The following is a 72,089-nucleotide window of genomic DNA, read 5'->3' as shown; positions in this document are numbered from 1 at the left end:
AATGATGCAGTACTCACAAGTTTGATTTGGTATGATGAACTCCATATAGCACTTCTATATGCTAAACAAGCATTATATTGTTAGGGATTTACTCATGCATCCCATACACTAAAACATTAGTTCTGATTTCATTATGTCGTGACGTGACTACCATTAATGCGATGGCGGCTATTCATCGAAAAATTACATGCCACATTCAATTATTATGCAATTAAATTAATCATATAACTAATTAAGTAGTAATCTGGGGCACCACGGGAAAAGTTTATTTAACGCGTTACCGTTTCCCGATTTAACTCAAGAATATCAGAATATCTCGATATACTATCCATCATCCATCGATCATTTGCTCCTATTTCAGTCTCATTCTGAACGTCATAATATCCTATAAATCTGCACAAACCCTAGTCTCCGTGATGAATCAGCTTACACAAATTTGCTTAATTATTTATTTACTATCTAATGATATAAGCATACAGAAATACATAAACACACACACGGGATAGATTATACGTTGATTACTAACAATGCAATGAAAAGTCCCTAGTGGACTAACCAGATATGATGGCTTGGTACACAATGAAAAGGGGTGGGGAAAGAAAGAGCGGGAGAAGGAGAGACAGGAATTCAACTATCATACATACAGTTGAATAATACGCTCATTGTAAATGTGGATATTTAGCACCCTAACAACCGCTCATTTGGATTTAGAAATGTGAAGTACATATTTACGCTTGTATGTCTTTGTTGTCTCACTCTGTTGAAATCGTCCGATCAGTCTGTGACGAATAGTTCTACAGAAAGTCTCTGGTTATGTAAGTCTCTGGTTGTCCACCAGAGGTCACCATGTCCTTTGTAGTCATAGCTGTCCTTCACTCTGTTTGTTTAGAATAGATACCCTAGAGATACCTATAGTGGTGAGAGGAAATTATTCTTTGTCTCTCTCGTCTTCGGTCAAGTTTCCTAGGCTTCCTAGTTTCCTAGTGCATAAACAGCTGCAGACAACCATTTTCTGGTATTGTAGTCTTTAAACCATTTTACATGCCAGTAGCAAACCGGCCATTGTCTGGTCTAAATGATTGATTATTCAGGGTACAGATAAGACCACTGTCCACACCAGCAGCAACCCGGCATGTTTTGGTCTGTAGAGACTCCAACCATTTCAACGTGTGGATGATCCTCACGTTCTATGGTCTAATGTACATTTCGTTATATAAACAAAAAGGGCGTCCCCTCCTTATGTCAAAATGTCCGTGCTCACGTGGGCGTGGTTACTGACTGGGTAAAACTTTACCTGAAAGACAATTCTCATTTAGAAGGCTAAAATCACATTTCATCTTCTCACAAATGGTTTCAAATGTAATCACAATTTCCACAATATTTAGATGTAAATGGAACATATACATTTCTATAGTTACGGTTATTTGGTTATACCGTCTTTAATGATATCACAAAACAATAACTTATTTGACATGATTATTGTTTAGAGCCCCACCAACTATTTCCTCCATTATTTACATTAGAAATATTGTTTCAATGTCCAACCTTTTGATGTTACCGTTTTGGCCAAGTGTCTCTCTGTTGTAACACTCAGGCATTCCATTTTAAATACTGCAGAGCCCAAAGGCAGAGGTATATACAATCCGGTTGTTAAGTCATTAAACCTTGCCAACTTCATCACTGTACTGTAGAGTTGACCCACTGCAACCTGATCCTTCGAATCTTCACAGGAGAGTCACGACAATTATCTGATTTGGGTCTGATTACCCGCCAGACCCTACCAGTTAGCCTAGTCATTATTCTAGGTGAGGAATGCTCCACTACGACTGATGCATACAGTTGTTCCTGATTTCCAGCTCTCTCCCTCTCTCTTATTATAACTTTCATTCTCTCTCACACTCTCTCTTTCTCTCTTTCTGATAATCTATTGACAGGCTTCGAATCTGAGTAAATAGAACAAAAACGAAGTTGAAGGTTAATCTAATACTGATTGAAATCAAGTGCCACAGATGACTTAATTTCTTTCCTCTCACACCTTGCTTCACAGCATGCCACACAATCTATTTTGTTTTTTGATACAGATTTAGGATGCAAAACTGCCGTGTTATTTCATTCATATTAGTTAACAAAGTAGTAGACAGGAGGGCAGCAAGCAATTCTTCAAAGTTCCTCAAGCTCTTTTGCATTTAACGTTCTCCTCCACTGTCCCTGCTTTTGGCAGAACTTATAAATGATATCTTACTTTGTCCCCGCTCCCAACTAATGTTGAAAATACTACAGTAATGTCTGAAAAAAAACTACAGTTTTTTAAAGGTAGACTCAGCAAAATTATGTTTCCACGAGCAGCACCACAGATATTGAGGTGAGCTATATGAAAGACTCACACAGACACACACAGTATCTGCTCATGGGCACAGGTTGTCTACATGCTGTTACAGATGTAGGATCTTGACTTGATGATTATTTTGTTGCAGCAAATCTTTCCTGATGCGTCAATTTCCCAAAGACTCCAACCGCCTTAGTCATAGACTGTTCTCTTTGCAACCACAAGCCAAGCGGTACCAGAGCACCAAGTCTAGGTCCAAAAGGCTTCTTAACAACTTATATCCCCAAGCCATAAGACTACTGAACAGCTAATCAAATGGCTACCCAGACTATTTGCATTGACCCCCCCCCCCACTCCCTTCTACCCCTATGTAATATTACCTCAGTTACCTCGACTAAGATGGCGCTGTAAGATGGCTGACAGAGATGGTAGCCTTGCATGAAGTCCTTAGGAAACTATGCAGTATTTCGTTTTTTTTATGTATTACTACTTACATTGTTATCCCAGAAAATATTAAGTGTTATTACATACAGCCGGGAAGAACTATTGGACATAAGAGCGACGTCAACTTACCAACATTATGACCAGGAATACGACTTTCCCAAAGCGGATCCTTTGTTCAGACCACCGCCCAGGACAGTGGATGCAAGCCCAGAAGCCAACAGAAAACAACGTCGCCGCAGAAGAGGCAGACGGAGCGGCCTCCTGGTCAGGCTCCATAGGTGTGCACACCGCCCACTGTTTCAGAGTATACTGATCGCCAATGTCCAGTCTCTTGACAACAAGGTAGACAAAATTAGAGCAAGGGTTGCCTTCCAGAGAGACATCAGAGATTGTAACATTCTCTGTTTCACAGAAACATGTCTCTCGGGATACATTGTCGGGGTTGATTCAGCCAACCGGCTTCTTCATGCGTCGCGCCGAAAGAGATAAACACCTGTCGGGGAAGAAGAAGGGCGGAGTGCATACCTCAGGATTAAAACCTGTTAAGGAGGCTGCGAATTTTTCGCAGCTTTTTGTTCAAAATCGCGCAACATTTCAGCGTCCTGCTACTCATGCCAGGAATATAGTATATGCATATGATAAGTGGGTGTGTATAGAAAACACTCTGAAGTCTCTAAAACTGGTTAAATCGTGTCTGTGGCTATAACATAACGTGTTTAGGAGTAAAAATCCTTCGAAAAACTGTTCACCAAAAACACAAAAATAATATTAATCCGCCAGTCAATGTATTGTCTTAAGGCGAAAGAAAATACATGAGGATCCCCTGTAAACGCCTACAGCTTCCACACGATGTCGCCTGTACTGGCATTTTGTGTCTGCTTTATCCTTGGTTAGATGACGTATAGCCCCTTCCTGTTTTGGGGCTCACCACAGGATGTTGTGAAATTGAAAACATGGAAGATGATTTCAAGACTTGCTGCTATCGAATACAGATCGCCCCGTGATCAATTTGATAGATTATTAACGTTTATTAATACCTAAAGTTGGTTTAGAAAAGTAGTTTGAAGTGATTTGTAAAGGTTTATAGGCAACTTTTGTCATTTTAAAAAGTGATGTTGCGTCTTGTAAAGGGGCATTTTTCTGGATCAGACCGGTCTTCAGCAAATCACATTTTGGGTATACAATGACGGATTTAATCGGGAAAAAGACCCAATTGTGATGTTTATGTGACATATAGGAGTGCCAAGAAAGAAGCTTGTCAAAGGTAATGAATCTTTTATATTTTATTTCTGCGTTTTGGGTAGCGCCGGCTACCGCAAAATCTGTTGTTTTGTTGACGGTCTGGTATTCTGGGGGGTGCATGCTATCAGATAATAGCTTCTCATGCTTTCGCCGAAAAGCATTTTACAAATCTGACTTGGTGGCTAGATTCACAACGAGTGTAGCTTTAATTCAGTACCTTGCATGTGTGTTTTAATGAAAGTTTGAGTTTATCGAAAACTATAGGTCAGATGCGCTCTAAAATTTCCGCTGAATTGATCCCGCTACAGGGACCAAGTCCCTAACAAGTTTTAACGACTCATGGTGTAATCATAACAACATACAGGAACTCAAGTCCTTCTGCTCACCCAACATAGAATTCCTTAAAATGAAATATCGGCCATATTATCTCCAAAGAGAATTCTCGTCAGTTATCATCACAGCTGTGTATATACGCCCTCAAGCAGACACCGTGACGGCCCTCAAGGAAGTTCACTGGACTCTATGTAAACTGGAAACCATATATCCTTAGGCTGCCTTTATTACAGATGAAGATTTTTTAAATCAAATTTGAGAACAAGGCTACATAAATTCTATCAGCATATTGATTGCAGCACTCGAGCGGGCAATACACTCGATTACTGCTACTCTAACTTCCACGATGCATACAATGCCCTCCCTCGCCCTCCCTTCGGCAAATCCGAACACTACTCCATCTCACTCCTACCGTCTTATAGGCAGAAACTCAAACAGGATGTACCTGTAACTAGAACCATTCAACGCTGGTCTGACCAATCGGAATCCACGCTTAAAGAATGTTTTGATCACGCGGCCTGGGAAATGTTCCGGGCAGCCTCAGAGATAACATAAATCTATACGCTGACTCGGTGAGTGAGTTTATAAGGAAGTGCATTGGAGATATTGTACCCACTGTGCTTATTAAAACCTACCTTAACCATAAACTGTGGATGGATAGCGGCATCCGCGCAAAATCAAGGTACGCTTTTGGATTTATAAATTTATTCTCACCAGGACCTGCCGCTGTAACTGCTAAACTGCTTATGCAGCTAGCTAGTTTAGCCTACTCAAACACCCGGCTCAAACAGAGAGGGATGCTATGTTAACTAGCTGGCTATGGCTATCCAACACTGGACTTCTTCCAAGTCAAGGTAAGATTTTGGTTTTATGAATTTATTGCCACCGGGGCCCGCTGGTGTGAATGCTTTCTAACTGTACACTGTATTGCATGATTGTAGTGGGTTTACTAACGCGTTAGTTCTAGTAGTTCCAGTTGACTATGACGTGACAACAATGTAGGCTGTGTGTAGCGGTTAGCGGTCATTATATGAAGGTTTGGCTTGGAAAGGTTTTTCGCCTGGTCACAGACAGCTGATGTGTTGTGCACAGAAGTCCACAAACTAAAGGAAAAGGTTAGAGGAGGAGAGCGCATAGATATTTGCAAGAAGGAATTATATATACAATCATCAAAGTGATCTGTTTTTATGTGGCTGCTATAAAAATTATTGTATGTGATCAGGGGTATATTCATTCCGCCGATTCTGTTGAAACCGTTTCTTAAACGGAAGCAAACGGAACGAAACGGGGATAAACATACCTGAATTTGTCCAATAGAAACTCTCATTTGCACCTGTTGGACTAAGGATTACACCTTAGACCAGCTTGATGCAGGCAAGAGTGTGCAAGACAGTATTGAATGTGTCACTGTCTGTCACCTTGTCACCTACTCAAAATGTTCTTGACCTGTTCACCTACGTTGTAAACTTTCCTCCATAGGCTACATTTGAGGAACATTTGAGTATCATGTAGTAGCCTAAACCTACCGATGTTACATTGAGCTGGGTGAATGGAATATGAATGACAGTCATCCAATATGCTGTAATAGGAATAAGGCCAAGCTAATAAAAATAATAATAATCCCCACTCATCTTAAACGGCACCGACCGCCACTGCTATACACTTCTGGAATTGAGGGTGTTCGTCTGTCTAGAGAATGAGATCTAGTCTACCTCATATGGACCTAGAACATAGACAGGTGTTAAGTTAGAAAGCACTTCTATATGTTAATGGTTGACAGCATGATGCTGCTAGCTGTTCCTCTTACAGCTGCTCTGTAAGCGTTGTCAGTATGTTTGGCATGCAGAACATGCATCATCATGTTAGCATTCATATGCTAATCCACAGCAAGCCGTCATGGATTCAATGAAATAGTAAAAAAATCAAATCAAATCAAATTGTATTTGTCACATACACATGGTTAGCAGATGTTAATGCGAGCGTAGCGAAATGCTTGTGCTTCTAGTTCCGACAATGCAGTAATAAAAAGCAAGTAATCTAACTAACAATTCCAAAAAAAAACTACTGTCTTATACACAGTGTAAGGGGATAAAGAATATGTACATAAGGATATATGAATGAGTGATGGTACAGAGCAGCATAGGCAAGATACAGTAGATGATATCGAGTACAGTATATACATATGAGATAAGTATGTAAACCAAGTGGCATAGTTAAAGTGGCTAGTGATACATGTATTACATAAGGATGCAGTCGATGATATAGAGTACAGTATCAACGTATGCATATGAGATGAACAATGTAGGGTAAGTAACATTATATAAGGTAGCATTGTTTAAAGTGGCTAGTGATATATTTACATCATTTCCCATCAATTCCCATGATTAAAGTGGCTGGAGTAGAGTCAGTGTCATTGACAGTGTGTTGGCAGTAGCCACTCAATGTTAGTGGTGGCTGTTTAACAGTCTGATGGCCTTGAGATAGAAGCTGTTTTTCAGTCTCTCGGTCCCAGCTTTGATGCACCTGTACTGACCTCGCCTTCTGGATGACAGCGGGGTGAACAGGCAGTGGCTCGGGTGGTTGATGTCCTTGATGATCTTTATGGCCTTCCTGTAGCATCGGGTGGTGTAGGTGTCCTGGAGGGCAGGTAGTTTGCCCCCGGTGATGCGTTGTGCAGACCTCACTACCCTCTGGAGAGCCTTACGGTTGAGGGCGGTGCAGTTGCCATACCAGGCGGTGATACAGCCCGCCAGGATGCTCTCGATTGTGCATCTGTAGAAGTTTGTGAGTGCTTTTGGTGACAAGCCGAATTTCTTCAGCCTCCTGAGGTTGAAGAGGCGCTGCTGCGCCTTCCTCACGATGCTGTCTGTGTGAGTGGACCAATTCAGTTTGTCTGTGATGTGTATGCCGAGGAACTTAAAACTTGCTACCCTCTAGTACAAAATGATTGTGTGTGCACATAACCAGATGGAGGGACCACTTGCAATTGATGTTCAAATCAGGCTACAAACATTTAAATATGGTTGAGCAAGATAGCTTTACTTGTCTGTGGGATTCATTCTCATTCATTATCAAAACATATCACACAATGAGGAAAACTTCCCCTAAACCATTTGCTGTTCTGTTTAAATTTATTTATCCTGTATCGAACATGTCTTTTGTATCTCAATGATGAAATAATCATGTCAGAATGAATCCCAGGTCTTGTCAGTCGTTATATGGAAAATGTCCTATAAGTCATTATACACAGAAATGCATACCATGCTCTCCCTCGCCCTCCCTCTGGCAAATATGACCATAACACTAACCTCCTGATTCCTGCTTACAAGCAAAAATTCAAACAGGAAGTACCAGTGACGCTCTCAATACGGAAGTAGTCAGATGAAGTGGATGCTAAGCTACGGGACTGTTTCGCTAGCATAGACTGGAATATGTTCCCAGGATTCAACCGATAACATTGAAGAGTTTACCACATCATTCACCGGAATCATTAATAAACATATTGACTACGTTGTCCCCACTGTGACCGTACATACATATCCTAACCAGAAGCCATGGATTACAGACACATAAGATAGCGCCGCACTGTATGGCCGCCGATTTGCGAGCGCTGACTCATCTTTGCTATTTTGTGATTCTTTTGGTATTTATAAAAAAACAATCACAAAATGTATCCACTATAATTTATTCTAACCCATAAGAACTTTTGAACATCAGATCAGCAGTTACTTACCTCAATTTCAACTTTGACTCATCTGCCATGGACTTTTTGGGGTATCCAAGAGGAAACACTGGCTTAACAGAGGGAAGAGAGGAGGAGTTCTGGTGAGATTAAGGCGAGGGCAGAACCGGCCACCTTTTTGGCCAAGTCACTTGATAATAAGATGGATGACCTCCAATTGCGGATTTGCTACCAACTGGACTCTAGTAACTGCAATATTCTCTGCTTTTCTGAAACATGGCTTTCGGATATGACACGCCCCATGGCTATCGAACTCACTGTATTCTCCATTCACCGAGCAGACAGGACATTGGGAGTCAGGGAAATTGTGAGGGGCTTGCCTCTTCATTAACAAGAAATGGTGTGCTGAGTCGAGTGCAATGGAAGTCTCAATCCAATGTTCACGCATCTTGAAATACCTGATGCTCAGATGCCGACCCTTCTACCCCCAAAGGGAGCTTTCAGCTGTTATGCGTTGTATACATTCTACCTCAGGACCAAAAAAATAACAATCTGGCACTTAACGAACTGTACAAGGCAATAAACAAGAAGCAGGAAAACTTTCACCTGGAGGCTGCTTTTCTTGTTGCCAGCATGCGTCATTAAGACAGGAAGTACCCGTGACTTGCTCTGTTGAGAAATGGCCACCAGAATCAGAGATTGTGCTACAGAACTGCTTTACTAGCTCTAATTGGAATATGTTCAGAGACTCCACCTACAACATCGACGAGCTAACCACCTCAATCTCCGGCTTCATCATAAAATGCATCGGTGACGTTGCCCCATCAGGGAAGGTTTGCTGCTTCCTCAATAGAAAGCCCTGGATTAACAGCGAGCTTGGCACTAAGATAAAGGACAGGGCTACCGCACAAAGAGCTATCACAGAGGCTATGGCCGAAGACAGGAACAAGTACAAGAATTCCCACTATGACCTCTGCAGAGTCATGAAACGAGCAAAAGGAACATATAGGAATAAGGTGGAATCATATTACACAGGCTCCGAAGTCCGACACATGTGGCAGGGGCTACAATCCATTAGGAATTACAAAGGAAGATCCAGCCATGATCTGCCCAACGATGCCTCTCTACCAGACAAACTCACTTTGGCAATAACAACACTGTGCTTTGCGTGAGGGTCTCCCACCGACCCAGCGGACTGGATGATCTCACTCTCCAAGGCCGACATGAGTAAGGTCTTTAATCAGGTAAACACTCGCAAGGCCACGGTGTTGGACGGTATTCCAGGGCGCGTTCTCAGAGCATTCAATGAACAGCTGGCAGGCATATTCACAGTCTCCTTGTCCCTTTCTGTAATTCCCATGTCTTAAACTGACCACCATCATTCCTGTTCCCAAAAAGTCGAAGGCTTCATGCCATAATGACTACAGCCCTGTAGCACTCACATCTGTAATCATGAAGTGCTTTGAAAAGCAGCTAATGGCAAACATCAACTCCATCATCCCAGACACCCTAGACCCACTCCAATTTGCAAATCACCCCAACAGATTCAAAGACGACGCAATCTCAATTGCACTCCAGACTGCCCTCGCCCATCTTGAGAAGTAATACGTGTTCATTGACTACAGCTCGGCGTTTAACACCATTGTCCCCTCCAAGCTAGTCACCAAGCAGTGACCTGGCAGTGTGGGGCGAAGACAACAACCTTTTCCTAAACATTTGAATGATAAAAGAGCTGATCGTGGACTACAGGAAAGGCAGAGTAAGCACCCGCCTACATCGATGGGGCTGTAGTGGAGCGGGTCGAGAGTTTTACATTTATCTGTGTCCACATTACTGAACAATTATCATGTTCCACACACACCAACAGAGTCGTGAAGAAGGCACGACAACGACCCTTCCTCCTCAGGAGGCTGAAAATATTTGGCATGGGCCCTCAGATCCCGAAAAAGTTCTACAGCTGCACCATTGAGAGCATCTTGACTGGCTGCATCACCGCTGCATCACCGCTTGGTATGGCAACTGCATGGCATCCAACCACAAAGTGCTAGAGAGGGTAGTCCCTGCTGCCCAGTACATCACTGGGGCCGAGCTCCCTGCCATCCGGGACCGCTATACTGGCCACCCAAGTCATATACTGTTCACTCTGTTACCACAGATGCACCAAGTGGGGAACCATTAGGACCCTGAACAGCTTCTACCCCCAAGAAATAAGACTGTCATCAAGGCAAAGGGTGGCTTTTTGAAGAATCTCAAAAATAAAACACATTTTGATTTGTTTAACACTTTTATGGTTACTACATGATTCCATATGTGTTATTTCATAGTTTTGATGTCTTCACTGTTGTTCTACAATGTAGAAAATAGTAAAAATGAAGAAAACCCCTTGAATGAGTAGGTGTTCTAAAACGTTTGATCGGTAGTGTACATGTTCAAACAGAGAAATACTGTTTTAATCCTACTTGCAATGTAGTCATTTAGTTCGAACAGGAAGTGATGTAGGGACATTGAAAGTGTGCATTAAGTGTAGGCTACCACTCTTACTTACGTCTTGATTACTGTTGATTGAAATCCTCCATATTAATGAAATAGACTGTGATTACAGTAAGTAGCAAGAGGTTCTCAATGGTAAACATCACAGCTTATTTAGAGCAAAGTCATGATCTCAATAATCAAAGTGCCTAGTTGGAGTGATTGGTTTATTTGGTTATCAAGACTCTGTGGGAGAACCATCTCTTCTCTGTCCTCCTATAGGCTGACATGCAGGTGGGAAATACAGCCATTTGGTTTTACAAACAAACATAACTTTTGGACAAGTATGACTGCTCTAGAGAAATATATCATGGGAAAGGTAGGAATTTCATACATTTCCGTAAAGTTTATTAACAGTTGCAAAACATTTTAAAATGTATTTATTCCAAAAAAGAGGCCATCCCTTGACAACTTCTCACAGTCAGTATTCTATTTTGAGTATTCTCTCCATGGAAGGATTGGGAGTTGTTGGCTGGAAACAACACCTCAGAACCAAATGCACGGGTCAGTGGTTGTTAGCACCAGAGAGTGACACTATCTATAACGGATAGAATAATAAAAACAGAGGGGCCTGGTGGTTTTATCTTCATGCTGATCAAATCTCTCTTTTGACTGACAGGTTTGATATTGCAGTCGGCAGGCAGGTTAATCGGCACCATCTTCACTCAAAAACCTAAATCGTTATATTGTAAAGATCAAAATCAGTTTTTATCACTTTTGTTTTCATTTCTGCACTTGAAGTGAAACTACCTTTCAAACAAGATAGAATGGAGTTTTTCTTATTCTTTGAGCTGACCATATTTTTTGAAATAAATAATCATTTTGTGTCTTTTGTTGTTATTAATGAGAGTGATTTGCCTTGTGTCTGCATTACTTAGTGCTGATTTATATATTGCTGGTGCATTTACAATGCAAGACATAACAAGAATCATACACATTATTTGTTATCTTGTGCCTTTTTCATTCCACTTACTGTATTGTTGGACACAGGCAGGAGATAATGAGTGCTATACTCACATGGTGGATGAGTGAAATTCAGGCCAGTAGTCCATGGTCGCATCCCAATTGACACACTATTCCTTATAGAGTGCACAAACATTTAGGGAATAGGGTGCCATTTGGGACTTTACCCATGTTAAGCGGGGGCGGCAGGGTAGCCTAGTGGTTAGAGCGTTGGACTAGCAACCAGAAGGTTGCAAGCTCAAACCCCCGAGCTGACAAGGTACAAATCTGTCGTTCTGCCCCTGAACAGGCAGTTAACCCACTGTTCCTAGGCCGTCATTGAAAATAAAAACTTGTTCTTAACTGACTTGCCTAGTTAAATAAAGGTAAAAAAAAAAAAAAAAAAAAAACGTTTGATCACCAGCACAGAGGCTGTTAACACAGCAGACTTAAATTCACTCCCTCATACCTCATGAAATCACCACTTACACTCTGAAATAGATGTTTTAAATGGCTATATGATGATTATAATTAAATGACGGATTGGTGGTAACACACAAATACATTGGTTTTAATAAAACAAAGTTAAACCTGTCATTTCGAAGTCTACATCCGTAGTCCCCTCCAAGAAAGGGGATAGTCTGCTCTTCTATTCACCGAAGTCAGATGGAGAGTGAGGTAGTGAAGCAAAGATTTCAGCTAACACCTGAATGTGCAACCATTCACTACAGCATTACAAGTTGGAGCATGAAATACGTGAAGAACAGGTATGTAAGACATGAAGAAAACAAAATGCAAGCTGAAAAATGTATGTTAATAGGGTGACTCAATGCAACAGTATGCACTAACGAGCTTGCAAATCTTCTGGTTGCTCAGGGCATTTCTCTACACTCGCAGTAACATCTACTAACCCTGTGTATGTGACAAATAAACATTTGATTTGATTTGATTTGATTAGGAATATGGTTCCAAGACAACGACCATAAGTCAGATAATTTGTAAAAAATGTAAAGTGTGACTGCCGGCGCAAGTTACATTAACTAATGTGACTGAAATGACACCATAAAATGTATCACTGATAAGAGTGTCTTGCAACGGTCTCGTGAGCTGCGCGACACGTATCTCCTTGCACATGTCATTCAAGACAACATTGCTACTTACTGTATATTGACGCATAGGGCTGTATCGCTAGCCTAGTATAGCTTCCTTGTACGGACGAGGGATGATTCTCTGTGATGGGGTGTATGTTAACCAAGAGCACAGACTCTGCTTGAAAGCTGGCATTGGGAACAAACAAATAGGCTACTTTCCACTTAGCTAGCTAGCTGGCTATTGACTGACAACAGTTGTCAGTAGAGCAGCAACATGGCTGATCCTCGCAATCAATGACAGCCTCACAGCAGCCAAACATTGCAACATAAGCAAGCGAGCAAGGTTCAAATAACTAGCGAGCATTTGCAAAGAAAGTTAAAATCAGAAACAGCAAACATAGGGAATAACAGCTAGTTACAGCAGCACAGCAGCAAGAGACACCAGCACATGGTAGTGAGTGACATTCGGTTTTGAAAAAGAATGTGAAGAACTGGTCAATTTAAATAGACTGCATGTAATTAGTTTGTGAATCCAATTTGTGCAATATCCTCTGATGCCACCACACTCGTTTCCCTTCTGAACTGGCCATGCTTTATTTAAGTGTCCTCCATTACTCTGATGTGGGATTGGTGTCTGGCCACTGCCTCAGCCTTCTGTAACAGCTCCTGATATGGTAGGAGGGTTCCCACGACACTGCTGAACAACAAATCCACCAGATTTTGTAGGTAGCCTGTGAATGAAATAAAATATCATCACTCAATAAACATATAGTGAGAAAAATAACTAATCTCTAGTTTGGAAGTAATTGATATGCTAATACAGGGACTGTAACTACAGAATAGATTTAGGTCGGTGATGCTGACACTGTTACTATGCAACCAGCTATATGCGTTAATGGATGCTTGCTGATACGTTTTGCCATTTACTGCAAAAGCCATAGCTATATTTGTAAATAAATAATAATAAATAATAATATCATCCTTCATTTATTTTTGCCCTAGAAAATACACAATAAACTTTTATGAGAACCAACATTGTTTTTGGCAGACGAAGCCCTCGAATACTAACTAGCTAGCTACCTAACTTGCAAATCCGTGTTAGTTATATCTTTGTCCGAGTTGAGATGAGTTCGCTAGCTAGTTAACGTTAGCTAGCCAGTTCAAGTTGAAACATTATTGAGAGCAAGCTGGCAACATCCTATAATGATATAGCAAGCTAGTATGCAAGTCTCTGCCATGACATGCTACATCACATTACAATTTAGCTTTATGTATTTAGCTAGCTACATTAGCATTCCCCTTTCATCTGTGGTATCATAGCTAGCCTTTGTCACAACCATTATTAATGTGGCTGGGCTTGCAAACTATTACGGATTACAAATGGAAACACAGCCGCGAGCTGCCCAGTGACATGAGCCTACCAGACGGCTAAATGCCTTTTATGTTCGCTTCGGGGCAAGCAACACTGAAGCATGCATGAGAGCATCAGCTGTTCCAGACGATGGTGTGATCACGCTCTCCATAGCCGATGTGAGCAAGACCTTTAAACAGGTCAGCGTTCACAAGGCCACGGGGCCAGATGGATTACAAGGACGTGTACTCAGCGCATGCGCCGGACCAACTGGCAAGTGTCTTCACTGACATTTTCAACCTCTCCCTGACCGAGTCTATAAAACCGACATGTTTCAGGCAGATCACCAAAGTCCCTGTGCCCAACAAATCTGATCTTCAACATAGGGACCCCCTGTTCACCCACGACTGTGTGGCCAAGCACGACTCCAAAGTCATCATTAAGTTTGCTGACGACACAACAGTGGTAGACCTGATCACCGACAGCGATGAGACAGCCTACAGGGAGGAGGTCAGAGGCTTGGCAGTGTGATGCTTTGGCAACAACCTCTGCCTCAACGTCAGTAAAACCAAGGTGCTGATCGTGGACTACAGGAGAAAGAGGAGAGAGCACACCCCCATCCACATCGACAGGGCTGTACAGTATTGGAGCGGGTCAAGAGCTTCAAGTTCCTTGGCATCCACATTACTAAAGACTTAACATGTCCCACACACACACGCACAGTTGTGACGAGGGCACGACAGCGCCTCAGATCCTCAAACAGTTCTACAGCTGCACCATCGAGAGCATCTTGACTAGCTGCATCACTGCTTGATATGGCAAATGCAACACCCTTGACAGCAAAGCACTACAGAGGGTGATTCGGACAGCCCAGTACATTACTGGGGCCGAGCTTCCTGCCATTCCGGACCTCTATATCAGGCTGTGTCAGATGAAAGCGCTAAAGATTGCCAAAGACTCTGACCACCCAAGCCATAGACTGCTCACTCTGCTTCCGTCGAGCAAACCATACCGGAGCCATAAGACTGCTAAATAGTTCATTTCTGGTAATTTGGACTTTCTGCACTGACCCAATCTTGCAATGACTCTACACACACTCCCAAGACTATATATTACACATACTATATAAACTCTCACACACACACACACACACACACACACTACATTGATCTGGTACTGGTACTCCCTGTGTATATAGCTCCATTCTTGTGCATTTTTATCCTCGTGTTAGAAATGTTATTTTCCATTGTTTTTTTCTTGTCTTCCCACACACCTGTTTTCAATCCCATTCATTACCTGTTGTGTATTTAACCCTCTGTTTCCCCTCATGTCTTTGTCAGAGATTGTTCTATTGGGCTCACACGTCACCCTCCTCTGGCCATCCTGTGATAGGTCGGACGATGCTCTGTCTTGATGGGAGGTACTGGTGGCCCACTTTAGCTAAGGAAGTGAGGATTTATGTTTCCTCCTGCTCGGTGTGCGCCCAGTGCAAGGCTCCTAGACACCTGCCCAGAGGTAAGCTACAACCTTTACCCGTTCCTCAACGGCCGTGGTCGCACCTGTTGGTGGATTTTTTGACTGATCTTCCACCTTCACAGGGTTACACCATGATCCTGGTCATTGTGGATCGGTTTTCAAAGTCCTGTCGTCTCCTCCCTTTGCCTGGTCTCCCTACGGCCTTACAAACTGCACAGGCCCTGTTTACACACGGTTTCCGGCACTATGGGGTGCCTGAGGATATAGTGTCTGATCGGGGTCCCCAGTTCACATCAAGGGTCTGGAAGGCGTTCATGGAACGTCTGGGGATCTCGGTTAGTCTTACCTCATGTTTTCACCCCGAGTGTAATGGGCAGGTGGAGAGAGTTAACCAGGATGTGGGCGAAGTTCGTGCTCTGGGCAGAGATGGCCCAGAACTCGCTACGTCACTCCTCCACTAACCTTACTCCTTTTCAATGTGTATTAGGGTATCAGCCGGTTCTGGCTCCTTGGCATCAGAGTCAGACAGAGGCTCCTGCGGTGGACAATTGGTTTCGGCGCGCTGAGCAAACCTGGGAGGCAGCCCACGTCCACCTTCAGCGTGCCATGAGGTGCCAGAAAGTTGGCGCAGACTGTCGCCGCAGTGAGGCCACGGTGTTCGCACCAGGGGACAGGGTCTGGCTCTCGACCCGAAACCTGCCCCTCCGCCTGCTCTGCCGGAAGCTGGGTCCGCGGTTTGTGGGGCCGTTTAAAGTCCTGAGGAGAGTGAACGAGGTATGTTATAGATTACAAGTGCCCACTAATTACCGTATTAACCCCTCGTTCCATGTGTCTCTCCTCAGGCCGGTGGTGGTTGGCCCGCTCCTGGAGGCTGAAGTACGTGATGTTCCTCCGCCTCCTCTAGACATCGAGGGGGTCCCGGTGTACTCTGTTCGATCCATTTTGGATTCGAGAAGTCGGGCGAGGGGCCTTCAGTACCTCGTGGACTGGGTGGGGGACGGGCCGGAAGAGAGATGCTGGGTTCCGGTGGAGGACATGTTAGATCCTTCCATGTTAAAAGAATTCCACCGTCTCCGAAGTCATTGCCTCTCCTTGTTCGGGTGGTGCTCGGCGGTCGACGTCACAGGCCTTCTAGCCATCATTGATCCATTTTTCATTGGTTTTGTCTTGTCTTCCCACACACCTGTTTTCAATCCCATTCATTACCTGTTGTGTATTTAACCCTCTGTTTCCCCTCATGTCTTTGTCAGAGATTGTTTTATGTCTAGTGTTGTTTTATGTTGTATGGGTGCGCGACGGGTCCTCGTACCCATGTTCGTTTATGTGTGTACGTATTTAGTGTTTTGAGCATGTTAAGTGGAGTTATATTAAAAGACTCCATTTACACTCCGTTTGACTCTCCTGCGTCTGACTTCCCTGCCACCTATACACACGACTCTGACAATATCCCAACCAAAAGCCATGGATTACAGGCAACATCCGCATTAAACTAAAGGCTAGAGCTGCTGCTTTCAAGGAGCGGGACAATAATCCAGACGCTTATAAGAAATCCCGCTCTGACCTCCGACGAGCCATCCACAGGCAAAGCGTCAATAGAGGACTAAGATTGAATCCTACTACCCCGGCACTGACACTCATCGGATGTGGCAGGGCTTGCAAACTATCACGAGTTACAAATGGAAACACAAAAGCGGCTCTTCCTCATCAAAAGATTTGGCACGGGCCCTCAGATCCCTAAAAGGTTCTACAACTGCACCATTGAGAGCAACTTGACTGGCTGCATCACGGCTTGGTATGGCAACTGCTCTGTGCTACAGAGGGTAGTCCCTGTTGCTCCATACATTACTGGGGCCGAGCTCCCCGCCATCCAGGACCTCTATACCAGGCGGTGTGAGAGAAGGGCCCTAGAAATTGTCAAAGACATAAGCCACCCAAGTCATAGATTGTTCTCTCTGCTACTGCACGGCAAGCGGTACTGATGCACCAAATCTGGAACCAACAGGACCCTGAACAGCTTCTACCCACAAGCCATACGACTCCCTAATAGCTACCCGGACTATCTACATTGACCCACCCTTTGCACTCTTTTGACTCATCACATATGCTACTGCTTACTATCCATCCTGTTGCCTAGTCAATTTACTCCTACCTATATGTACATATCTACGTCAATAACCTTGTACCCCTGCAAATCAGCTCAGTACTGGTACCCTTGTATATAGCCAGGTAATCGTTACTGATTGTGTATTTATTCCTTGTGTTATTTTTTTCTATATTTTACATGTGACAAATAAAGTGTGATTTGATGTGCCCATTTTTTTTTTTAAATTTCAGAGAGAATGGTGTGGGAGTATCTTGTTTTGTGTCATCTCTAGTCTTTGAGCTAGCTCCTGTTGAGTAAAAGAGTAAAGAGACAGCTAAGAAGGCGTACATGATACATGGTGTTCAGCTTCACTTATCAATGTCAATACTTTTTAATACAGTGTCCCTGAGGGGCAAAGCAGCTAAACCACTTCCCATATTCACTTGTTTTTCTAAATGTTTTTTTAACATTGCCTGCTGTGTTGAAATATGTAATCTAATGTTTTGCTTTATAACCATATTAGGAGGTTGAGGGATTTTCAGAGTTGATTCCATCTCAAAGTAATTTTGGGGATTTAGCCACTTATTGCTTCCAAGCTAGCAGAGATCTGACAATCTGCCTTGCTATTCTCCGAGGCTAGTCTTGTCCTCCAGCATGACAGTTTATCTGACAGGACCCAAATGGAAAACATCTGGTATGGATCGGTGCTCTTGTTTTCAGTCACTTTGTCCAATCTAATACCCTCTGCTATTTCTCTAAACTCTCATCGACTGTGATGGAGACAGTATAGGATAGTATTCACCGGTAGGTTGATTAATAAATAGTGTTTTACCTTGGGAGTTGAGACTAAGCTACCGAATGTTCTTTGTCACAGCATCCCCATAACAAAAAAAGTTTCAAACAGCTATTAGTTACAAATGAAAGTACCCATGTTATGTATCACCATTATTTTAGGTATTGACGTCAACAAGTATTCATTTGAATAAGAATGAATCACAACGTCAAGGTTTTACCGAAAAATTCCAACATCTATCATTTATTTTTCTTTAAGTTTCTCTTCTTAATTCATTCTGCTAACTGTCATCCCATACTGAACACAAATATAAACACAACATGCAACAATTTCAACAATTTTACTGAGTTAGTTCATATAAGGAAATCAGTCAATTTAAATAAATTCATTAGGCCATAATCTATTGATTTCAGATGACTGGGTAGGGGAGCAGCCATGGGTAGGCCTGGGAGGGCATACGCCCACCCACTTGGGAGCCAGACCCAGCCACACAGAATTAGTTTTTCCCCACAAAAGGGCTTTTTTACAGACAAAGTTTCATCAGCTGTCAGGGTGGCTGGTCTCAGACGATCCCGCAACTACTGTAAAGTAGCCGGATGTGCAGGTCCTGGGCTAGCCGGGCACTTTTATTTCAGCTCATGAAACATGGGACCAACACTTTACATGTTGCGTTTATATTTTTGTTCAGTATGTGACCCCTGTGCTCAGGCCACCCAGTCGTGGTCAGATTATGGGAAAAGGAAATCAGTCTCCTGTGAAATGTCTCAATTCCCAGTGATGTAAATTTGCGAAGACCCACCTCGGCACGCTCTCCAAACTCCCATCAGTTGAGAGCGCTATGTTCCCTAATCAAAATGTTTGTTGTTGCTTTCACAAGTTAAAATGCATCTTTGTTAAATCGATATACCATATTATTCTACACCAGTTGCTAGCATTTCACCTTTTCCATACCGTTGATTGCAGCATTTGACATCAGGTTACATTTTCATTTGCGTTTTCTCACCTTTTGATTGGGCGCGATGTTTATAGTGCACAAGCATTTTTGCACAACTCACGAGGTAGAAGTTGATATGATCATTAGCTTTCAAAAAAGCATTTGTTTGCCGATTAGTCCCACGAACTGTCAGGTACCAGTCAGAGATGTGTCCACGCGCGAGCACATTCCCATAGAGATAAAGCCTTCCTGTGAGGATGCCAATATTATTAATCAGTTTACTATGAGCAGTGATTTAAATTATATACGTACGTTACTTTTATGATCAGGTTCTGATTACACTTACAAAATGTCTGCTTTAGACTAATGTTTACAATGTAAACATGGAATATGCCTTTTACAATCGTACACCAGTTATGAGGTTAAATGTCATTATACAGTATGTCTCATGAAGGGGCTTAGCGAATATAAGCACATGTTTTGGGCTTCTTGTGCAGATTTGGTTTGGTAATTGTGAGGAGAGGCTGATGGTAGCCTGTGACACCCCTAGCTTGGTGGATTAGACAGGTTTGCCTGCTACTTTTCATTGAAGTGAGAACTTTGTAAATACCTGTATATATATATATATATATTTTAATTTTTTAATGATTTTGTAAATATTGCTCATTGCACAACTGGACCACCTGATTAATCTGTATATAAAAAGTATTGATTTACACCTGATTCTGCCTGCCTGTTGAAAAAGTGCTTGCAATTACGACTGCTAAAAGGTCCCCATTGTCACGTTCTGACCTTAGTTCCATTGTTTTGTCTTTTGTTTAGTATGGTCAGGGCGTGAGTTTGGTGGGTTGTCTATGTTAGTTTGTCTATGATTTTCTATTTCTGTGTTTGGCCTAGTATGGTTCTCAATCAGAGGCAGCTGTCAATCGTTGTCCCTGATTGAGAACCATATTTAGGTAGCCTGTTTTCCATTGTGTTTTGTGGGTGGTTGTTTCCTGTTTAGTGTTTTTGTTTCACCTTTCAGGACTGTTTGTTTGTCTTGTTTGTTGTTTTGTCTAGTGTTGCATATTTCATTAAATAATATGAACACTTGCACCTTGGTCCTCCTCTCCTTCCCCAGACGACAAGTGTTACACCCATTTTACAAATGATTCCTTTTTCTGTGGCTTCCCTAAGGTGTCTACAGCCTTAGTAGTTAGACGTAGTTTCAGGCCTTTATTTTGAAGAATGAGCGTAAACGTCCACATTGCGTAAGTGGTCTGTTGTTGGCTCTCAGTGTGATTTTTGTGCAAAACAGAGAGGTAGCCATTTTTCCTGAAAAGCCAACTGTCCCGGTTGATATGTTATCGAATAGATATTTGAAAAACACCTTGAGGATTGATTATAAAAAACGTTTGCCATGTTTCTGTCGATATTATGGATATAAGTTGGAATTTTTGTCTGCGTTGTCGTGACCGCTATTTCCGGTGGATTCCTAGGCATAACGCATCAAACTAACAGAGGTATTTGGATATAAAAAATATTTTTAATGGACAAAAGGAATATTTGCTGTCTAACTGGGAGTCTCGTGAGTGAAAACATCCGAAGCTCATCAAAGGTAAACAATTCATTTGATTGCTTTTCTGATTTTCGTGACCAAGTTACCTGCCGCTAGGTGTACATAATGTTTTTCTAGTATATCGATAAACTTACACAAACGCTTGTATTGTTTTTGCTGTAAAGCATCATTTCAAAATCTGAGACGACAAGGTGATTAACAAAAGGCTAAACTGTGTTTCGCTATTTCACTTGTGATTTCATGAATATGAATATTTTCTAGTAAGATTATTTGACCGTTGCGCTGTGCTATTTAGCGTAGTTGATGACAATTATCCCAGATCCGGGATGGGTGGTTGCCTTTTAAACAGCTTGGAAAATTCCAGAAAATGATGTCATGGCTTTAGAAACTTCTGATACTCAAATGATGTCAATTTTCCTCAATTGAAGGTGAACCTGTGGATGTATTTCAAGGCCTACCTTCAAACTCAGTGCCTCTTTGCTTGGCATCATGGGAAAATCAAAAGAAATCAGCCAAGACCTCAGAAAAATGTTTTGTAGACCTCCACAAGTCTGGTTCATCCTTGGGAGCAATTTCCAAACACCTGAAGGTAAGACGTTCATCTGTACAAACAATAGTACGCAAGTATAAACACCATGGGACCATGCAGCCATCATACCGCTAAGGAAGGAGATGCGTTCTGTCTCCTAGAGATGAACGTACTTTGGTGCGAAAAATGGAAATCAATCCCAGAACAACAGCAAAGGACCTTGTGAAGATGCTGGAGGAAACAGGTACAAAATTATCTATAGCCACAGTAATACGAGTCCTATATCGACATAACCTGAAAGGCAGCTCAGCAAGGAAGAAGCCACTGCTCCAAAACCACCATAAAAATCCAGACTACGATTTGCAACTGCACATGGGGACAAAGATCCCCAAACAATGCTACCTTATATAATGTTTACATACCCTACATTATTCATCTCATATGCATACGTATATACTGTACTCTATATCATCGACTGCATCCTTATGTAATACATGTATCACTAGCCACTTTAACTATGCCACTTTGTTTACATACTCATCTCATATGTATATACTGTACTCGATATCAGCTACTGTATCTTGCCTATGCTGCTCTGTACCATCATTCATTCATATATCCTTATGTACATATTCTTTATCCCCTTACACTGTGTATAAGACAGTAGTTTTGGAATTGTTAGTTAGATTACTTGTTGGTTATTACTGCATTGTCGGAACTAGAAGCACAAGCATTTCGCTACACTCGCATTAACATCTGCTAACCATGTGTATGTGACAAATAAAATTTGATTTGATTTGATTTGAGATCGTACTTTTTGGAGAAATGTACTCTGGTCTGATGAAACAAAAATAGAACTGTTTGGTCATAACATCGTTTTGTTTGGAGGAAAAAGGAGGAGGCTTGCAAGCCGAAGAACACCATCCCAACCGTGAAGCACGGGGGTGGTAGCATCATGTTGTGGGTGTGCTTTGCTGCAGGAGGGACTGGTGCACTTCACAAAATAGATGGCATCATAAGAATGGAAAATGATCAGGAAGATCAGTCAGGAAGATAAGCTTGGTCGCAAATGGGTCTTCTAAATGGACAATGACCCCAAGCATACTTCCAAAGTTGTGGCAAAATGGCTTAAGGACAACAAAGTCAAGGTATTGGAGTGCCCATCACAAAGCCCTGACCTCAATCCTATAGAAAATTTGTGGTCAGAACTGAAAAAGCTTGTGCGAGCAAGGAGGCCTACAAACCTGACTCCGTTACACCAGCTCTGTCAGGAGGAATGGGCCAATATTCACCCAACTTATTGTTGGAAGCTTGTGGAAGGCTACCTGAAACGTTTGACCCTAGTTAAACAATTTAAAGGCAATGCTACCAAATATTAATTGAGTGTATGTAAACTTCTGACCCACTGGTAATGTGATGAAAGAAATAAAAGCTGAAATAAATAATTCTCTACTATTCTTCTGACATTTCACATTCTTAAAATAAAGTGGTGATCCTAACTGGCCCAAGACACAGCATTTTTACTAGGATTAAATGTCAGGAATTGTGAAAAATGTCAGGAATTGTGAAAAAGAGTTTAAATGTATTTGGCTAAGGTGTATGTAATCTTCCGACTTCAACTGTATGTATAGTGTGTGTGTTATTGTGTGTGTGTGTGTGTGTATGCATGTGTCTGTACCAATGTTTGTGTTGCTTCACAGTCCCCGCTGTTCCATAAGGTGTTTTTTTTAATCTGTTTTTTAAATCTAATTTTACTGCTTGCGTCAGTTGCTTGATGTGGAATAGGGTTCCATGTAGTCATGACTCTATGTAGTACAGTGTGTCTCCCATAGTCTGTCCTGGACTTGGGGACTGTGAAGAGACCCCTGGTAGCATGTCTTGTGGGGTATGCTTGGGTGTCCGAGCTGTGTGCCAGTAGTTCAGACAGACAGCTTGGTGCATTCAGCATGTCAATATCTCTCGTAAATAAAAGTAGTGATGAAGTCAATCTCTCCTCCACTTTCAGCCAGGAGAGATTGACATGCATATTATTAATATTAGCTCTCTGTGTACATCCAAGGTTCAGCTGTCCTTTTTTGTGGCACCTGACCACACGACTGAATAGTAGTCCAGGTATGACAAAGTACAGCCTATAGGACCTTCCTTATTGATAGTGTTGTAAAGAAGGCAGAGCATCGCTTTATTATAGACAGGCTTATCCCCATTTTAGCTACTACCGCATCAAGGATAACAGTGCGGTGTTGTTAATATAGCTGTCCAGTAGGTTACCACCACTTTTCCCAGTAGGAGAGAGTGGGGTATGTTCAGCCATGGTTTCTAGGAAACCATACAATTTTTAAAAATCATTTAACCAAATATTTAAGATGAGGTCATAATTTCATGGAGTCTGCGAAGGAAGAAAGCACATGGAAACAGTGGTAATGTAACGATCGTTGTCCTCCTCGGATGAGGAATAGGAAGGATCAGACCAAAACGCAGCGTGGTAAGTGTCCATGTTAATTTTAATAAATAAACTGAACACTGCAATAACCAAAAAAACAACAAAGAGAGAGAGTGACCGAAACGAAACAGTTCTGTAAGGTGAATACACACAAAACAGAAAACAACTACCCACAAACACAGGTGGGAACAGGCTACCTAAGTATGGTTCTCAATCAGAGACAATGATAGGCAGCTGCCTCTGATTGGGAACCATACCAGGCCAAACACAGAAATACAAAACATAGAATGCCCACCCCAACTCACGCCCTGACCAAACCAAAAATAGAGACATAAAAAAGGAACTAAGGTCAGGACGTGATAGGTAAGCAAGTTAGGTCCAGAAAACTGTTTTCACCAAGCCAAATTAACTTGTGTTAGAGGTTTCATGATGCTTGTATCTAAACCAAAGTAGACAATTTTAAGATTGTTCTATACATCATATGGGTTTCTCTTTAATCTTCAATATGTGGGCCTAAAGCTATCATGAAAGTGCATCCTTGTAGCTGTGTGGGCTAACATATTATCAACATGTTTTCCTTTGCGCCAATGGTTGGCAAGTTGAGCAAATTGAAGTGTTTTCTTCCAAGATGTAATGCAATGCATTATGTTAAGTGTTCAAAAAATGTAAAGACAAAAAAGTGATAATAAAGTTGAATTGTGTTTGGGAATAAAGCGGTAATATTTAATTCAGTACATACATTTGTAGGTTGCTTAGCTTACCCTGTCCCGCAGCTCAACTTAATCCATACCCACTGTCAATTGCAATGAGAGACCAGTTTCTTTTTAACAAGTTATGCCTTAAAAGCTAATGTTTACATGAATTATGATTACAGTGCATTTGGAAAGTATTCAGACCCCTTGACTTACCACATGTTGTAACGTTACAGCCTTATTCTAAAATGTATTCAATAGTTTTCCCCCCTCAGTCTACACACAATACCCCATAATGGCAAAGCAAAAAGAGGTTGTTCGGCCAAAGAGTTAATCCTTGGTTTCATCAGACCAGAGAATCAGGTTCGGAAAAAGTGTTCAGACCCCTTGACTTTGTTGCATTACAGCCTAATAATAAATTGGATACAAAACAAATAAAATAATCCTCAATCTAGACACAATGCCCCATGATGACAAAGCAAAAATAGGTTTTTAGAAATGATCAAAAATACAAAACTGAAATATCAATTATACATACATACATACATACATACATACATACATACATACATACATACATACATATACATACATACATACACTACCGTTCAAAAGTTTGGGGTCACTTAGAAATGTCCTTGATTTTTAAAGAAAAGCACATTTGTCTTTTTTTTCTTTGTTTCTGGACATTTTGAGCCTGTAGCGGAACCCACAAATGCTGATACTCCAGATACTCAACTAGTATAAAGAAGGACAGTTGTATTGCTTCTTTAGTTAGAACAACGGTTTTCACCTGTGCTAACATAATTTCATAAGGGTTTTCTAATGATCAATTAGCCTTTTAAAATTATAAACTTGGATTAGCTAACACAACGTGCCATTGGAACACAGAAGTGATGGTTGCTGATAATGGGCCTCTTTACGCCTATGTAGATATTCCATAAAAATAAAATCATCCGTTTCCAGCTACAATAGTCATTCACAACATTAAACAATGTCAACACTGTATTTCTGATCAATTTGATTTGGCTTTTCTTTCAAAAACAAGGACATTTATAAGTGACCCCAAACATTTGAACGGTACTGTAAGTATTCAGACCCTTACTCAGTACTTGTTGAAGCACCTCTGGCAGCGATTACAGCCTTGAGTCTTCTTGGGTATGATGCTACAATCTTGACACACCTGTATTTGGGGAGTTTCCCCCATCCTTTTCTGCAGGTTGGATTGGGAGCGTCGCTGAACAGCTATTTTCATGTCTCTCCAGAGATGTTCAATCAGGTTCAAGTCCGGGCTCTGGCTGGGCCACTCAAGGATATTCAGAGGCTTGTCCTGAAGCCACTCCTACTTTGTCTTGACTGTGTACTTAGGGCTGTTGTACTGTTGGAAGGTAAACCTTCACCCCAGTCTGAGGTCCTGAGCGCTCTGGAGTAGGTTTTTAATCAAGGATCTCTGTACTTTGCATTTCAAATGGTAGTTTAACTCTCACCCTTTTTACATGCATACACAAATATTTAAAGTTCGTAGATACATTTTTTTTTTTTTTTAAGAAATAGTATCTATAATGAAAATATATTTAATTCAAGATTCTTACCACATGCCATATCTTGCAGTCAAGGTGAAAGTGGAGATGTTGGTTAACTCACAGTGGAGTAGTTAATTGTATTTGGTTGAGTTTTATTAAGCGTGACAGTAGATTCTCCCCCGATTGCTCAGTTTGGCCGGGCGGCCAGCTCTAGGAAGAGTCTTTGTGGTTCCAAACTTCTGCCATTTAAGAATGATGGAGGCCACTGTGTTCTTGGGGACCTTCAATGCTGCAGACATGTTTTGGTACCCTTCCCCAGATCTGTGGCTCGACACAATCCTGTCTAGGAGCTCTACGGACAATTAATTCGACCTCGTGTCACGTTCTGACCTTTATTTCCTTTGTTTTGTATTTATTTAGTATGGTCAGGGCGTGAGTTGGGTGGGCAGTCTATGTTTGTTTTTCTATGTTTTGGGGCATTTCTATGTTTCGGCCTAGTATGGTTCTCAATCAGAGGCAGGTGTCATTAGTTGTCTCTGATTGAGAATCATACTTAGGTAGCCTGGGTTGCACTGTTTGTTTGTGGGTGATTGTCTATGTTGTAGCTTCACGGTTGTCATTTGTTTATTGTTTTGTATACAGTGTCAGTATTTTCTTTATTAAAGATTTACCATGGACACTTACCACGCCGCATTTTGGTCTGATCCTTCTCGCCTCTCCTCTTCAGATGAAGAGGAGGACGGCCGTGACAGAATCACCCACCCAACTCGGACCAAGCGGCGTGGTAAACAGCAGCGACGACAGCAGCAGCAGCAGCAACAACAGCGGCCAGCATCACAGGACTCCTGGACATGGGAGGAGATACTGAACGGAGAGGGACCCTGGGCACAGGCTGGGAAACATCGCCGTCCGAAATCAGAGCTGGAGGCAGCGAAAGCTGAGCGGTGGCGATATGAGGAGGCAGCACAGCAGTGCGACAGGTACGAGAGGCAGCCCCAAAATTTTTTTTGGGGGCAGACGAGGTGTGGTACTAAGCCAGGTAGCAGACCTGAGCTCACTCCTCGTGCTTATTATAAGCAGCGCATTACTGGTCAGGCACCGTGTTATGCGGTTAAGCGCACGGTGTCGCCAGTGCGCGCCCATAGCCCGGTGCGCTATAGGGCAGCCCCGAAAGTGCCGTGAGAGTGTGGGCATCGAGCCAGGGCGTATGGTGCCTGCTCAGCGGGTCTGGTCGCCGGTACGCAGGTTGGGTCCAGGTTATCCTGCGCCGGCTCTGCGTGCTGTGTCTCCGGGCGCTGGGAGGGTGCAGTGCGTCCTCTGCCTGCGCTCCGCTCGTGCCGGGCGAATGTGGGAGTGGAGCCTAAGGGAGAGGTGCGTGTAGTAAGCACTAGATCTCCCGTGCTTACCCACAGCCCGGTTCAACCTGTGCCTGCACTCTGGAGGGTCCGGGCTAGAGTAGTTGTCCAGCCTGGGGAAGTGGTGCCAAGGTTGCGCACCAGAGCTCCAGTGCTCCCCACAGCCCGGTCCTTCAGGTGCCTCCTAACACCAAGCCTCCTGAGGGTCTCCCCAGCCTGGTGGTTCCTGTGGCACCCCCACGCACCAGGCTGTCTCTCTGTCTCCTCCCTGCAGGTGGTCCTGTCTGTCCGGCGCCGCTGCCGGAGCCTCCCGCCTGTCCGGCGCTGCTGCCGGAGTCTCCCGCCTGTCCGGCGCTGCTGCCGGAGTCTCCCGCCTGTCCGGCGCTGCTGCCGGAGTCTCCCGCCTGTCCGGCGCTGCTGCCGGAGTCTCCCGCCTGTCCGGCGCCGCTGCCGGAGCCTCCCGCCTGTCCGGCGCCGCTGCCGGAGCCTCCCGCCTGTCCGGCGACGCTGCCGGAGCCTCCCGCCTGTCCGGAGCCTCCCGCCTGTCCGGCGCCGCTGCCGGAGCCTCCCGCCTGTCCGGCGCCGCTGCCGGAGCCTCCCGCCTGTCCGGAGCCTCCCGCCTGTCCGGCGCCGCTGCCGGAGCCTCCCGCCTGTCCGGCGCCGCTGCCGGAGCCTCCCGCCTGTCCGGCGCCGCTGCCGGAGCCTCCCGCCTGTCCGGAGCCTCCCGCCTGTCCGGCGCTGCTGCCGGAGCCTCCCGCCTGTCCGGAGCCTCCCGCCTGTCCGGCGCCGCTGCCGGAGTCTGAGGCGCCAGAGCCCGTCAGCCCAGAGGCGCCAGAGCCCCTCTGTCCAGAGGTTCTGCCCCTCTGTCCAGAGGTTCTGCCCCTCTGTCCAGAGCTTCTGCCCCTCTGTCCAGAGCTTCTGCCCCTCTGTCCAGAGCTTCTGCCCCTCTGTCCAGAGCTTCTGCCCCTCTGTCCAGTGGGGTCATTGAGAGGGGTGGCCATGGTGAGAAAGCCACGGAGGCGGACAATAAAGCGGACTAAGACAATGGTGAAGTGGGGTCCGCGTCCTGCGCCAGAGCCGCCACCGCGGACAGACGCCCACCCAGACCCTCCCCTATAGGTCAAGGTTTTGCGGCCGGAGTCCGCACCTTTGGGGGTACTGTCACGTTCTGACCTTTATTTCCTTTGTTTTGTATTTATTTAGTATGGTCAGGGCGTGAGTTGGGTGGGCAGTCTATGTTTGTTTTTCTATGTTTTGGGGCATTTCTATGTTTCGGCCTAGTATGGTTCTCAATCAGAGGCAGGTGTCATTAGTTGTCTCTGATTGAGAATCATACTTAGGTAGCCTGGGTTGCACTGTTTGTTTGTGGGTGATTGTCTATGTTGTAGCTTCACGGTTGTCATTTGTTTATTGTTTTGTATACAGTGTCAGTATTTTCTTTATTAAAGATTTACCATGGACACTTACCACGCCGCATTTTGGTCTGATCCTTCTCGCCTCTCCTCTTCAGATGAAGAGGAGGACGGCCGTGACATCATGGCTTGGTTTTTGCTCTGACATGCATTGTCAACTGTGGGACCTTATACAGACAGGCGTGTGCCTTTTCAAATCATGTCCAATCAATTGAATTTACCACAGGTGTACTCTAATCAAGTTGTAGAAACATCTCAAAGATGATCAATGGAAACAGGATGCATCGGAGGTCAATTTCGAGTCTCATAACAAATGGTCTGAATACTTATGTAAATAAGGTATGTTATTTATTTGTAAGAAATTTGCAAACATTTCTTAAAACCTGTTTTCTCTTTGTCATTATGCGGTATTGTGTGTAGATTGCAAATTGTTTTATTTAATCAATTTTAGAATAAGGCTGTAACGTAACAAAATGTGGAGAAATGGAAGGGGTCTGAATACTTTCTGAATGCACTATATATAGGAATGTTGTGTTAATATTTTCCACACACCTTTTCTCAGCCTGCCAATACTAAATCACTGCTTATCACAACTCTTTCCCTATCAATCAATCAAATGTATTTTTAAAGCCCTTTTTTTACATCAGTAGATGTCACAAAGTGCTTATACAGAAACCCAGCCTAGGACCCCAAACAGCAAGCAATGCAAATGTAGAAGCATGGAGGCAAGGAAAAACTCCCTAGAAACGCAGGAATTTAGGAAGAACCCTAGAGAGGAACCAGGCTCTGAGGGGTTGCCAGTCCTCTTCTGGCTGTGCCGGGTGGAGATAAGAGTACTGTACAAGGCCATTAAGGCCAGATTGCCTGGAATCCAAACTGATATGTTCCATTTGTGAAGTAAAATGATGGTGAAACATAATAGAATATCCGTTTGGATTACCCAGAACCTGTATTAAGTTGTTACACTGGCTTATACCTGATCTTCCAAGTTGACATTAATTTCCTGTTAGCCCATAGTGCCTTAAAACATCAAGCAACTGTTTCAACTTTATCTTGAAACAGTGTTAACTATAATATTGATGTTTGAGGTATATAGCAAACCTCCTACAGAAACCCTATGCTTAGACATTGTGATGTGTGGGAATGGACTGGCTGAGGCGCTACTACATGCTTCTTCACTACCTCCTCAGTCTTTTACAGCGTATCCCCATTCTGCAGACAGCTAATATTTTCACTATATACTGTTCAGATGTCTCCTCTGTTGTTTATCAAAGTGTCAAAAGTCACATTCAAACCACTGACATACAAAAGCTGTTAGAATTTGAAAAAGCATGAAACAGAAACATCAAGGCTAATCAGTAATCAACAACTCGCTGGCTAATCAATGATGTTTACAGACACAGTGAATGTTGGAAGCTTATTTCAAACACCATCAATAAACATTTATTCATGTATGCATTTATTTATCCATGTATCTATTAAATTTAGTCCCCCAGAAGCACTTGGATCAATCAAACGGTCCAGTGAGTTTGGATTTGCTCTTTTACCTGAAGTAATGAGATCAAATGTCATGTTCATTCAGCCATTCAATGCATTTTAAAATCGTAGTTTAACTCTCACCCTTTTTACATGCATACACAAATATTTCTTAAGTTCCTAAGTAACTTAACAATTAAAAAAACATAAATCTAAAATATATATATATATTTAATTTAATTCAAGATTCTTACCACATGCCTTATCCTGCAGTCAAAGTGAAAGTGGAGATTTTGTTGGCTAACTCACAGTGGAGTAGTTAATTGAATTTGGTTGAGTTTTGTTAAGCGTGACATAGTAGATTCCTCTGAGCCCCCTACTGATGGAATAAGCCAGATAAAGGGAGATAGGAAAAAATACATGGATGAGAAAGAGCACAGTCTGTTACCAGTCTACAGTATGCACGATCTAATAACTCTAGACCAAAACCAGTTTAATGCAAAGCAACATGAAAACAGAGAGATTATACATTCAAGGTAAAACAAAGGCATTATCAGCTCTTAGTAAGAAACCCTAATGATATCAATATGCCTTGATCTCTTGTTTTATATATTTTGTCATTTCCCCTGAGCTGTAGGCACTGAGCAATCTATGGTTAAAAAAAATACAGGAGAAACTAACTGAATGGGTCTGTGAAATGGAATAAAATGGTCAAAATAATCCCCTTGTCCACTCTTTGAAGTATAGGTCAGGGGTCATGGTAGAAGTGATGTGGCTTGCCTTGTAGAAAACCTTTTAGGAGTACTTTTAGCACTCTACCCTTCGTGAGCATGGTTTCTGTGCATCAGAGGGATATGCCAGTGAGGGTTGTGAGAACACGCGCACACAAGGTTGTGAGAACCGGAAAGAGATAATAAGTTATGGTTTCAACTTAAACTAGGCATTGTACAACTGGCAGCAACAACCTGAAATGGAAGTACAATGTTAAACTGAAGCACTAAAGAAAATATTACACTAAAGCACAATAAACAAAAGCAGGTCATGGCCAATTAATGAAAGATGAAAGTATCTAGGAATGTTCATCATCTGTGGGAAGTTGGCTTGAGCAGAGCTGTGGAGCAGGGCTTGAGCAGAACTTTCTGTTGGGCAGTTTGCTTGAGTGGACAAGGTCATTGATGTTATGGCCAAGAGAAACTCAGTCTGACAGACAGGTGCCCAGGAGCTCACCTTGCTGTTTTGGTCATTCACAGTTCCTCTGTAGTAGGTGCTTCTCCATAAGTATCTAGTCCACCATGGCCTAAGCGTAGCACCCACCTGTCACACATCAGCCATGGTCCAGGAAAGTCCCCAGCAGCCTCAGCCATCACTTCTCCGCACACAGTCCTTATCCTTCCAGGAACTGGCAGGGGAAACCAAAAACCAGGGGTTGTCCAGGTGAAATTTGAATAAAAACATTAGCCAGCTAGTTAACCGGCCCAACAAACAGACCTGCCATCACTGTCCTGCAACTGAATTAGTCGAGATCGCAGGTTATATGTGGTCAAAACTCTGATAGAATTGTTTTATTTGAAAAATGCACACAAAAAAACCTGCAAATAATTATGTACAAAACATACCCACTCTTGTCCTAGGCAGCTTGAGGATCCAACATTCCAGGATGATCAAAGATTGAAGTAACCAGCTCAAGGTTGAACTGCCTTTAGAAAAATTGTACTAAAATGCAGTAAGAGAGTGCAGCACACAGCAATGTTCCATCACAATAGAGCTCCAATAGAACATACAGTGGCAAGAAAAAGAATGTGAACCCTTTGGAATGACCTGAATTTCTGCATAAATTGGTCATAAAATTTCATCTGATCTTCGTATAAGTCACAACAATAGACAAACACAGTGTGCCTAAACTAATAGCACACATTGTATTTTTCTTGTCTATATTCAATATATCATCTACAGTGTATATTGGAAAAACTATGTGAACCCCTAGGCTAATGACCTCTCCAAAAACGAATTGGAGTCAGCTAACCTGGAGTCCAATCAATGAGGCGAGATTAGAGATGTTGGTTAGAGCTGCGTTGCCCTATAAAAAAACTCACAAGATGTGAGTTTGCTATTCACAAGAAGCATTGCCTGATGTGAACCATGCCTTGAACAAAAGAGATCGCAGAAGACCTAATATTAAGAATTGTTGACTTGCATGACACTGGAAAGGGTTACAAAATTATCTCTAAAAGCCATGATGTTCATCAGTCCATGGTAAGACAAATTGTCTATAAATGGAGAAAGTTCAGCATGGTTGCTACTCTTCAAAGGAGTGGCCATCCTGCAAAGATGACTGCAAGAGCACAGCTCAGAATGCTGAATGAGGTTAAGAAGAATCCTAGAGTGTCAGCTAAAGACTTACAGAAATCTCAGGAACATGGTAATATCTCTGACGAGTCTACGATTCGTAAAACATTAAACAAGAAAGGTGTTCATGGGAGGACACCACATAAGAAAAAGGAATGTCAGAACAGTACAAACCTGTGATAGTGTGTGATGAAGCTGGCTGTTTCTTGTCGTTTTTCAAAAGTAGACTCAAAATCCTGAGTTTTAGTACCAATAAATACTCAGACATAAAACATGCACGTTATGATAGCTAAAACAAGAATAAAAGGTCAAACGAATAAGTGTAAAAATGTGCAAACACTACTTTAATCCTTTTATTCCCTGAAACAATGTACCTCCCCAAACATTTATCCACCTGCATTTAATCAGTAGGCCAAATTGGTGGGATGACTTTAAATTAACAGCATTAGCCTGTGTCTCTGTGTGTGAGAGGTGAGGGTCTCATCCTTACAAAGTTTTTGTGCAGTAAATGGAACACACAGTATTGGTGAGCAGCAGGTTCCAGTGTTTTTTTTTTACCCTTATTTTACCAGGTAAGTTGACTGAGAACACATTCTCATTTACAGCAACTACCTTGGAAATAGTTACAAAACATTGTGAATGTATGCCCCGGTCGATAGCGTCGCAGCTGAGGCCAATTAGGTTTGCATGCAAGGTAATGCTGAGTGCTGTGCCGAAAGAACAGGCAGACTAAGGCTGCATTTAGACAGGCAGCTCAATGCTGATATTTTTTCCCCTAATTGGTCTTTGACCAATCACATCAGATCTTTTCACATCAGATATTTTTCAGAACCTGATCTGATTGTTCAAATTAGTAAAACATAGATCAGAATTGGGTTGCCTAAGGGCTGGATTCAATCCGTGTCGCAGAAGTATCGCGGAAGATCTGTGTTATAGCTCGATTGAAATGTAAAGGCAATGTTTCCGCATTCGTGGAGACTGCATACACGGTAAACGCTGCATATGTCGGCTCAATCAGAAATGACTTTTACATTTTAACCTTGATCTTTCACAACACTTTTGCGATACAAATTGAATCCAGACCTAAATGTGTAGCCAGTTACAGGGCTAGGGATGCCTTTGAGCTCTCTTAACCCTGTATAAACATACAGAGAAAATTGGAGCTCAGAGAATACCAGACTGTACTGTAGAAAAATACAGGAGCTTCAATGTCAAAGCGGAAATATCATAACAGGTTTACCAATTGCTCAATAAAACGTGGGTTTAGCTTTTAAATGTGGTGTCTTGGATGATTCATATGACAGTACTGTACCATTTCTACTGTAGACATTCTATAACTGTTCACCTGGCAAGTGAGGGAATTTGAAAATAACAGATTCAACTGACAGACCACTATTTCAAAGCAATCAGCAAGACCTGGACATAGTTCTAAAAGTCCAGGAACTTATTTCATAGAACTGTTCAACTATACCACGAGGTGATTGTGCTTTGTGAAGTCATTGGATAATAACACAGGATTGCATATGAGTAGCATATGATCACATCAGTGGAGGCTGGTGGTAGGAGCTATAGGAGGACAGGCTCATTGTAATGGCTGGAATGGAATAAATGGAATGGTATCAAACACATCTAAATGACAATACATGCATTATATGCCTTTTATCACCAAAGCCATGCAAGCATGCACTGCACATATTGCTGAACAATTCAACCATTTTGTTACTGTCATTGATATATGGAAATTCACATACAATATTCAGTTCATAAACATTGACTATAATACCTCTCGGGTCCTGTGGTGAAACGACTGCTGATATGCTTTGTAAATACGGGTCCTGGTCTGTCCATCTGAAATGCAACAACACCAAAAACATGAATAATAAGAATGATCCTAGTCAGTCACTAACTGAGTAACTAATGAAACACTAATGTAAATGTGCACAAGCCTACTCAGACAAATTTGACCAAAACAACAAAAGCTACAGTATTTGCTGTAAAAATCAAGAGGGGCATGTTTGAGAGGGGCATGACAACTATTTTAGTCACCAATGCATCAATAAACAGGCAGGGGAACAAAATATTTTCACAAAAAATATTCAATAGTCAGTAACCAGTCTTTAAAAATATATAGAAAATATAGGAACTGCAAGTATATAGTTGTTATTTTCTAGAAACCTAGCTACAGTCCACTTAGCTAGCTAGGTAAGATGGTGAACTCAGAGACTGATGGTAGGAGTTAGCTAGCTTTCCCCCAGCAGTTGAAATCTAGCTAGCTATATATACTGTGGGGCAAAAAAGTATTTAGTCAGCCACCAATTGTGCAAGTTCTCCTACTTAAAAAGATGAGAGAGGCCTGTAATTTTCATCATAGGTACACTTCAACTATGACAGACAAAATGAGAAAAAAAATCCAGAAAATCACATTGTAGGATTTTTAATGAATTTATTTGCAATTTATGGTGGAAAATAAGTATTTGGTCACCTACAAACAAGCAAGATTTCTGGCTCTCACAGACATGTAACTTCTTCTTTAAGAGGCTCCTCTGTCCTCCACTCATTACCTGTATTAATGGCACCTGTTTGAACTTGTTATCAGTATAAAAGACACCTGTCCACAACCTCAAACAGTCACACTCCAAACTCCACTATGGCCAAGACCAAAGAGCTGTCAAAGGACACCAGAAACAAAATTGTAGACCTGCACCAGGCTGGGAAGACTGAATCTGCAATAGGTAAGCAGCTTGGTTTGATAGAAATCAACTATGGGAGCAATTATTAGGAAATGGAAGACATACAAGACCACTGATAATCTCCCTCGATCTGGGGCTCCATGCAAGATCTCACCCCGTGGGGTCAAAATGATCACAAGAACGGTGAGCAAAAATCCCAGAACCACACGGGGGGAATGAATGGGGCCATGTATCATGAGATTTTGAGTGAAAACCTCCTTCCATCAGCAAGGGCATTGAAGATGAAATGTGGCTGGGTCTTTCAGCATGACAATGATCCCAAACACACCGCCCGGGCAATGAAGGAGTGGCTTCGTAAGAAGGTCCTGGAGTGGCCTAGCCAGTCTCCAGATCTCAACCCCATAGAAAATCTTTGCAGGGAGTTGAAAGTCGGTGTTGCCCAGCAACAGCACCAAAACATCACTGCTCTAGAGGAGATCTGCATGGAGGAATGGGCCAAAATATCAGCAACAGTGTGTGAAAACCTTGTGAAGACTTACAGAAAATGTTTGACCTCTGTCATTGCCAACAAAGGGTATATAACAAAGTATTGAGATAAACTTTTGTTATTGACCAAATACTTATTTTCCACCATAATTTGCAAATAAATTCATTAAAAATCCTACAATGTGATTTTCTGGATTTTTTTTCTCATTTTGTCTGTCATAGTTGAAGTGTACCTATGATGAACATTACAGGCCTCTCTCATCTTTTTAAGTGGGAGAACTTGCACAATTGGTGGCTGACTAAATACATTTTTGCCTCACTGTGTATATATACAAGTGGGGGTGGGGGTTATTGCCATCTACAAGGGGTGTATATTCTAGCTTTATTGGTAAATGTAACTTGTAACATGGCCTTTAAGTGATGATAGCTGAATGGGCATAGTCTAACGGCTGCTAGCTACACAGACATTGTCTGACTGGATACATCGTCTTTGATTCATTGCCACCAAATATCCCCACAAGTTCTGTCTCTGACAAAATCCAGATAACAAATTGGTTGAGACCGTACATCTTAAGTGAGGCTCCCATTCCCTCGATTAATGAGCAACAACGTAAAGTATCCAAGATTTATATGCTGCCATTTGTTTTAGAACAAAGGATAGACAATGTTTGTTTCAACAGTATCTGTGATTTAATTGACCCTACCATTCCTACACTCTCTCTCTCTCTCTTCCTTTTCTCTCCCTCTCTCTCTATATATATATATACCTGGATGTGACCCACGTCTGCACCTTTCTGACTAAAATATAACTTCTGTTGCCAATAGTGCTAAACCTGTTGATAAATCACTGTGGCTCTATGGAAAAACTCCTCCACTGATTACCATTGTTTGCCAGACCAGCTAAGAGCTGTTAAAAACCTGTCTCAGGATGGACCAAGAGCCATTAACCATATCCTGTTTATTATCCCAGCAGCTGGCCAAGCACACAAAAACTCAGTCATTACAAACAACTTGGAAATGGGTGAAGTACAAGGACAGATGGTTGACTCAAGCTGCCTGATTATTCTAGAAAGGTGTTTTTGGAACCAGAAGAAGAGAGTAATTTAGGGATTTATGGGTTGGTAGATTGCATGGAGAAGGATCAAACATTTGGAGTTTAATGCCTGGGATATCATATCCATTACATATACCTCTATATGTACCAGAAGACTGAAGGGGATTTGAGGGGTAACAGGGCGTTGGCAGTTCAATGAGAGGACATCAACTGACTGTTTTTCATGTCTCTGGAAGGAGATAGAGCCTCCCAAATATAACTGAGATCAGATCTTAACAACACTTCAGATTCATACCTTTATTTAACTAGGCAAGTCAGTTAAGAATAAACTCTTATTTTCAATGACGGCCTAGGAGTGGCAACCTTCTGGTTACTAGTCCAACGCTCTAACCACTAGGCTACCCTGCCGCCCCACAGATGGTGTGTGTGTTTAGGAATTAATTAAAAAGCACATCAATAAATTAAGAGTGTTAAAGTGAATGCCATTATACTAGACGTTTTGAATGGTATTTTTAGGAGCCAGAGAGAGTTAGGGACAGAGAGAAGTGGCTTGGTGTTTTCTGGCTAGTTCCTATAAATGTGTGCTATATTACAGACTAGTCCTGATCAGGTCACCCCCGTCCCTCCCATCAATTTGTACAGACAGATCTGTTCTCTCTTCCTCAGTTGTTTTTGTTATTCTCTTCATGCAGTCTTCCCCACTCTAACAATCAACTGACACTGGAACACCGGTTCAACATCTGAGCTGTTTATCGTATGAAACACTCTCATCGTTCTCCAGAGGAGTAACAGTGTCTTACCACTGAACTCTGGCTCACATTCACACACGCTAGAGATGAACACTGTGTACATGCTCTGTATCCATTGCGAGTAGCCTTTAGATGTGGGTAATTTCCACCAGACGAGGCACTCTATCTACCAAATTGTTTGACATTTTATGTTGCAATATACCTTGACAGTGTTGGTGTCACAAATTTTCGTCAGGGAAATGACCGGACCAAGGTGCAGCGTGGAGAGCGCACATTTTCCTTTATTTATAATGTCGCCTACAAAACAAGAAACACCAAAACCGACCATGCAGCTTACTAAGGATATACAGGCCACTAACAAAGACAACTACCCACAACTAAGGTGGAAAAACAGGCTGCCTAAGTATGATTCCCAATCAGAGATAACGATAGACAGCTGCCTCTTATTGGGAACCACACTCGGCCAAACACACAGAAATACAAAACATAGAATGCCCACCCCACATCAAACCCTGACCTAACCAAATAGAGAAATAAAACGGCTCTCTAAGGTCAGGGCGTGACAGTTGGCTCACATTAGCTTCCTCATCATCCAAGGTACTATGGAGATCACATTTTATTGGTATACATCAATAAACAACACACTGTAAAAATGCAACTTATAAAATGTCCTTAGCTAATATCCAAGTTGGCTGGAGTCTGACTTTGGGAAATTGTTGAACTGATATGGAATACTCCATGAACCCAGTGATTTTTGCTCAACGTGAGTTGAATTTGAAAGACAATGTTGAGTGAACTGAAATGTTGAATTTTACCTTTGCCACACAAATAAATAGCTGAAAAGATCACACAAGTTTAGTCATTTGCTGCAATGTAAAATACTGTGTTGGCTTAAATACATGTGTCTCATTAACATATTACCCAGTGTGCCCTTTGGCAAGTTGTATTTTAATTTATTTTAGTCAATTTACTTGTCAGGGACCAGTTTACAACTAAAACATTTATTTCAGAGGCTGAAATACTGTATAATGCATTAAACCAGATATAGCAAGAAAAGTAAGTCGATTTGTTATACCAATTAGTCATATTGTTTTACCTGGTCTGGTCTGTGGTTAGTCAGACCAGATTTGAAAGAATCCACTGTCTGGTCCATTAATTGGATCATCAATGAAACTGGAAAGGAGTCAAATGGGACTGACTAAGTCCAACATTAATCTACTTGTCTGAACCAATAAATAAATAAGAACTTCCATATTTAAGCAAACATCTATATTACAGTTCATCCAACTTTAGAACTCTTGGCATAATGGCTCAGGTGTTGGGTTGACAGGTGCTGGACCTGGGTTCAAGTCCCGGTTGGGGTTTCCCCCTGAATTCACTATGTTGGTCCATGGAGTTGAATTAGGCTGACAAAATCCTTAAATTGAGAGGACTTGCAATCAAAAGTTGAGTCAACCTAAAAAATCAAGGCAACCATCGGTAAGACTTCAATTTGGCAAATGTGTTGAGACAATTCAGCAATGTATGTTAGCAGACCTTTTCTGCTCCAAAGTTGAGTGAACTAGAAATCATATTGCAGCTGGTTGCCTTGATTTTTTAAATTGACTCCACTTGACTCCAGTATAGCCTAATCCCAGATCCATTTGTGCTGTCTTGTCCCACTGGTGTTTGTTTTTATTTAGAAAATAAAGAAGCAGTTTTATCGACTTCAATTGTCCTCCAAAGGTTTCAGAATGTTAACATCACACCCCTTATGGTCAGCCATTCTACAACGACTATAGGAGTTGACTATTTACGCAGAAACAATCTGAGACCAGGCTAACGTCACACTGGATGTCTTCTGGTGTTTTGATGGACACCAGCGTCCCAGCATTCGTCCCAGTCACACTCTCTATAGGTTGATCTTATTCTGTCGTTGAGATGAGAATGTGACCTAAAGGCACAGGAACATGTTGCTTTATGTGATGTTTCTTTATGATCAAAATCATTGGATTTTTGGGCTCCCGAGTGGGGCAGCAGTCTAAGGCACTGCATCTCAGTGCTAGAGGCGTCACTACAGACCCTGATTCGATTCCAGGCTGTATCACAACTACAGACCCTGATTTGTATCCAGGCTGTATTGGGAGTCCCATAGGGCGGCGCACAATTGGCCCAGTGTTGTCCGGGTTAGTGTTTGGCCATGGTAGGCCATCATTGTAAATTAGAATTAGTTCTTAACTGACTTGCCTAGTTAAATAAAGGTTAAATAAAATATAAATTTGTGATACACTGGAGGCTTATCGGAGGAGCTATAGGAGGACGGGCTTGTTGTAATAGCTGGAATGGAATAGAAGTGTGACATAGGCCTGGATGGTGACACACATCTTCTTCAAGCTGCCTGACTAAATACTGGGGCCTTCAGTGGGTACGGGAAGCAAGTGCCTTACCTGGGAATACAGCAACAGTCTCTGTCTCTCAGACATTCTGTCAACATGCATTGTATGTAACCACTCAAATTCATACAAACTGCTACGTATGCAAACACGGACTTAATTTCACTTTGTCTAAACATTAGGAGCTCCTGCTCGTTCCATGACATTAACTGACTAGGTGAATCCAGGTGAAAGCTATGATCCCTTATTGATGTCGCCTGTTAAATCCACTTCAATCAGTGATGAAGGGGAGGAGGCAGGTGAAAACAAATGTATGCCTTGAGACAATTGAGACATGGATTGTGACTGTGTGCCATTCAGAGGGTGAATAGGCAAGACAAAAGATTGAAATGCCTTTGAACGGGATATGGTAGTAGGTACCACCAGGAACTCTGGTTTGAGAGTGTCAAGAACTGCAACGCTGCTGGGTTTTTCACACTCAACAGATTCCTATGTGTATCAAAGAATGGTCCACCACCCCAAAGGACATCTAGCCAACTTGACACAACTGCGGGAAGCATTGGAATCAACATGGGCCAGCATCTCTGTGGATGCCGTTGACACCTTGTAGTCCATTCCCCAACAATTTGAGGCTGTTCATAAGGCAAAACGGGGTTGCAAGTCAATATTAGGAAGGTGTTCCTAAAGTTTTGTAAACTCTGCATATTTCAGTTGATACAGCTGTGGTGTCTTATATACATGAATAAAAATGTATTTACTCTGGACCTTTTCAGTCAAAAGCTCTAGGTGTATTTGTCTTGATGTTTAAGTTACGAATTTGAAGACCAACGTGACAAACATGCTATAAAAAAGTTATTGTTTTGTAATATTACCATAATAAAATGAAAATTAGTTGTTTTTAGCAACACTTTATTGCATTTGGGTACCCCAAAATGTGGCCATTGAAAAAACATTGATAGTTGCATAGCCCAGCAGACTCACCTGTGGATATGACATGTTAGTTTTTATTAAAGGGAGACATGCACAGGGAGGAGAGGGCATGAGTGTGGGAGTGAGTACAGTAAATACAATACCAATCATAGGCCCTAGATAATATGCTATGTCATAATCACACAGACAGACTGACATAGTGAAAGTGGTTTAAATAGTGCAACAAGTCTTCTATTCGAAAGAGGAAGAGCCTCAGCCCTGACCTAGCGCTGGCCCAGGGTCTCCTGCCTAACCCTCTAATCACAGTCTCACCGACAGGACATTGCTCAAGGAGTGGACAGGCGTATAGTGCATAGGGCTTCTCCACTCATATGAGTGGAATATTAGCTCCTAAAATGGTATCATGCAATGTAATGGAAAAAATAATATCATGACTTACTGACACAGAGTGCTCCATGTTCCTGCTGGTAGCAAGCCTCAACCTGGATGCAGATAAATGTCCTGTCTTACATGGAACCCAAACGGGCTGCGTGCGTGCGCCATTTTATCCCCCTACACCAAACGTGATCACAACACGCAGGTTAAAATATCAAAATAAACTCTGAAACAATTACATTAATTTGGGAACAGGTCGAAAAGCGTTATAAACATTGAGTTGTTATTTTACCTGAAATGCACAAGGTCCTCTACTCCGACAATTAATCCACACATAAAACACACAAACGAATCGTTTCTAGTCATCTCTCCTCCTTCCATGCTTTTTAATATTTGAATTTATATGGTGATTGGTATCTAAACTTTCATAGTATTACTACACCGACCGGCAACACAGTTTGTCTTTCATCTCCTCATAACCAATGAGGAGATGGCACGTGGGTACCTGGTTCTATTAACCAATGAGGAGATGGGAGAGGCAGGCAGGACTTGCAGCGCCATCTGCTTCAGAAATAGACGCAGACTCTCGAAATAGAGCAGACGCTTGTTGACGCGCCCAATCAGTGTGGGTGCAATAATTTAATAAAATAGATTTCTACATTTATTTTGTAACACTCACGCACAGGACGCGAGTGGTGTGGTCAGCCTATTAGAGTATGGTTGCATCTACCTCCACCAGGCTCCAACCTGCAGAGACGAACTAAAGAAAATGTTACCTGTATTTCAGTGGCAGTCAGTACAAAAGGTTGCAACAACCTACCCTATGAATGAAAGTTTACAACGTAGTGACACATGGGCAGACAGTGACACATTCAATACCACCTTGCACATTCTTGCCTGCATCTAGCTGATCTAGGGTGAAATCATTAGTCCAACAGTTGCAAACAAGAATTTATATTGGACTAATTCCGATATGTTTATAACCGTTTCGTTCTGTTTGCTTCCTTATAAAAGTTTTTCAACAGAATCAACTTTCATAGCCACATATAAACAGCTCGTTGTATTCCTTCTCGCGTCTATGCACTCTCCTCCTCTCACCTTGTCCCTTTGCTTGTGGACTTCAAAGCACAACACATCAGCTGTCTGTGACCAGGCGAAAAAACCTTTCCAAGTCAAACCTTCATATGATAACCTCTACTCACAGTCCACATTGCTGTCACCATATTAGCTAAAGTAACATCATAGTCAACATAGCTAATAGAACTAACGTGTTAGTAAACCCGCCACAATCATGCAATACAGTGTACAGCCAATAAGCAGTTACACTGACGGGCCCTGGTGGCAATAAATTAGTAAACCAAAAGCTTTCCTTGACTTGGAAGAGTTCCAGTGTTGGATAGTCATAGCCAGCTAGCTAACATATCATCCCTCTATTTGACCTGGGTGTTTGAGTAGGCTAAACTAGCTAGCTGCATTTGCTAGCTAAGTAAATTAAAGTGAAAAAAAGAAAGAAATATAGCTACACTACATGGCCAAAAGTATGTGGACACCTGCTCGTCAAACATCTCAATCCAAAATCTTGGGCATCTATGGAGTTGGGACCTGCATCCGTTCAGACACAACAGCATTAGTAAGGTCGGGCACTGATGTTGTCCGATTAGGCCTGACTCGCAGTTGGCATTCCAATTAATCCCATAGGGGTTTGATGGGGTTGAGGCCAGGGCTCTGTGCAGGCCAGTCAAGTTCTTCCACACCAATCTCGACAAACCATTTCTGCAAGGACCTTGCTTTGTACACAGGGACATTGTTATGCTGAAACAGGGACTTCCCCATACTGTTGCCAGATAGTTGGAAACACAGCATTGTCTAGATTGTCATGGTATGCTGAGGCATTAGTGGGCCCAGCCCGAACTTCTTGTCCGTGGGACTGCCAGATGGTGAAGCGTAATTCATCACTCGAGAGAGAACGCGTTTCTGCTCCAGAGTCCAATGGCGGTGAGCTTTACACCACTCCAGCCGACGCTGGCCTTGTGCATGGTGATCTTAGGCTTGTTTGCGGCTGATGGGCCATGGAAACACATTTCATGAAGCTCCTGACAAACAGTTATTGTGCTGATGTTGCTTGCAGAGTCAGTTTGGAACTTGGTAGTGAGTGTTGCAACCGAGGACAGATGATTTTTACAGGCTTACACGCTTCAACACTCGGCGGTCCCATTCTGTGAGCTGAACCTTTGTTGCTCCTAGATGTTTCCACTTCACAGAAAGCAGCACTTACAGTTGACCGTGGCTGCAGTTGACCACCCTATGACAGTGCCACATTGAAAGTCACTGAGCTTTTCAGTAAGGCCATTCTACTGCCAATGTTTTCCTATGGAGATTGCATGGCTGTGTGCTCGATTTTATACATCTGTCAGCAACGGGTGTGGCTGAAATAGCCGAATCCACTCATTTGAAGGTGTCCACATACTTCTGTATATATATAGTGTAGCACTCGCTCTCTTGCTCCTCCTTCATTTTGGAAGAAATCTATTTGTTCAAAAATGGTCTTTCTCTCTCTTTGAGTCATCTACTCACCACATGTTATGCACCACAGTGCTAGCTAAATGTAGCTTATCCTTTCAGTACTAGATTCATTCTCTGATCCTTTGATTGGGTGGACAACATGTCAGTACATGCTGCAAGAGCTCTGATAGGTTGGAGGATGTCCTTCCGGAAGTTGTCATAATTACTGTGTAAGTCTATGGAAGTGGGTGAGAACCATGAGCCTCATCAGTTTTGTATTGAAGTCAATGTACCCAGAGGAGGATGGAAGCTAGCTGTCCTCCGGCTACACCATGGTGCTACCCTACAGAGTACTGTTGAGGCTGCAGTAGACCTTTTTTGAAAAACAGTGTGTTTAATCAATTATTTGGTGAGGTTAATATATTTTTTATAGTTTTATCAAAAAAGGATAACTTTTTAAATGTTTAACTAAATTTAAAAATGATCACATTCACTGAGGAGGTATTCAGTGAGGAGTCTTGTCCTCCCCTTCCTCCTCTGAGGAGCCTCCACTGCTGTATTTAAGATTCATGTATCAGTTTGCATACTTCATGATTCATGTCTTTAAATGGCAAGAATAGAGCTGAAAACAAATATTCATGCCATTTTGTGGATATGACAAATGACATGGCATCCATGTGAATTTATAGCTAAGCTATTATTTATATTATGGCAGCACGTCTCAACTCACTAACAACTGTTACCTCGACTTTTTCTATCATGACACCATGCTCCTTATTTGACTGTGGTTTATCTGCTAGCTACCATAGCTAGCTGCCTGTGATTGTTGAGGGCTAATTTTGCAGCCCAACTAATTAAAATATGGTGATTAGCCTAGGTAGCTAGCTAGCTAACTACATGACAGCTCTAATAATTCTTGGGTAGGTACAACAGACAGTAAGACAAAAAAAAGTACATGAGTTTGACAGAGAGGACTAACTGATGTCTCCAACTAGCCACACACCTCTCCAAAGTGTTCACGGTTCCTAAGCAATTTCAATGCACTTTCTTCAAAGAAGAGTCTTCATCAATAAGGTCATTATTTAAGCTTTCCTAGCTATGCCGTTGAGGAACTAGAGCAAGCACACAGTGTGCTAGTAGTTATTTAATTTGGAACACAACGCTGCATCCCCACCATCACACAATTACTGTTGCTGTTTATCCAAAAGCGATCCATTATAAATTGCAATCTGTGTCAGCTGGGCATGATTTGAAAGCTTGTTCTATTGTCAACATGACTAGCTAAGTTACACTATAAAATTCGATCTTACAGTGTTAGGCTTTCACAAGGCAATTCAGAGAAACAGATCGTAATTTTAGTGCTCATAGAATGGAGTCATGATGGTTGCATTCAGGTGCATGTGACTGGCAAATTTTCTTCACAATAAACAAACATAGGCTCATTCTGTTCAAAACAAACCAGTGTATGACACCATGTCATCTTGTAACTGTACTTCAAACTTACTGATCATAAATGTTGACACTGTATATGACATGAGTTTTATGATTTGGAAATGTGAAGTGCTTGCTTGTATGACATTAAAGCAGTCTGTATTATAATACTCAACATCTTTCAAAATGCAAGGAGTCATCTTAATTTACAGCATTTACCTCACTCAGAACCCAGAAAAAGTTCAAAAGTTGCCCAATTACCACGAGGGATGTGGGAAACTTCTTGTCACCCGTGGTGCTCATGTTCAGAACATCTGTCAGTCAAAATCCATATAGCACTGTGAAGCACAGAGCCAGAGCTCTGACGAGTGTTACGGCTACTGAAGAGGAGGTCATCACTTCAGATGTATGAGAGAGAGGTGCTCATCTGAATGTTAAGAACCCTGAATAAAATCTCAGTCAAACAGCAAAGGGACATTCAGTGATGCCCTCTCTTTCTCTCTCTCGCTCTCTATCCAGTGATCACTCACTTTCACATCTGTTCCCATAAGGTGTTGAAAAGCTTTAAGCCTTCAGTAGGTGTAGGAAAGAGACCATTAATCAACCTGGGCTCCTGGGGTCCGGTGTGGCTCTGTTGGTAAAGCATTTCGCTTGCAACGCCAGGGTTGTGGGTTCCAGTTCGAAAAAGGACAAATTATGTATGCACTCCCTGTGCTGTAAGTCACTCTGGAAAAGAGTGTCTGGTAAATGACTTAAATGTATATGTAACCTTCTAAAGGACCGCTAAAAGCTCTGTTTTTTTCCTTCTGACACCTGTTACGTTTGCAGTGACCCGTAGGACAGTGGTATTAAACAGCTGAGAAATCGAACAGTCTTGACATACTGTTTAGCATATTAACGCTGCTGTTTTTTTTATAACAGCATTACCAGAGATATGTGTGTTAGTGTTAGGCTTAGACTGAAATCTGTGAATATAGAGGGCTTTTGTTGCTACTTCACTACTTCACTGGAGTGCCATTTGAAATGCCTTCTGGAACATGTGAACGTTCATGTGCCTTAATAACAAACGAATACACTTGTTCAATTACGAGCCTAGTTGGTTTAGCCACGGAAAAGGGAGCAACCTTCCAGCTAACCATGATAGGCTGAGATAATGAGTCTGTCTATAACATGAGCTGGTCTGTATGTGTAGGTATTCCTTTCTAACAAGGCTTTTTTTAAAGATATCAGATAGTAGAACTGTGTAAGTGTTGCTCTCCACTCTCCGAGTTTTGAAATCAGTGGAATTAGAGTATGATAAAATATTGTAATCAGACTACAGATACTTTTGAAAAACTAGATTACTTCGAGAATGACTTTTAAATTCAGAAAGGATGTTTTTGGAAAAAAATGTCATTCAAATCAGCATTGAAAAAAGGAGCAAGTTAAACATTTTCTAACCACCATTTATTTAACCAGGAAAGTCAGAATTCTTATTTACAATTACAGCCTACTCTGGCCAAACCCAGACAATGTTAACCTAATTGTGCACCACCCTATGGGACTCCCAATCACAGCCAGATGTGATACAGCCTGGATTTGAACCAGGGACTGTAGTGATGCCTCTTGCACTGAGATGCAGTGCCTTAGATCAATGTGCCACTCAGGAGCCCAAGTCAGAGACCACTATGATGACACCACCAAATGTGTTTGATGGATCACAGGAAAAGAGCAGGAATAGACTTTTGTCTTCCAATGGTGCAACTGCTGTCGGCATTCCAAAGATTATCCAACTTGAATAAACGCTCGGAGGTAAAGATGACAGCAGTGCTGTATTCTATGGCCATACGGATATAACTTATTATTGATATCTACACGGCGCATTGATGTGAATCACACTGCTGCTCTCTCATTTAGCTATTTGCGCCTACGGATTGTGGTTGTTGTGGATGGCTGTTCACAAATCTAAATGTGTATTTGAACCCAATAATGGTTGAATTCAAGAAGTTTAAGCTGCCTATCAATCATTGTTTTTGAATCCAGTGGACAGCCAGTGAAAAATGGGCTCTTGCAACAGCTGCATAGTGCGATCCCAGCCTGTGGAATAAAAGTGGGGATCAATATATTGATCTAATTATTTAATTTTCTAATAATCTAATTATTGTTCAATCTAATTCATGCTGATTAAAAAGAAATCCATGGGCCTAACGGACACATGCTCAAACTCGCACACTTTTGATAGACTTAAAGAGGCAACCTGTAGTTGCTACATCCATTTTTGGATTTATGTATATATCCACTGATTCTTGATGGACTCCATGAGAACCCAAAATATAAGCTTGTTTTTCTCTATTGTAAATGTAAATAAACACTGTATAGCCTCATAACATGGTTAAAACAATACTTTTGATATCATGGATGGTCAGTCCTTGCATCCATAGCTCTGTCTATTAATCTGAGAGTCGTAACATTTCTCCAGGCCCATCCATCAGCTTTTTACCAAAACAGAGGCGAGGCAGCTGTTTTGTTATTGTTTCATCTGTGGATTTGCCCTTTAAACAGCTGCATATTATCAAGATATCAAAGTGTCACCAACAAAAAGGTAAACAATAGGCCTATAGCAAATGCAGCATATGGCATTCATTTTCCACATGTAAATAGCACTTTTCAAAAAAAAAAGCATGTCATTCCATGAGCGCAGCATTTATTTTTCAACTGGAATCAACGAGCCCAATCAGTATTCCATGACGACAAAATCATAAACAACTACTCTGTAGTTAATAAGTCCTAAACAACTACTCTGTAGTTAATAAATCCTTAGTTTTGGGGTTAAGCTCGGGTAAAATAATTTGGCTAATCTATACTTCCATATTTCGAAGTCCTATTCTTGAAGATCAAGGGGTATAACATTTACTGGAATGACTGGAATTCTGATAGACTTTGGTTTTTATTGTAAAAATATAATTGAATTGTATTATTATATGTCGTAGAAAGTGATAGCTTAGAAGAAGCCTACATAACCAATCCATAAAGTAACATTTTACATCCATGTGGCCAGCTAGGTAAACTTTAACATTGATTTATCCTGCAATAGATGTGGTTCAATTGGTAACATACATGTTTGCTTTCTTCTAATGCCTCTTAAGGGGAACGTAATCTAAAGGGAACTGAATGTAATCAGATTACGTTACTGAGTTTGGGTAATCCAAAAGTTACGTTACTGATAACAATTTTGGACAAGTAACTAGCAACTGTAATGGATTACATTTAGAAAGTAACCCTGTTGTTTAGCCAGCTAGCTACATGTCTAAACAAAAGACTCCACAAGTAAATATTTCAATTGAATGTTTATGATGTCACCGCGACAACTGTCGATAGACGTAGCTTGTAAATCTACTCCGATTTCAGAGCACTCTCATCTGGGTGTGCCAGAGCGCAGAATAACTGACAAATTTACAAACTCTCAACACCCGTTGAATGTGTCCGGTGTCAGTAAACGCTGACAAAAAACATAATTAAATTGTTGCCAGCAGCACAGTTGCAGTCACCAACGCTCTGGATAACATAAAAACAGCCTCACCAGCTCTGCTAGGGCGAGTAAAATGGTCAGAGTGAGCTGTTCTCTCACTTGTGTCTGGAAGTAGCTAGCCAATGTTAGACAGTTAGCTTGGGTGCTTGACTGTTGTTGCCAGGTCAGAACGCTCGGATCAACCCTACCCCTGAGCCAGAGCGCCCAGTGTGGGCTCTGAACACTCTGAGAGCGAAACGCTCTGAATTTACGAACAGACAATCTGACAACGCTCTGAGTTTACAAACGCCCAGAGCACACTCTGGCACTCCAGATTAAATTTACGAACACACCCGTAATATAAACCAGCCTTTAGTCTGGTCTTTAGACATGTGAATCCTTAAAGAGAGGGGCTAAAGTTTAAGAGGGTGTGAACGATGCTGAATGGGTGTTAACAAAGAAGAGCTCTCCATTAGGTATCAAAATATTCAAGGGCCATTTTCTCAAAATTAAGGTTACAAGTTTTTCAACTTTCAAAGCAGAATTACTTTCCCATTATTCCTCAACTGTAGTGTACGATATACCATTTTTTGCTCTGAGTCCAATGTAAAAAACACTATTTCAAATTTTGCTACATAAGACCGAATCGAGCAGGTTGGTCACATATTAAGTAGTGGAATAGTACAGTATACCCACCGGGCAACACCTGGTTGAATCAATTTTGTTTCCACGTAATTCAAAAAAACAATACCAATGTGATGACATTGAATCAATGTTGAAAACTGATTGGATTTTAAAAAGTCATCAACGTTAGGGAGATTTCATTTTATTTCACCAAACGTTTTACCTAAATCAAGTGACAAGGCGCAATTCTTTGTTGATTTCACTTTGAATTCACATTAGTTGACAACTCAACCAAATGTAAATCAAAACTAGACGTTGGAATGACGTCTGTGTCCAGTGTGTAGGTTCACATGGATTTGGATATGATAAGTTCCCACAAGAGTACAGACTACAGCCTCATTATCGTGGGAAAGGCTCCATTCTCCATATAATCTTCCCACGGAGTAATAAGCAGAAATAAATGGGATTAAAATGTGATCATTTTTCTAATCCAATTTTATTCCAACTGGAGAAATCTGTGTCCAATTGACTGAAACTTCTCATCAAAAGTCTTAACTAAATTCCCATCTCTTCCAATCAGTTTGTTTATGTGGTTAGTTGTCACCACTTTGTATACTATTCTTCCCATTGTCAGTCCATGGGAAGCTCACTGTCTCTGCACGGAATAATTAAAAGGCGCTTGAACTTCATGCAACAAGCCTCTCAATATCCGTATCATCAAATCCCACATGCCAACTCACTGAAACCACTTCTGTAATTCTATCTCACTGTTAAAGCCCCAGAAAGAATGTAAAACAACATACAAGGGAACTGCCAGAATCCATTTGGACTGGATTTGATATTATGTAACCTTTTATGGAACACATCCTTTCCAACATGGCCGCTATTGTCCCTGTCACAGCTGGGCTGCATCCGAAATGGCACCCTATTCCTTTTATAGTGCACTACTTTTGACAAGAGCCCATGGCTCTATATAAGGAATAGGGTGCCATTTGGGACACAACCCTGAAGATCCCATGACTTGAGCACGGGGACCTTGTCAAGCACCAGGAACTAACAGGGTTCTACATGGAACAGGAAATTCCTCCCGTTAGCCCTGTCCACACCCTGGCCCAGTTTAGCTATCAAGATGTTGAAGGATTTAATTCACCCTCACCACGTTACCCCATTCTCCTGACTCAGAGCCATGTATTTAGCTTGTTGATGTTAGCTAGCTAGCTAAATGATTGGCGTTGTCACTACGCTAACCGGCTATCTAGCTAGCTTAATTCCTAACTTGCTTGCCATGGCATTGGCTATTAGCTAGCTAGCTAACCAAGCAAACCAGAATACAGGTTTGATGCCACTTTGCCACTTTGTTTACATACTCATCTCATATGTATATACTGTACTCGATACCATCTACTGTATCTTGCCTAAGCTGCTCTGTACCATCACTCATTCATATATCTTTATGTACATATTCTTTATCCCCTTACACTGTGTATAAGACAGTAGTTTTTTTTGGAATTGTTAGTTAGATTACTTGTTGGATTATTACTGCATTGTCGGAACTAGAAGCACAAGCATTTCGCTACACTCGCATTAACATCTGCTAACCATGTGTATGTGACAAATAAAATTTGATTTGATTTGATATGATGTAGCTGCTAGCTAGCTTTCAAAACGACCTGGCCAGATAAAATTCCTGCTAGCTAGCTAGTTTGTTTCAACTCTGATTTGCTAGCTAACATTAGGTAGCTAGCATTCGAGGGCTGACTGTTCTCATTACAGTTTATTGTGGGGTGCAAAAATAAAGGAAGGATCCAGCTATGGTGGTAATTCATGTCATGTCTGACTACTAAGCTAACATATGGAATTGCTTTAAGATGGTCATAACTTCAACAATTTAGCTATTTGATTTCAAATTTTAGGATCCCTTTAGGTATTGTCACGTTCTGACCTTTATTTCCTTTGTTTTGTATTTATTTAGTATGGTCAGGGCGTGAGTTGGGTGGGCAGTCTATGTTTGATTTTCTATGATTTGGGATTTCTATGTTTCGGCCTAGTATGGTTCTCAATCAGAGGCAGGTGTCATTAGTTGTCTCTGATTGAGAATCATACTTAGGTAGCCTGGGTTGCACTGTTTGTTTGTGGGTGATTGTCTATGTTGATGGCTTGTTTCAGCGCAGCTCGCATTAGCTTCACGGTTGTTATTTTGTTTACTGTTTTTGTATAGTGTTTCAGTGTTCAGTTCTTTCTTTCATTAAACATTCAACATGAACACATATCACGCCGCATTTTGGTCCTCCGATCCTTCTCGCCTCTCCTCTTCAGATGAAGAGGAGGACGACCGTGACAGGTATCCAATAAAATATAGGACTTTTTTGGGGATAAAATATTGAATTTGGCCTTTACTACTATAGCCCATAGAAACACTTTGAATAACACATTCATTACTGTTTTGAAGAGTCTGTCTTATATTTAGGTGATATAAGAAAGTTCAGGACACATATTTAACCCCTTATTTTTGTTGACACAAAACTACCTCCATACTTCCATTCGTTTGTTTGGGTTCCATAGAGTGGTCCTAATAGTTTCTAGGCCAAACCGTTCAGACATTACAGACGTTTTCGTGAGAAGACCGATTTTCAGGATGTCTCATGGTCTGACAAACATTGCTGGAGCTGGGCTACCTTCCACCGCAGATGCACTGATATCTCTAGCTTAAACTGACAGATTTTGATGGGGATTCTTTTATTATGTTACTTAGATTGACATTTAAGGATTAATTAAAAGAGTGTCACTCTGCTTTATTTTTTATCCAATCACCACAGGGGAGAGAGTAATTTGATTTGTGGAGCAAGCAAGTCAACAGCCGAGCACTAGCTAGCCAGGGCGTAAAAACAGGTGATTACTCCTCAACTCTACAAGCCATTCCCTGTCAGAATCAATTATACCTTTTCTTAGCTTTGTTATCTTTTCATCAATCAGTTTATATGGTTGTAAGATTTCCAACTCAATATAGAAATGATGCATACAGTATCTAGGTTTTGACTGTCTAAAAGCATGCAAGTGTTATTTTTTACAAGACGGATAGATTATATGGTTATTAGAAATAAATTATAAACCAAGATCTGGCAGCAGAAGTTATTTCTGAACTCTATTGTAGCAAATCTGAGATAAAATCCTATCTCAGGAGGATACATTTGTCTGTTTCACATTAATAAAAATGTGTTACATTGTCTTTTATGGCAGCTGGTATCATGACACTAGGCGAGACCGAAATGCAGACACAGGAGGCAGATGGTTGGAGTTTAAGATGTTTAATAAATCCAAAGGGAATAGGCAAGAGAATGGTCATGGACAGGCAAAAAGTCATAACCAGATCAGAGTCCAGGAGGTACAGAGTGGCAGGCTGGCTCGAGGTCAGGGCAGGCAGAAAGGTCAGGCAGGCGGGTACAGAGTCCAGAACAAGCAATGGTCAAAACCGGAAGGACTAGACAAAGGAGAAAAGGTAAAGCAGGAAAACGGGAAAAACCGCTGGTAGGCTTGGACATATACTGTAAGACGAACTGGCACAGAGAGACAGGAAACACAGGGATAAATACACTGGGGAAAACAAGCGACACCTGGAGGGGGTGGAGACAATAACGAGAACAAGTTAACAGATCAGGGTGTGACAGCTGGCCCTGTTATTATTATGGTTGAACATATTCAATCCAAGCTTGGCCTAAGACGATGAGATTCCAGCAAAGCTCCCTCCCATCTTGTCCAAAGAGTTGACTCAAGTTTGTCAAAAAGCACCTGGGTGATCATCAAGACTCTTGAAAGAATGTTCTATGGACAGATGAGTCAAATGTCTAACTTTTTGGATGACACGGGTCCCATTATGCCTGCCGAAAACCAAACACTGCATTCAGCAGTAAGAACCATTTACCAACGGTCAAGCATGGTGGTTGTAGTGTTCTGGTTTCGGGATGCTTTGCTGCCTCAGGACCTGGACGTTTTGCCTTAATTAAAGGAACAATGAAGTCTGCTCTGAAGCTGAATCCCAGCTGGGTCATGCAGCAAGACAATGATCCAAAACACACAATCAAGTCTACATGAAAATAGCTAAAAAGCAACACATTTGAAGTTTTGGAATGGCCTAGTTAAAGTCCAGACCTAATCCCAATTGAGATGTTGTGGCAGGACTTAAAATGAGCAATTCATACTTGAAAACCCACAAATGTCAATGTTAAAGCATGGAAGAGTCCGCCAAAGTTCCTCCACAGCGACGTGAGAGACTGATCAACAACTACAGCAAGCGTTTGGTTGGAGTTGTTGCAGCTAAATGTGGTACAACCAGCTATTGAGTGTAAGGGGGCAATTACTTTTTCACACAGGGGCATTGGGTGTTGCATAACTTTGTATCTGAAATAAATGAAATAAGTATATAATTGTTGTGTTATTTGTTTACTCAGGTTCCCTTTATCTAATATTAGGTTTGGTTGAAGATCTGATAACATTCAATATCAAAAATATGCAAAGTAGAGAAGATTAGAAAGGTGGCAAATACTTTTCACAGCACTGTATTTTCGTATCTAAGACGTTGAATTTCGACTCCACTTTGTCTCTGTACTGACGTTTTGTCTCTTTGATTGCCTTACGGAGGGCATAACTAGACTGTTTGTACTCAACCATATTCCTAGTCACATTGCCATGGTTAAATGTGATGGTTTGACCTTTCAGTTTTGAGCGAATCCTGCAATCTATCCACGTTTTTGATTTGGATATGTTTTTATCATCACAGTGGGAACAACTTCCCCTATACACTTCCTGATTAAATCAGTCACTGTGTCAGTGTACACGTCAATGTTATTCTCAGAGGCAACCCGGAACATATCCCTGTCTGTGTGATCAAAACAATCTTGAAGCATGGATTCCAATTGGTCAGACCAGTTTTGAACAGTCCTTACCACAAGAACTTCCTGTTTGAGTTTCTGCCTATAGGAAGGGAAGAGCAGAATGGAGGCGTGATCTGATTTGCCGAAGGGAGGGTGGGGGAGGGCCTCGGGATTTATTAAAGTCCCAAGCTACAATAAATGCGGCCTCAGGATATGCGTTTTCCATGTTGAGAGCCATCGTGGTATTGGCTTTAGGGGGAATATACACAGCTGTAACCGGAGAGAATTTTCTCAGGAGGTAATGCGGTCGGCATTTGATTGACAGTTTAATAATTAATCTTACTCAACAGTCAATTTACTATTTTCTTATTCTGAATGGGGGTCGAGCTCAAGAATCCAATCGCTCGTTAAGGACTTCATGCAAAAAACCTTAAAGTAAGGTCAAAGTCAGTATAGCTAATAGAACGAATGCATTAGTAAACCCTCTACAATCATGCAGTAACGTTAGTGTACAGTCAGTAAGCAGATACAGCGGCAGGCCCCGGTGGCAATATATTAGTAATACCAAAGCTTACCTTGACTTGGAAGAGTTCCAGTTTTGTGTTTTAAAGTCATAGCCAGCTAGCTAACATAGCATCCCTCTCTTTGAGCAGGGTGTTTCAGTAGTATGAACTAGCTTGTTACATTTGCAAAGTAAGTGAACCGGAAAGTGAAAAAAAGACTTCCTTCTTTGAATCAATTATTTGGTGATGTGATTATGTTTAGTGTGGTTTTATCTAAAAATGATAACTTGTACATGTTTTGCAATTTAAATGTTTATGAAATTCACTGAGGAGGATTGTCCTCCCCTTCCTCCTCCGAGGAGCCTCCACTGGTGTATGGTTGAGAAAAAGAAAGAGAGGAAGGAAGAGAGAGAGTGTGAGAGGGAGATTATGTTCCTGACCACAATTGTATCCTATTTGTTGCTCCTATCCTCTCCCTCTGTTACTCTCTTCCTCTAGGTCAGTGAAAGTGAAGGAAGTGACATGGAGAGTCAGGGTTCAGCAGCAAAATGCAGGGAGGAAGAGGAGTAAGAGATGATTGGAGGGATAGAGATGTGCTGTGAGAGGAAAGTGGAGGAGGAGAGAGAAGAGGGGGGAGAGGAGAATGGAGGGAGAGGAAAGTGGAGATGGGGAGAAAGAGGGATATGAGGAAGGAGAGGAGGAGGAGGAAGAAGCTGAGGGAGATGACGAAGCAGAGGGAGTAGAGGAAGCAAAGGTAGAGGAAGAGGGAGGGCGAAGAGGGAGAGGGAGAGCACACTCGAGAGGGGAGCCTACGTTTCCATGGAGTGTGTCTGCCACAAGTCCCACTATTCACCCTTGTACCCGGGCCCTGGTCATTAGGGATTAGTCTGTTGTGGAGGATGTCCAGAAATGTGATAATGTGTGCAGTGTTGTATGGGCCTAGGATTGCATGATGGTGAAGGACGCCGTTTTGACTAATAGCCACACACATTGTTATGTTGCAACCACGTATTCCCGGGACATTGATGATGGCATGGTGTCCAAAGATATTTCTGCCGCAGCTCCTTGTTTTTGCAAGGTTGAAACCTGCCTCGTCCACATATATTAGCTCATGATGCACTGCATTTGCTTCTAGCTCCATGATTCTCTGAAAGAGACAAGACAAAACAATGTAGCACAGTATGAAAAGACAGGGATCCGTCAATATGATGTAGCACCATCCACTTCCAGATCCAGTACCAATGATAGGGTAGTATAGCTTACCTGCACATATTCATATCTCAGTTGTTTTACAAGATCTGCGTTTCTTTTGAAAGGGACTCTGTACAGCTGCCTCATCCTAATTCTGTTGTGTTTCAGTAGACGAGACAGTGCAGAGAGACTCACTCTGTTGACGCTTTGGAATATGGTGTTATCTGCCATTATGTGGTCCTGCAGTTCTCTGAGTCTGATGCAGCTATTTGCAATGACCATATTTACAATATGGGTCTCCGCCTATTGGGGTGAACAGTCGACCTCTTCCACCAGATACTGGTTTTCTTGCAGTTCTGTTAAAACATTTGAATGGTTTTAGTGATAGATCCTTCTCATTATGAAAGTACAGTATATATTACTGTACCAGTAAGACTACAGCACTTACAGTTACTTACCGGTTCTCATTTCAAAATATCTGGATGATAAACAGTATAGCGGCTCAGAATTTGTTGAACCCATTGCCCAGCCTGCCTCATGCAATGGCAACATGGTCAACCACAGTCACTCTGATTTCATCAGTTATTTTGTTCCTGACTCCCCTTCCTCTTCAACTGCCCAGTCCTCTCCTTCTCCCCCGTCCTACTTCACCTCCTCCTCCTCCTCCTCTTACTTCTTCATCTTCTCCTCCTCGTCCTCCTCTTCCTCCTCTAGTTCTCACCCCTCTTACTCTCTGTCCAATATTGGCCTCTATTGTTGTCCAAACCAAATGTTTACCTGTGGCCTATTTATATTGCTCAAGCTCTGATTTGTAAGTGAACTCATGATCTAAGAGTGTTTTCACATGTGTCAATGTGGAAAGGCAATTGGCGAAATAGTGTAGCAATGTGGAGACCAATGTTTGCAGTTTTTCTCGCAGTGTGTTATTAAATTGCAAACTGAGTGTAAAGCAATGAGTTGTGTTTACAGTTTTGCAAAAAGTGTGTAATAAAATTACAAACTGAGTGTAAAGCAGAGTTTGGCACACTTGGTAAATGCATTGGCTACAAGTGTTAATGGTTTCAGAGATAGTGCTTCAAGAATCACTGTTAGTGTTTAAGCATTCAGAAAAAACTGTAAAGAGAGAACACTGCGCTAATGAGGAAAGGATATGTCATGACCAATTGGAACCTTATGGTTTTACTGTATATGATCATTATTAGACTGTGATTTGATATAGAACATTATCAATTTGGTATCCATTGATATCAAGTTTCAAGTTTTTATTGTCACGTGCACAAGTACAGTAAAATTATTTTCTTGCAAGCTATTTCCCAACAGTGCAGTAATCAATATCAATGTAGTACTAAATATAACATAAGGTAGAATAAAAACACGACAAATAAATATAAGAAATGAGAAGAACACAAAAAAGTAAGTTAGCTATATCCAGGGTCAGTTCCAATACCATATTTACAATGTGCAGGGATACTGGAGTGGTAGAGGTGGATATATAAACGTGTGTGTGTGTGTGTGTGTGTGTGTGTGTGTGTGTGTGTGTGTGTGTGTGTGTGTGTGTGTGTGTGTGTGTGTGTGTGTGTGTGTGTGTGTGTGTGTGTGTGTAGTCTTGTGAGTGTGCATAGAGTCAGTGCAAAATACAAAAATGATCAAGTGGGTTGGAAGGTCCTATACAGTGCCTTCAGAAAATATTCACATCCCTTGACATTTTACGCATTTTGTTGCATTACTAAATTTAAAATCGATTAAATTGAGATTGTTTGTCACTGGCCTACACATAATAACCCATAATGTCAAATCGGTATTATGGTTTTAGACATTTTTTACAAATGAATTACAAATGAAAAGCTGACATGCCTTAAGTCAATAAGTATTCAACCCCTTTGTTGGCAATTAAGCCTAAATAAATTCAGGAGTAAAAATAAGTTGCATGGGCTCACTCTGTGTGCAATAATAGTGTTTAACATGAATAACTACCTCATCTCTGTACCCCACACATAAAATTATCTGCAGGGTCCCTCAGTCGAGCAGTGAATTTCAAAAACAGATTCAACAACAAAGACCCCCCCACCCCGACATTGAATATCCTTTTGCACATGGTGATGTTATTCATTACACTTTGGATGGTATATCAATACTACAGTCACTACAAAGATACAGGCGTCCTTCTTAACTCAGTTACAGAAGAGGAAGGACACCGCATAGGGATGTCACCATGAGGCCAATGGTGATTTTAAAACAATTACAGAGTTTAATGGCAGTGATAGGAGAAAACTGAGAATGGATCAACAACATTGTAGTTACGCCACAATGCTAACTTAATTGACAGATGAAAAGAAGGAAACCTGTAGAGAATTTTAAAAATCCAAAACCTGCATTCTGTTTGCAACAAGGCACTAAAGTAATACTGCAAAGAATGTGGAAAAGCAATTATATTTTGGTCATGAATACAAAGTGTTATGTTTGGGGCAATACAACACATCACTGAGTGCCACTCTTCATATTTTCATGCATGGTGGTGGCTGCATCATGTTATGTATATACTTATGATTGTTAAGGACTGGGGAGTTTTTCAGCATAAAACTGAATGGAGCTAAGCACAGGCAAAATCCTAGAGGAAAACCTGTTTGAGTGTGCTTTCCACCAGAGACTGAAAGATGAATTCACCTTTCAGCAAGATGATAACCTAAAACACAAGGCCACATTTATGCCGGAGTTGCTTGCCAAGTAGACAGTGAATGTGGCCAAGTGGCCTAGTTACAGTCTTCACTTAAATCTACTTGAAAATATATGACAAGACCTGAAAATGGTTGTCTAGCAATGATCAACAACCAAATAGACAGTGTTGGAAGAATTTTGAAAATAATATTGGGCAAATGTTGCACAATCCAGATGTGGAAAGCTCTCACACACACACACACACACACACACACACACACACACACACACACACACACACACACACACACACACACACACACACACACACACAATCCCCTATCATGCTACTACTGTACTGTCATCAGGAACTATAATTCCATATTTCTAGAGGTACTATTTAGCAATAGGATTTTGCCAATGACAGCACTCTGTACCAAAATCATCACAGCAAAGACCAACAGATGTTTTTTCCGCAGCACGCTGTACCAAAATCATCAGAACAAAGACCAAATAACCTTTTTCCACATCACTCTGTACCAAAGTAATCACAGCAAAGACTATCAGAGCATAAGTGAGGATGACTGACCACAGAAAAGTACATCAAAACATTGGCTCTAATGGATGTTCAGAGCATCGTTAGAGGAGACAGAACAAATAAACCAAAGAGAGGAAAAGAGAGATGAAAAGAGAAGATACAAGATAAGAGCATAGATTAATTTGAAAGGTCATACTGAATATGAGGGTTTGAGGAAACTTGGGCACACAGCAAAAAATATTGGTGCTTTGTGGTTGTATGTACTTTTTCTGAGAGCTGTATATGTATGATGGAACATTGATGGTGGTGTAAACAAAGTAGGAGCTATAATTGACACAGAATGTTATCTAAAAGTTATCTATAATCTGTCTTGTTTTTTTTACCTCAGAGAGAAGCCTTGAATTTGAGTGAGATGTGAGGAGCAAGGAAAGGAGCCAGTGTGTGATATCTCCGCACACTCCCAAGAGCAGACATGACAGGGCTTTTAGTACCAGACTCACCATTTTGCTAAATTTCACACACTAAGACGATTATCATTGTTTCACTATCTAATCGTGGCATATTATATTTGTTTGAAATCTATCATTTGATGGTTTCATTGCAGAGAGACTATATGCTATATATCCACCTCCCTCTCAGATAAATAATTAGTACAGCTAGGTTTTACACAGGCAAATGTAACAAGTAACTACATTTTTTAATAAAGAACTGTACATATGATACAAGTGAAAATATTTTTTAAGAGAATCAATACAGTAATATTAGATTTGTATGTAAAACATCTACATTTGACATTTTAGCCATTAATAAGCAGATGCTCTTATCCAGAGCGACTTACAGTAAGTGCAACCATCTTAAGATAGCTAGGTGCGACAACCACAGTCAACTATACAGTATACAAACATCCCATTCCAGCTTAACAATGGAGATATAACCATGAATAAAAATATATTTTTCACACACATGAATGTACCCATAAGCAATCATTTCTGATGGAAAGACACAAATGTTGAAAAACTGGTGTATATAGCGTTTCGGAAATAAACTCTTTGTATATTGATCATCGAAATGTTTATTCCTGGAATTTGTAACAGCCAAATATAATGTTTGATAGTGCTTTGATATACATATTCTCCAGGGTGGAGGTTTACTGTGATAATGTTTTACAGTTCTACAACCTTAAAACCTTGGCACACGTCCAGTGAGAATGTGATTGTGATCCAAGCCCAGATGGTAAACCTTTTCACGTCCCCACTCCCCCTTAACTCTCCATCCACCTGTGGGACTAAATCTGAAAATCCCTTTCCTACCTTGACCCTCAAATAGACATCAAACTCTCTCTAAAATGCTCACATCCCTCTCTCCCTCTCTTTTACACACACACGCACGCACACGCACACACACCTAAAATGGTTTCACATGCACCCTGCCGAAAGCACAGGCCTTTTCGTCGTGAAAACATCACAGTGCTTTTTTTCAGTGTGTTTCCTGCGTTCAAGAAATGTATTTTTGAGGTTTATTTTTGAGGGGAAAGATTGGCAGCATTTTCTAAGACGTTCTCTGCATCCTGATGATTCTTAAGAGCCAAATGTGAGAGAGCGTGAGGAATAGTAAACAAAATGTTTAATCAGACACAAAGCAGACTTGTTGTGGTCAATTGAAGGAGGAAAACTAGAGAGGACTGTGAGTCACCTGGAGTTCTTCTCACAACAGCACAAAGTAAATATCTATTTTCAGACACAGGCTGACTGACACATTCAGTAGTCCCACTGTTCCTGCATAGTAGCTGTGCTTTGTTTTAATGGAATCAACACATCCATTTCACACAATTTGCCATTAAATTGCACTATTTTCTTTTGCTGTAAGTATAAGGCTTTTAGGCATGTTGTACCTCCACCACTCAAATAAATTGCACTTTCTCAGCTCTGGGAGTGGAGTGCACTCCGTGTGTAGTGCAGTTCTACATTCTGTGCCAGTTTTCAAAGAGTACCTTACAAACTTTTCAACAGTAACACAGGACATTGACTCTTAGACACTTGGAACATTGAGCCAATAATGATTTAGAATTCATTGGTATGAAAATACATAAGTAATAATAGGGTAATAGCTCATCATAGGGTGCTATGCAACCCTCTCAAATTAAAATTAAATGGTCGGAGTGTTTCCATGAAGTAGAAGTTGAGAAAGCATCCCAAATAGCACCAGTTTCCCTATAGGGCACTCCTTTTCCCTTTATGGGGCCCATAGGGCACTGGTCAAAAGTAGTGCACTATGTAGGGAATAGGTTGCTATTTGGAACAAAATCTTATTGTTTGGAATTGGCACAATATACAGTCATCACATTAAGTTAATCAGTTCATGGATAGCATATAACATCCTAGAACATCATAGGGGGTAGTTTTCTTAGGAAATGTTCTCATGTGTTTGACTAGACAACATTAAAAAAACGCTGTTTTTATTTATTTAAGTGACATTGCCAGAGAAGCCGGTGTTTAGCAAATATATTGTCACGGGTGTTGTTCGTAAGGTTTATACAAATCTCCACTGTTGAAAACTAAATGTTAGTCTAAAAGAAATGTAAGATAATGTCTAGATGCTTTTTATGGTGGAGATAACATTCACAAAGTGCCTGGCTGGGCTGATGAGACAGTGGATTGCGCAGTCAGATGGAACAGAATAAATGTTAACGTAATACATTTAGCTGGTGGTAACTTGTGGAATAGACACAGGCTGGAATGAGGTTTTAACCAATCAGCATTCAGGATTAGACCCACCCATTGTATAAATAAAGTATATTGACACAGGTATGGTGCTGGAGTTAATATTTGTTTGATACGCACGCAAGCCGATGGAGATGTGAGAGTACTTTTCCTATTCTGAGGTTGTGAATTGAATTGTCCCTCATTAACAATACCAGGGATAATTGAGTTTCACACCCTCCGGACTTTAATGTCAGTACATTAAAAACAGTTAGAATCAGACTAAACAAGAGGTCAATGGGTGTGGCCTTTTATTTGTTAAAATAAGGACAATGGAGGCAGGGGAAGAGGAGTTATGTAAAATGATTGAATTATCATATTCATATTCTATTCCCCTAACATGGTTTGTCTATTAAATCTGCTCAGTTTAAGTTTCAGGTTGAAGTTACATTTGAGGTTATTAGCCATGTGTTGGTATACTGTATGCATGCACTGGAATGATTGGATTAAGGGCTTTCATAAAGTACATAGGCCTAGTAATAGAGTACATAGGCCTAGTAATAGAGTACATAGGCCTAGTAGGGCTCATGAGTGGTGCAGTGGTCTAAGGCACTGCATCTCAGTGCAAAAGGCATCACTACAGTCCCTGGTTTGGATCCAGGCTGTATCACATCCGGCCGTGATTGGGAGTCACATAGGGTGGCACACATTGGCTCAGCGTCGTTTGGGTTTGGCCGGGGTAAGCCATCATTGTAAATAAGAATTTGTTCTTAACTGACTTGCCTAGTTAAATAAAGGTTCAAATAAAACATTTAAGTTTATTTATTTGATTTTATTCATTGAACTACAGTTCAATAAATGGATACTTGTGATTGTTGCTATCCCTGCATGCAAATTACGTTTCTCACTGATAAACCCCTAACGCACATCCAGCAAACACTGTTGAAAATAAAATTGTGGCGTCTGGAGATTGATTGTAGCCTAGAGATGTCGAGGTAACCTTCTCTGTATGAATTGATACTGAATAGAGCAAATACTTTTCATGCGTAAAACAGTGTGCCAGTTAAACATCTATTGGTGAATCCACTGATAACGCATTTTGTTTTAATTACTGTCAAAACAAAAAATGCATGTCCTGCGTTAATTACAGATTGGAAGATCATTCATACGGTGGCTTGCATAGCCATCTAGCGATGGCCGTTAGTATCTCAACCGCTCCTCCGCCGAGACGATAGTGCTACCAATAAGGATGCGGGACACATTGCGCGCGGGCAGAGGGCGGTTCGAAGCTTCTTCAACTTGGTATACTGTGCTTGAAGCATTTCATTAGACCTCATGCACGCTGCACAGACACATAGGGATGCGGTAAGCAAAAGCCTTTCTTGAAAAATCTCTGCACACGAGTTGTGTAAGGTTGGAAGGTCTCAGTCTTTATAATACGGTATGTAAAGGAATATTAATTATTCTAAAGTTATCATTTTGATCATGATTAGCATGTATGATTGGAATTATAATTAGTAAGATTATTGTGATTATTATAATTAGTCTATTATTTGTAGCCTATTAATATTGTCGACATTGATTGATTAATTGATTTCGCTAGAATAATTGCACATTGCGCATATCATATATTTATGTATTAATTCATCCATGTTCGAATTTTTTTGTCACTTTGACTGGTAAACATTATTTTTGTTTTTGTTTACCTAGAACGTGGTTCTATCTCTCATAGACTACGCCTAATTGGGACACCTCCTTACTATTGGAATTAACTTAGCCTTTATAGGCCTACCGTCGAAACATGTAAACGGAAAACAAACTTGTTAAACTTTGGAAAAACGGGAAATGATAAACAAATGAACAAGGAACAGATGAGTATCCAGTAAGTCTCTCACCTCACTGATCTCTGGTGCTGGAAGCAGTGTTTTTGCGCTCAGGGTGAAACGCTTTAGTGGCCAGTTAACGAATGAATGATGGAGGACCAGCGAGACCAAGACCTGTGGGCGATGATGAACGATTCATGGACCAACTCGAGTCGCGGTGGAAACGAGACGGGTACCAGGAACCAGACCGGCGTGAACCCCCTGAAGCGGAACGAGGAGGTGGCCAAAGTGGAGGTGACCGTTCTTGTCCTCGTCCTGCTGCTCGCGTTGGCCGGTAACCTTTGCGTCCTCTTGGCTATACATACGAGCAAGCACAGCCACTCTCGAATGTACTACTTCATGAAGCACCTCAGTATTGCGGACCTGGTGGTGGCAATATTCCAGGTCCTCCCGCAGCTCATATGGGACATTACATTTCGCTTCTACGGGTCTGATTTACTGTGCAGGCTGGTGAAGTACCTACAGGTTGTCGGGATGTTCGCGTCCACCTACATGCTTGTTCTAATGTCCATAGACAGATGCTTGGCGATATGTCAGCCCCTCCGCTCTCTGCACAAGAGGAAGGACTGTTTTTATGTGATTGCTTGTTGGATGCTTAGTCTGGTTTTCAGTACCCCACAAGTGTACATATTTTCCTTGAGGGAGGTGGGAAACGGAGTTTATGACTGTTGGGGAGACTTCGTAGAACCCTGGGGCGCCAAGGCGTACATTACATGGATTAGTCTTACAATCTACATCATTCCAGTGGCTATTTTAAGTATTTGCTATGGCCTGATAAGTTTTAAAATATGGCAAAACTTTAAAATGAAAACCAGACGGGATCAGTGTATGTCTCTGACACCGCGGACGTCCAAAGGAGCAGCGCTCTCTCGGGTGAGCAGCGTGAGGCTCATATCAAAAGCGAAGATCCGAACTGTCAAAATGACTTTTGTCATTGTCGTAGCTTATATTGTTTGTTGGACTCCTTTTTTCTTCGTACAAATGTGGTCGGCATGGGACCCTGCTGCACCCAGAGAAGGTAAACTATAAACGGCTTTATGCATGCATTACACACTGCTTTATATATGGATGGGGTTATAAGGATGGAGGCACAGAGAGTGACATGTCATTAGTTGGAGAATGTCTTTGTCTCCAGTCTCTCTCCTGGTGCTATTTGTCACTATCTGAACAAGTCAAATGTTGTTTTAGTAAGAGAGTTATGGATTTGCTCATAGGAGGGAAGAGGGCATTTTCAATGGCTTTTTGATCCGGATCAAATGACCGGCTCAATTCTGTCTTATGTAGCAAAATTTGATTTATTTTTTATTTTTTACTTTGGATAAAAGTAGAGACTCAGAGCTAGAAAATTGTATATTATACACTACAGTTGAGGAACAATGGAAAAGTAATTCTGCTTTGAAAGTTGATAAACTTGTAACCCCACTTTTGAGAAAATGGCCATTGAATGTTTTAGAGAGCTCTTCTTTCTCTACACCCATTCAGAACCATTCACACCCTCTTAAACCCGATCCCCACCCATCTCTTTAAGGATTCACATGTGAGGCCATGTGCTAAACAGAGTGAGTAAGGTGGTGTACTAAACAACCAAAGATTTCAAGACTAAAAGCTGGTTTTAACTACGTCTGTAAACAGTTACATTATGACTGATACAGTTACATTATGATCATTCTATTGTTGTCCATTCTATTGTCGTCCGACATCAAACTTGTCTTTGTCGTTATGAAAAGTATGAACACAAAAATGACGGGCTGCATGACATCAACAGCCTGGTGGTCCAAAGAAAGCAGGTATATTTTAACACCAATAAACCCATCTGTTTAAAAATGAATTTAGTATATGTCAATCTTGAAAACCAGGCAACTAAAAGCAACTTTCTAACCAATGTTTTTGTTTGTTTCTAGCTTGTTAGCTAGCTAGCTAATGTTAAGTTAGCTGGCTAGCCAGTTCAAATAATGACCATATCATATAGCTTACAACACCTTAATTTTAGCTAATTTGTATTCATTATTACAGGAAAATAAACTCACAGCAAGATCCTTATTTACAAGTTAATGGCAAGCTAATTGCAGAAAATAGCTTACGGTTGTGAGTGTGACAAAATAAAAGCAGGGCATTCTACCGGAAAAATTTAGAACTTAGACACTGTCTCGTTGGGCTAAAGTTATATCCCAATTTGACTTTAGTGCAGGTCATGTTGTTCTTCGCAAAACCGTCTCTGGTAAACACACACACTGTATCAAATAAATCAAAGTTTATTTGTCACATGCACAGGATATAGAAGGTGTAAATGGTACAGTGAAATGGTTACTTGCATAGTCTTTTGTTTAGAAATGTAATTAACTAGTTAGCTAAACAATGAACCATAATCCCAACTCATAATGTTACTATCCTGCATGAATCTGTAGCTAAAGCTAATCAACTAGGTTCAATGTTAGCTAGCTAGCTAACATTGGGCTATAACTAGCAATGCAAATGGTTCTGAGATACCAATAATATTACTACACAGAACGTACACATAACGTTAGCTAGCGTGCCAGCCAGCTAACGTTATCTAGCTAGCTAACAGTATGCTTTAACTTGCAATGAAAATTACTTTCTGACAAATTTAGAAACGTATAGTATCTGAAAATCTAGCTAGACTATCTTACCCGAATAAATGGAAAAAAACTTCTCCCTCTCTGTCACAGATGCCATGGTTGCCCTTAGTTTGAAGATGTAATCCGGAGACAGGTGTTCTTTACAAAAGCCTTTTGTGCATTATTTTTTCGACTCCCTTCCCATATTTGCAATCAAACACTTTTGCAGTTCTTCGTGGTATCTTTCCAAAAGCCGTGTTATGAGGGATTACCTACACATACTGAGCAGCTCAAATTATAGACAGGAGCGTGCTACATGTCAGACCTATCCAAACTCATTATTGGCATGTCCAGCCCATCCATTATCTAAGCCAATCATGGCAAGAGGGAAGATTCCTGTCTTTTTCAGTGGCTAAACCAACTATGATCGTAATTTAACCATTTTATTTGTATTAACAGATGGCATACAATTGTGTTATTAAGGCACATGAAAGTTCACATGTTCCAGGCATTTCTGCCAAAAAACGCATTTTGATAAAACATTTACGTTTTTGTTCAAATGCCTCTCCTGTAAAGTAGTGATGCGCGACATATGCCTAGTTTTCTTAAATGAGTCACAAATGCCAACATGTATAATATAATCACAACCGGTAGTGATTTGGAGTCCCATAGGGCGGCGCACAATTGGCCCAGCGTCGTCCAGGTTTAGCCGGTGTAGGCTGTCATTGTAAATAAGAATTGGTTAGTTAGTTAAATAAAGGTAATACATACATAATAATAGTAAAGTATATGGACACCCCTTCAAATGAGACAATTCAGCTATTTCATCCACATCCGTTGCTGAGAGGTGTATAAAATCGAGCACACAGCCATGCAATCTCCATAAACAAACATTGGCAGTAGAATGGCGTTACTGAAGAACTCAGTGACTTTCAACGTACCACAGTCATAGGATGCCACCTTTCCAAGTAGTCAGTTTGTGTAATTTCTGCCCTGCTAGAGCTGCCCCGATCAACTGTAAGTGCTGTTTTTGGGAAGCGGAAAGTCTAGCAGCAACAACGTCTGAACCGCAAAGTGGTAGGACACAAGCACAAAGACCTGGACCACCAAGTGCTGAAGCCCGTAGCACGTAAAAATCATCTGTCCTTGATTGCATCACTCACTAATGAGTTCCAAACAGCCTCTGGAAGCAAAGTCAGCAAAATAACTGTTCGTCGGGAGCTTGATGAAATGGGTTTCAATGGCCGAGCAGCCGCACAAAAGCTTTAAATACAATCCATAAATACACCTCAAAATGGAAACAACCAAATTAGGGGATGAGGAGGAGAAAGTAGCAGTTATACATTCCAATAGCCCTGCAGAGCCCGTTGAGCGTTAAGGGGGGGTAAATGTACTGTGACATCAATGTGTCAGCCTTGGGACCTCTGGACGTGGAGGAGGCTGGGAGCAACTCAGGTTGTGAATGAGCACTGTAATTTGAAAAGTCAAATATAAAAATTAAATGTATGTTCTTGACATGGCCTATCAGTGTAAAAATGTCTCCTTCAGCCAACCAAAAAGTGTTTGAAAGCTTCAGCCCCCTCTTTTGTTTACCCATTCATCAGTAAAATGGGATTTTCCAACGGTCTGGGTTCAAATACTATTTGTAATACTTTCACATACTTCGACTGTGATATGTGATTGTATCAACTAGCTGTCTTAAGATGAATGCACATACTGTAAGTTGATCTGGATAAGATCCTTTGATAAATGTAAAAGTATGCTTGATTTAATATAGCTTTCATATTGTAATGAACCAATTGCAAAATGCGAACCCCGCCCACCTGGTACTCCAGGCATGCTAAAGCAAAACATCTATGTATTAGAAAGATTTAAACACTTTTTTGAACTTAGGTCTGATGTCTTATGGTCATGGCCATGCCTTAGGCCTTCGGTCCATAAGTGATGTAGATGGTGTCTGTGGCAATGATTTGCACCGGTGTCTGCCTGAGTTGTCACCGTGAGCCTATTTGTCAGCTTAGCTCTGAACGCCTGTCAAGGCCATTAATGTTGAGGAAATAGAACAGTGGATATACTGTATGACTATGTCGTTTGGCGTGTAATTCATTCTCTGGATGGTGAGAATCATGAGCTGGTCCATGCTTCATAATGGCCATGGCCTCCTGCGCCAAGCTAATCGAAAATTCAAGGCCTTATTTGGGCAAAAGTCCATTCTCCGTGCTCTCTCCTCCGTCCTCTCTCCTCCATGACCCGGAAACCGAGTCCTTCCCAGAAGAGTTTTAAATCTGCCAAAACCCACGTTGAATCAGCTATTGTGTTCATGAAGGAGAAAAGCATGCAAACATTTAAAAACAATATGCTACTTATCCCTTTATCTATACGATGTCTGCACAACAAACTGTACTTGTTTTTATCACTTTATACATTTATTTTGGGATTCCAACCTGTAAACGTAATTTTCCTGAGGGAGCTCGACAAGGAGTCTCATTTCATACAAGCGCATTTTCGTTCACTTTCCCTCTCCTGGCCGCCTCTCCGAGATTACCTTTGACCTTTTTCAAAAGGAAGCCAGAGAGGACAGAGGAGGAGGATGCAGAGTTGAGCTAATCTAATTGAGAAAAGGCCTGTGTCTTTGCACAAATTAAGATCCAAGACCAGAGAAGGATTTACAGTCTTAATGACAACATCCAGCGAGATGGCCTCTCTCTCTCTCTCTCTCTCTCTTCCTCTTCCTCTCTCTCTCTCTCTCTCTCTCTCTCTCTCTCTCTCTCTCTCTCTCTCTCAAGTCTAGTGGAGGTAGCACAACACAATATTAATTGGATGATTTCAGGAATATTGAGTGCACCTGACAAGAGTCTCTCTCTGTGCATGATTAATACATGAGTAGGAGAAAACTATTAATACATGGGTACGCCCATGGTGACTTATAATTGACACCTGTTCAGCTGTTCAGCTCTCAACTCTCCTAATTGATTATTATTATTATTTTAGCACCTAGCAACTCAGACGCTCGTTGGTGCGCACGAGCAGTGTGGGTGCAATGATTGAATAACATGTATGTGTAAATTGATTTTGCAGAGTTCACGCACGCGACGCGACTGGTGTGGTCAGCATGTAGGGTCATGTATAAAGATGCTGGGCAGGCCATTATTTTGGCTACCGTGGCTACAGGGCACGAGTGGTCACTGAATGGTTTGCATGAAAACAATGTAAACCATATGCAATGGCCGTCTCAGTCACAAAATCTCAATCCTATTGAACACTCATGGGAAATTCTGGTGCGATTTCCGCCAACAATAAACACGACATGATGGAATTTCTTGTGGAAGAATGGTGTCGCATCCGTCGAATAGAGCTCCAGACACTTGTACAATCTATACCAAAGTGCATTGAAGCTGTCTGGTTCGTGGTGGCCCAACGCCCTATTAAGACACTTTATGTTGGTGTTTCCTTTATTTTGGCAGTGACCTGTGTATTGAAAGCTGTCGACAGGTGAAAATTACAGTATTTATAAAGCCTTCCTTCTCTCTCTCTTTATCCTAGACATGGCGTTCATCATTGCCATGCTGCTGGCCAGTCTGAACAGCTGCTGTAACCCGTGGATCTATATGTTCTTCGCTGGCCACCTGTTCCATGACCTGATGAGGTGCTTCATCTGCTGCTCCTCACAGTACCTGAAGGCCTCACAGTGCGGAGGGTGTGACCGCCAGCAGAGCCGCAGGAGCGTCTCCACCTCCACCTTCGTCATCAAGAACCATAGTAGTCAGAGGAGCATCACTCAGACCACCAGCACATGAGGAGTGAGGACCATGGAGGAGATGTGTTGGGGTGGGACAGGAACTCACTACTACCGAAAGCCCTTCTTCATATCATTTAAAGAGGGGGTTGCATGGTGAAGACTTAGATCTTCACCATGCAATGCTTATCGATGGGGTGGGCCAGATACCAGCAAGAGGTGCAGCACACAGATCTCCAGCACATAAGACCATGAAGAGAGGTTAAGCTGCGTACTCTAAACCTGAAAGACCTTCATCCGAGGCTTGGTGTGGGCCAGGTACCCCTGTAAGACCAGGGCCTCATTTCCCAGAGCCTTTGTAGCGTTAAGATCGTCGCTAGAATGATCTTACGATGTATCTTTAGTAGCCAAGCTGTTTCCCAAAACCATCATTACGAAAATTGCACTTGAACACCCTCATTAGTTTCCGAATGCCTCAGACCACTCGTAGAACAGCTAAGTGCATCGTTAGTGTGCATTGCCCTTTTATTCACAGAATATCTTAGACTAAACATCTTGATTCTATGTTCAGCTCTCTGTCTGACTGTGACCGCCGATAACTTCTGAACGAAGTTCAATACAGATATAATGTTGCCCAAGTATTTGCCATTGTTATAAGTGGAGGATAAAACAATGCTTCAAATTAAAACTGAGATGACTTCATTGAAAGATAAATAGGCTACATGGGCCTATTCAGTGCCTTCAGAAAATGTTCACACCCCTTGACTTTTTTCCACATTTTGTTGTGCTACAGCCAGATTTGAAATATCCCATAATATCAAAGTGGAATTGTGCTTTTGAAAATGCATAAAAAATGAAAAGCTGAAATGTTTTGAGTCAATAAGTATTCAACCCCTTTGTTATGGCAAGTCTAAATAAGTTCAGGAGTAAAAATGTGCTTAATAAGTCACATAATAATTTGCATCGAGCCACTTTGTGTGCAATTATCTGTAAAGTCCGTCAGTCGAACAGTGAATTTCAAACACAGATTCAACCACAGAGATCATGCGGTTTTCCAATTCCTCGCAAAGAAGGACACCTATTGGTAGATGGGTAAAAAAAAAAGCAGACATTGAATATCCCTTTTAGTATGATGAAGTTATTAATTACACTTTGGATGGTGTATCAATACACCCAGTCACTACAAAGATACAGGCGTCCTTCATAACTCAGTTGCAGAAGAGGAAGGAAACCACTTAGGGATTTCACCATGAGGCCAATGGTGATTTTAAAACAGTTACCGAGTTTAATGGCTGTGATACGAGAAAACTGAGGATGGGTCAACCACATTGTAGTTACTCCACAATACTAACTTAAATGACAGTGAAAAGAAGGAAGCCTGTACAGAATAAAAATATTCCAAAACATGTGTCCTTATTGCTATATGGCACTAAAAGTAAAACTGCAAAAATTCTGGCCAATAAATTAACTCTATGTCCTGAATACGAAGTGTTATGTTTGGTGCAAATCCAACACCTCACTTAGTACCACTTTTCATATTTCAAACATGGTGGTTCTGCATCATGTTATGGGTAGTGTATGCTTGTTATCGTCGGTTATAACATTTACTCTGTGTTTTAGTCTCACAAACCTCTCCAGCACGTTACTGAAATCCCTCTAAAATGAACATTTTCTGAGGAAGAAATGTATTTTGCCCATAAATTGTTGCCCATAGGTCAAGTTATGGTATGTCTTTGTAGCACACATATTCATTCCTGTTTCATTTTAGTCTTCCATATACTGTACAGCTGATGATCAGACTGTCAGTCAATGTGTACCATAAATCAAATGATTTCATCTCCACCTGTATGGCTTTTTAAGGAAAATATTAAAAGAGACTGTGGTTCCGCGCAAACCTTTCCCCTCCTACTCTTCTTCAGCAAAAAGGTTATATTGAATTCTTATTATATTCACTTGACGTAAGATTTGTTTCTACACACAGCTCTATTACTCTCTGTATTTCTCAGGTCTAGGTAGAGAAACTCAGCAGAGCTTATTCACACACCAAGCTGACCTTTCAGTCACCACAATAACAAAATGGGAAATAGAATGAAGTTTCACAATGAAACCTGTTCTCTTGGTGACCTTACTGCTCAGCCAGGGATATTGCATTGTTATTGATCTCTACACAGAGAGATGTTAGA

At 41.5% G+C, this 72,089-nt stretch overlaps 1 protein-coding gene and 1 long non-coding RNA gene across 2 annotated transcripts; one reads left to right on the top strand and one right to left on the bottom strand.

Annotated features, from left to right (window-relative positions):
* Positions 1-30,164: 30,164 nt before the first annotated feature.
* Positions 30,165-32,899, bottom strand: LOC112223170. The gene is made up of 5 exons (XR_002949253.1): positions 32,732-32,899; positions 31,828-31,924; positions 31,526-31,610; positions 30,466-30,587; positions 30,165-30,282 (listed from the first exon to the last, which is right to left on the bottom strand). It is a non-coding gene; the product is annotated as an uncharacterized LOC112223170 (long non-coding RNA).
* A 30,163-nt stretch (positions 32,900-63,062) lies between these two features.
* Positions 63,063-70,711, top strand: LOC112215012 (isotocin receptor-like). The gene is made up of 3 exons (XM_024374033.2): positions 63,063-63,152; positions 63,422-64,612; positions 69,714-70,711. Exons 2-3 carry the CDS (start codon positions 63,682-63,684, stop codon positions 69,965-69,967), a joined length of 1,185 nt encoding a protein of 394 aa, XP_024229801.1. The 5' UTR covers positions 63,063-63,152; positions 63,422-63,681; the 3' UTR covers positions 69,968-70,711.
* The last annotated feature ends 1,378 nt before the right edge of the window (positions 70,712-72,089 follow it).

Source organism: Oncorhynchus tshawytscha, linkage group LG02, assembly GCF_018296145.1.
Source record: "Oncorhynchus tshawytscha isolate Ot180627B linkage group LG02, Otsh_v2.0, whole genome shotgun sequence".
Lineage (NCBI taxonomy): Eukaryota > Metazoa > Chordata > Actinopteri > Salmoniformes > Salmonidae > Oncorhynchus > Oncorhynchus tshawytscha.
This window is presented reverse-complemented; position numbering and strand designations above follow the sequence as displayed.

What these genes read in the sequence shown, in the direction of transcription:
- LOC112215012 (XM_024374033.2), top strand. Translation starts at nt 63,682, where the DNA reads ATGATGGAGGACCAGCGAGACCAAGACCTGTGGGCGATGATGAACGAT. An exon ending in CCCTGCTGCACCCAGAGAAG is followed by an intron (nt 64,613 to 69,713) that starts GTAAACTATAAA and finishes TCTTTATCCTAG; the next exon opens with ACATGGCGTTCATCATTGCC.